Below are 72,089 nucleotides of genomic sequence, written 5' to 3' on the forward strand. Positions count from 1 at the left end.
ACTAGAACCGGCACCCATATGGGATGCTGGTGCTGCAGGCAGAGGATTAACCTTGTGCGCCATGGCGTTGGCCTCTTCCTCTCCTCTCCTCTCCTCTCCTCTCCTCTCCTCTCCTCTCCCCTCCCTTCCCCTTTCCCTCTCCCTCTCTTCCTTCCTCCCTTTCCTTCCTTTCCTCTCTCTCTCTCCCTCCCTCTCCCTCTTCCCAGAAACCCTTTATGTAAGGTATACAAATTTCATGCATTTCATAAATATAACTTTATGAACATAGTGATTCTTCCCACCCTACCCACCCTCCCACTGGCATTCCCAACCCCTCTTCCTCTTTCCTTTCCTATTCTTATTATTACTTTTTACTAAGATCTATTTTCAATTAACTTTATACACATAAGATTAACTCTATACTAAGTAAAGAGTAAGAAAAATAAATAGTAAGAAACAAAATAGTAAGAAAAAAATTATTCCTCAACAATCAAGAAACCCATTTCTTAAAGTCATTTGTGCCTCATTAAGGAGTTCAGCTCGAGAAGTGTCTATGGGCACCCAAAGAGGTGCTGTGTGGAACCAGGATCCTGATCCCTGATAAGGTCTGTAGAGCCTGGTGTCACTCCCACTCCAACATTCTCCATTTGCACGGAGATTCCCATATTACAGGGGCTGCCTTTCTGTCTGACATTGGGAACCTTTCCAAGTCCAACGGTTTTGCTTACTCTTGCTCTAGCTTGGAAGTGAAAATCCTACAGATCTGTACCCCGTGCTTGCCCTGATTTTAAGCAAGTGAGCCAATACGTGCAGCCTGATGGATGCTCCTCCTAACTTAGGTAGGCTTCACTGAGCAAAGTGACAAAGGATCCTCAAATGCTTTAGCATCCCAGGTCCTCCAAGATCCCTGAAGTTCAAAAATCACTCCTCCCACAAGCTGAACATCAGATGGAGATGATCCATCAAGAACTTGCACTTAGGCCAGTGCTGTGGCTCACTAGGCTAATCCTCCACCTGTGGCGCTGGCACATCGGGTTCTAGTCCCGGTTGGGGTGCCGGTTCTGTCTGGGTTGCTCCTCTACCAGTCCAGCTCTTTGCTGTGGCCCAGGAGGGCAGTGGAGGATGGCCCAAGTGCTTGGGCCCTGCACCCACATGGGAGACCAGGAGGAAGCGCATGGCTCCTGGCTTCGGATCGGTGCAGCATGCCAGCCGCGGCAGCCATTGGAGGGTGAACCAACAGAAGGAAGACCTTTCTCTCTGTCTCTCTCTCTCACTGTCTAACTCTGCATGTCAAAAAAAAAAAAAAAAAAAGAACTTGCCCTGAAATCCTCTCTAGCCCCATGTATTTAGAGATTAAAAAGCAATTCCCTTCAAATAACGATTGGATCATCTACTTGGCAGTTTTGCTCAGTATCTTATTCCATTATCTTGAAAAGAAAGGAGGCAACAAGAATTACTGAAAGTCAAAGGCAAATTTATACTAGGTTCATTCCTAATCAAAAGGCAGTGTCTTATCAAATGAATTGTCTAATAATATTTATTAAAACTGTCTTCAGTCAAACAAACAGAGCCCTGTGCATCAATACGCTTAGGATCATGTTTAAAGGAAAAATAAGTAACGGGAACATCAGGAAGCATGGCCCAGTCATGAATCTTTGGAAGAGTAGTACAGGGTACCTATGCCCCACAACCACCCCACACAGAGCCAGCCCAAAGGGTCACTAGAGGGACAGGAGTTCAGGTCTGCAAGAACCAGAGCCAGGGAGAAGAGAAAGAGCTTACACCAATTTCTCAGTTCCTGTTTTCCAAAAACACTCGGGCATACAAAAGGGAAACCACATGGCTCTAATCTGTTCATTCCACAGCCTCCCATGCCCCACACCTCAGATCAAACAAACGAATCACAGGACTTTAAAAATATGTGGATGTCTGCAAATGAGCAGGCTACATCATGTGGCCTCGGACAGACTACACCCCCACATCTCTTTCAGCTATTTAATCCCCAAACCGACTCTATGCAGTGATTGTGCCTTTTAACAGTGGGATGATTTAATTTCATCCAATCCTCTTCTGATCCATCTTCCCGGATGAGTAAAATCACTCTCAGTGTTGTTGAACACATCTTCCATTGTTCACCTGTAATCTGTTAGGCACAGGGCAAGGCTGGGGCTCACATCTGTGAATAAGTCAGAGCTGGTCTCTGCCCCCATAGTCCAGCCCCATGGTGCAGGAATAGAAGAGAAGCAGGAACTGTATTAGATGTCAAAGAGTTTATGGAAAAATGGATTTAAAAGTATGAGTTTATTTTCGTGCAATTTTTAAGTGATACATGGAAAAGGCCTATTATGAAAAAGACTATGCATGGATTCCATAATTTTTTTGCACCAAAATAAATTAATATTTTCAATGAACTTTTTGAAGTATCCCCTTTTAGTGTGATGAATTCTATAATGAGAGAAATACAAAGTTCTTTGAGACATAGAAAGGTAACTCTTAGTTATGTATGAGGTATCAGGGCAGACCTACAGAGATGGTGGAGAAGAAAGAGAAAGGTGAGTTGGGGGCAAGGGGAGTGGGAAGGGAACCCAGGCAGAGGATGTGATGTATGTCCAAGGGTTGGCCAGGAGTAAAAATGGTCCTTTGATGGAGACCAGTGACTACTAGAGTGTCACATAGATGGTGGAGACATGGAGCTGAGCCTTGCCAAGGAATGAGACGCTGGCCGTATTTGGACTTGAAACTGGTAAAAAGCAGGTGCATTTGGCCCAAAGTTAATGCAAACAACTGTTGCAGGGAGAGTGCAATTAGGAAGAGCTATGTCAAATACCAGAAGTTGCAGGAAGGCTTTTTATATCACATAAAACAAAGGCATGTTGTACATTAGCTTAACTTCCTAGCCAAACGTAGCTACCAGGCATCCAGAAAAAAGGCATAGCTAGTCCAGCAGAAAGTTAATTATTTAACCCCATCCTCACCCCTGGGGAGTGAAAACCAGCCCCAGAGAGGGGAAGGGCCATGCAACAAACTCCTACTTCTGCAAACTTCAGGCAGTCCTAGCATTTCCCTAACAGGTTAAAATTCCTAGATACAGGGAAAAGCAAAGTTCCTAAATCAGGCTCTCAACAGGGAGCCAAAGCAAAGTCCCCTCCTTTGGGAAAAACAAACAAAGCACAGCTTTCATCCATTGAAAAACTGCCATGACTAAGGCTCTCACACAAGGATTGCTAACTCAGTCCTTCAAAACAGGCAGGCCCTAGACCTGCTACCTGCTGCCCAAGAAAATGCTCCAAACTAAGGTCAAACTAAATGGGTACAAAATCATGTTCATGCTTTCTTGACTGAGGCCAGACAACTCCAGGACCGGGATAGACAAGGCTAAAATATCTGGCCTGACATCACCACTGGGCATGGAAGTCCTGGTCATTGCCCCTCCTTGGTGACAGCATCCACATTCTTTCTGCTTCTCTGCAGACTGTTGTCCTTTAACGTCCTTGTTTGTTCTAACAGAGACAAGTCATCCAGCTCCAGGTGCTTCTGAGACAGGGCATCCAGCCTTCCTCATCAGACAAGGTGGCCAGCCCTCTGGACCAAGGACAATGCTTCCTGAGGCTACTCTCAAATACCTTAGGACAGATAGCAAGAGAAAAATACCCATATCCATCTCGAAGCCCATTTGTCAGCTTCTGAAGCAGACCTTTGACCATTTATTCCCGTAAGATTGTGGATGTTTTCTCTTGAGGGGGAATGCTAGGTAGGAAGTTAAAAATTAGCCTATGTGTGTGAGAAGGGCCTGAGGAAACTGACATCTACAGCAGTCCAGAATCTGCCCAGACCCTGATAATCTTCCAGCTGGTCTCAGCCCTTCCCCCAAGGAAAGCGCTCTCTCCTCAGGACCAAATGGGTCACCTGACCTGATAACATGGGAAAATGAAACCCACACAGATACCCTAGGGGAAGCCCCTTCTCCCAGCCTGGCCATTTCCAGCAAACCTGGGGAGGAATTTGCTAACTTACTTTCCGCATACCCTTTGTCATGGAGGAGGAGGAGGGGAAGGAGAAATCTGGACCCCTTTTCCTTTATAAGCCCCAGCTAAACAAAGACTACAGGCTCAGCTCTCTGCCGAGCCACCCGCCTGGCCTGCCTAAGTGTATTCTCTCCATTCAACCATGTAACCTTCCTTTCCTCCAGTCTCAGTGACTGGGCACTCGCTCTCTCTATCCCTTCCATCTGATGGATGCCCTATCCCCAACAAAACCTTGATCCTTTGCATAAAAAAAAAACAAAACCCAACAATATTAAAAAAAAAGCCAAAAAAATAAAAACAAAGGCATGAGCTCTGGTCAGGAAAGAACTGCCCAGCCCTTTAAGATAATAATATATAATTAATAACAATGAAAGTTAAAATTAATTATGAGTATCTGTGATTTTATTGAAAGTTTATGTCAGAAGTAATTAACAGTAGATACAATTTAAGAAGTTAAAGTGTCCTTTACTAGACTTTATCATATTTTTTATCATATAAAGTCCTTCACTAGACTTTATCATATTTTTTTTAAGATTTATTTATTTATTTGAAAGTCAGAGTTACACAGAGAGAGGAGAGGCAAAGAGAGAGAGAGGTCTTCTATCCACTGGTTCACTCCCAAATTGGCCACAACAGCCGGAACTGCGCCGATCCAAAGCCAGGAGCCAGGAACTTCTTTCTGGTCTCCCGTGTGGGTGCAGAGGCCCAAGGACTTGGGCTATCCTCTACTGCTTTCCCAGGTCATAGCAGAGAGCTGGATCAGAAGTGGAGCAGCTGGGTCTCAAACCGGTGCCCATATTGGATGCCGGCACTTCAGGCCAGGGAGTTAATCCACTGTGCCACAGTGCTGGCCCCCTGGACTTTATCATTTCTAAAAGATCTTTACAATGTTACCCCAGATCTTGCTAGGATACATTTATATTTTTTGATAGGTAATGGTAGACTCTCTAATGGAAATTTGGTAAGCAATTCTGTTATGTTGAATGTCAGGAAAAGTAAGTTTGCAATTAGCATTTATTGAGCATCTACTGTGTACCAGGGAATATCTCAATGACCTAAACATATGCTGTACCTTTTATGAAGGAGCTTACATTCCTGTGAAGGGACAAGTTATATGCCAATCAACAAGCAAACAAAATTTCAGGTAGGACTGGTGCTAGGAAGAGAAATACTGCAAGATATGAGGGCAGGGAGAAATAGAGGCGCTATTTATAGGAGGGTCAGGAAACCTCTCTGAAACTGTGACTTGGGCTGGAGTGCAGTAAGTGAAGAGTGGTGGATTTTAGGTAGAGTTTGAATACAGAGTCTTTAGATTTGCAGAGGACTGGAGAAGCTGTGGCAAAGAGATGACGCCAGGGTCTGGGCAAGAAGGTGAGGACACTTTTGGAAAGGTAGACCTTGGCCAAAAGACAGACATGGGGTTGGGGCTTGGTGTGCCATTGGGCTAGACTAGAGAACATGGAGAGCACATGAGAGCTGTGTTGGTGGGAGTTGGGATGATGGTGATACAATGAGGAGGGAAGTGGAACTTCAATCTCTTAATTTTCCAATCAGAGCACATGATGACTCTGTATTGTGTCTGGGAATTGTCTTTTCCTGTTCAGGTTCAGGAGTCATGTTCTTCATCTTCTTTTTTCTTCTTTTTCTTTTCTTTTCCTTCCTTCCTTCCTTCCTTCCTTCCTTCCTTCCTTCCTTCCTTCCTTCCTTTCTTTCTTGTCAAATTTGCCCTTCCTGGCTAATTTCATATCTTCTATCATGAGAAAAAGGTGGAAATACTGCAATCACTCCCATGCCATGATGCTTCAGAACCTGTTTGTACTGAAACAATGGGTCTGCAGCTCACTCGTGCCATCTTTTCAACGCTGGCTACTTGATAATTCACGGCTCAGCATTATCTACCAGGCCACCCATAGATACTGAATCCCAGCAACCCTCCCTGCATGCACTGTGGATGACCACAAATGCCAGCTTTAACCAGAAGGTGTGGAAAAATAAACAGTAATTTGATTTTTGGTCCTGTTAAACTTATTGTTTGGAGTTTAGTAGCACAAATAGAGAAAATGGCCTCTTACACAAATTCTGTTGAACTGTTTAGATAACAAATGCTGCATCCCTGGAATGTGACTTCTCTCAGTGTTGGCTGCATCCTGCCTTCCACATGGTGATTACTGCAGAGAACAGATCAGTGGCCCACGGGCAAAGGAACCAATGCAAGGAATTGTCTCTTTATCTCGTATCATTTTCCCACAAGACTTATAATAGATTTGGGGGATTGCAAGGTCACAATACCAGCTTCAGTTACAAGGGCCTGTTGGTACTGCTGAGCAGGTCATTCTAAGGTTCTTGGGTGGATAGTTGAGGCTACAGCAACATCTGTGCTGCCTGGCAGGGGGTAGGGTCTCCAGAGGTCGTGGACAGATCGTAGGCGGTGGTGCCAGAGGGGGCACACGTGAAGAATGCCTGCTGGCAGCCCCAAAGCCCTGGGCACTACAGACTAGAAGCAGAGCTGTGGTGAGAACATTAATGGGAAAGATCTGACTCATTGGTTCACATGTGCATCAGTGGGTAGTAAGTAGTCCAGCACCCTGAACTTGGCTTCTATTTAACCTAAGTGAAAACCATCCCAAATCAGCCAATCAGTACAAACCTGGCGGTTCAACTTGAAACAAAAGGCCTCTGGTCCCCTGGCTGCCCTGCTGGGATGGGTCTAGCTAATAGGACCTTGGGTGACATCACAGCTCCAAGTCCTGGAGCTCCTCAGGGCACCTAGTCCCCACAAAGGAGAGGTTTTAGAAGGCTGGAGAGTGTCTGAAGAGGAGAAACGAAACCAGGCCCACCTTGCATGGTTCTCAGCTGGGGCTCAAGGACCTCCCCTGAATGACAGCCTTTGGGGGCAGACTTGTATTCCCTCCCCTCAGCCCTGCCCCTCCAGGTCTAAGGGTGGCACTGCCTGGCCCTACAGCTCAGGAGCTAGTAAAACCAAATTTACTATTCCTTTAGGTCTTTGAGCTCATTAGTCAGCAAATCAGCTGTCTGATCAGATGCTGGATTGCAAATATTCTGTATCTTGCCATACTCGGATCAGCATGAAGAAGTGTTTACAGCAAAGACCCTAGTAAAACAGAGGACTGTCAAAAACCCAAGTGATTGATTTAGGAGTTTCTTTTCAATTACAGCCAGTTCCCTCCCCAAAAGGCAGTCCTGTGTTTCTGAGATCCTCTTACCCCTTTCTGAAGTAAGAGCTCACCCTAGTTTGCATGCATGAGAAAGCTGGTCCCTGTGCTGAAGGCACAGATCACAGATCACTCGGGGCACATGAAATGGATGCATATGCTCTTTCAGTGCCAAAAGCCAGGGGCAAGGAACAGGGACCAAACTCAAGTCCCATTGGACCCCTGCCACGGCCCATTCTGGAACTCCCTAATCATCCTCTCTAGTCAGTGGCAGCTCTGCAGGGATCCAGGCCTACACTTAGAAAGCTTGGGCCTCGTTCACAGCCTGTGGCCTTGCATTTTTTCCCTCGCCCACTTTTACTCCACTCCAGTTGTCAAACACCAAATGCACCCACTTCTGGGGAGGGAAAACATGCTTGGAAAGTTTAGTCAAAAATTAATTTTCTGGGGGCTGACTCTGGCGTAGTGGGTAAAGCCACTGCCTCCAGTGCTGGCAACCCATATGAGTACCAGTTCGAGTCCCGGCTGCTCCACTTCTGATCTAGCTTTCTGCTATGGCCTGGGAAAGCAGTGGAAGATGGCCTAAGTGCTTGGGCCCCTGTACCTATGTGGGAGACCCAGAAGAAGCTCCTGGCTTCTGGGTCCACACTGGCCTGGCTCTGGCCATTGTGGCCATGTGGGGAGTGAACCAGTGTATGGAAGACTCTCTCTTTCTCTCTCTCCCTTTGTCTTTCAAATAAAAAAAAATTAAAAATTAGTTTTCTGAATGTAAGTATTTCTCCATGAATGAAAGCTACAGTGTCTTAAATGTTATCTTATTTTTTGGTTAATCTTGATATTTGGTTAATCCTTGTTTTTCATAACACTTGTCCATTGCCTCCCCTGAACTAGGGTCAGTAAAATTGTACTCTATTTGAAAGACAAATTAACAGAGAGACAGCGGGAGACAGCTCTTTTCCATCTACTACTTCATTCTCCCAAATGGCTGCAATAGCTGGAGCCGGGCCAGGCTGAAGCCAGGAGCTAGGAACTCCATTCCACATGGGTGGCAGAGACCCGAGCTCTGTGGCCTGATTTCCCAGATGCATTAGGAGGAAGCCGAATCTGATGGGGAGCCACTGGGACTTGAGCTGGCGCTCTGCTATGGGATGCCAGCCTGGTAAGTGGTAACTTACCTGCTACGCCACAGCCTGGCTCCTGGATACCTACAATCCGACTGCCAAACACATTAGGCTATTTTGTGGTGGTGCCATCTGACTCCCACAATTCTATCTTTGGCAATTGACAGTCATGATCTGTGCACTGTCGCCCAATTATTTGAATACCTGCAGCAGTTTGCTTTCATCATCTTGTGAAAATGAGTGGATGGTGGAAAAATGAAGGTAGCTATACCAGTGTGGGCAGGCAATCTTCATCAGTAGTCCATTGCTCATCAGGCTGTGGATGGAGGAATTGGGTGCCTGCCCGAGTGTACGGTGAGGATTCGCAGGGGTCCATGGCAGGGAGATGGGCACCAGGCTGCAGAGGCACAGGTTTGCACACATGGGGGAACTTCAGTTTGTGGACAATGGAATTAAAAGATGTTTATTTGGGGGCCAAAAAAAAATTTGAAATCCAGTCAATTTTTTTCATAATATACATTTTCCATGAACTTTTTAAAGATCTCTCACACAAAAGATGGTTAACATTTAGTTTTCTCTTAACAAAATTGATCTTGGGGCTGGCATTGTAGTGCAGCAGGTTAAGTGACCACATGCTATGCACCCTGCTGGCGTTTCCTAGGAGTGCCGGTTTGATTCCCGGCTGCTCCACTTCCTATCCAGCTCCCTGCTAATGTTCCTGGAAAAGCAGCAGAAGGTGACCTAGGTGCTTGGGCCTCTCCACTCACATGGAAGACATACCTGTAGTTCCAGGCTGCTATCATTGGCATGGACAAACCCTGACCGTTGCAGCCATTTGGGGAGTGAACCAGGAGATGGAAGATCTCTCCCTCTCTCTCTCTCTCTCCCTCTCTGTCACTCTGCCTTTCAAATTAATCAATCAATATTTCTTTGTTGTTGAAGAAAGTAAACAATCACAACAGGACACAGAATGTCTATCAATGAGCCCTCCCCCAGGTTTAAATAAGTCCTTTCTCTAGGCTAATTGGCAGGTGAGGTAAGAAATGACTTCAGAACATATTTTTTATTATCTATAATATTTACTGTTTGTAGGGTATTAAAAATCATGCATACATTATCTATTCAAGCAAAAAGTATGTCTTTAATCACAATTATGACTCTTAGGATATTTTGAATGTAGAATTCTACTGGATGTAGAATATTCTATATACCTATGGTTTGGTTTTCAGATACTTGACTTTCAAATACACTTTTTCTGGAATTCATTATGCACAGATGTAAGGGACTTTAAGTATATACTCATATGATTAACTGGGGGACGAGCTCTGTTGTTCTGTTAAGGATACTGTGGAGTTCTTTTGAAAAGGGATGTTTTCTCTTAGAACGCAAACGTTGAATCTATTTCCAGATTGCCCTTGAGTGCCAAGGGCAGTCATTGCTCCAGGGCTGGCAGAGTGCTGCCTGAAAGGGGACAAGCAGATAACACGCCACAAGCCTCTGACCGCGTGCTAGGACATTGTCACTGCGACTCCAGCAGCATCGCTCACTTTCTGTTGAAGAGGGTAAGAATCCAGAGGATGCTGCTTAATCTCCACGGGAATAATGGAGAAAGACCCTACTCCCGTCCCAGTGGTTTGCCGTCCTCTGGAGTTCTGGGCTTGAACAAAATCAAGAGTTTAAAAAATAAGCTCCATTGATCTGTAAGTGGATCAAATATAGATGCCTTTGCCATGAGAGTGTTTCTCACTTTTCTCAAATATTTTACAGGGGCGACTTTAAGGCCATTGTACTCGGAATAATCTGCACCCTCTGGTGACCTAATTTTTTTAAAGCAGTTCTAAAAATAGAGATTTCTAAATATCTGTTTTCTGAAATAGTTTATATTGTGAAGCTGTAATCCCTAGCCTATGACTAAATGTTTAGCGATATCCAGGTAAAACTCTAGTAGAAATCTGCCTCTTATTTGGATTTTGAAGCAGCTCAAGGCATCCATTTCAAGTTCTGACTGTTTAGCAATTGCCTCTGTCTGGCCTTCTGAGGTAGGTTGTGTTTGGAAGGATTTCTGCTTATGCGGCCAGATTCCCATTCAAAGCTTAAGGTATTCCCCCAGCAGACTTGGCAATTGAATCATCACCCAGGAAGATGCAAGAGTACAGATTTGTGTAAAGGGTTAGAAATACGGGAAGGCACCACAGAATATGTAATGTTTGAAAATACATAACCACACAGGACAGAAAACTGTTAATAGTGGATACACTCAGGAGTGGGATTTCAGGTTTTATTTTCTGACTTTCCTGCTATGTCTATAATAAAAAGAAAAGTATTTATGGGTAAAAACGAGCAATACCTTTGAAACACAGAAAGGAACACTTTGGAGCACAAAAGCGAGTACTTTAAAGCCTTACTGGTCTTCTGTTCCCAGGGGTTTTGAAGCGAAATAGGCCACGCAGAGGATTAAGGGACAAAGGAGTTTGCACTTTGCATTCTTCCATCAACAATGTCATAATCCCACTTTGTACTTCATCTGTGAAGCTTGAAGACTTTCTTTGCACCTGACTGGGAACTTAAGCTCACTAAATAGCTCAAATCCCAAATCCTGAATAAGATCTTTCCAAACTGGAGAGCTGTTAAATTTGTGACAACATAGAACAAGCACAAGTGTAGAGGTGCGTATGTTCAGGCATCATTAGGTATTTGTATAAATTTATTATAGGTAAAATACACACTGAGGCCCCAGACCTGAATCTTAAGAGACACACAACTTTTAATAAACGTGTTCATAGTTACATCATCTGAGGACATGTTCAAGACCAGCTATGCCTCAGCTATGTAACCAGTAAGCCTTGCTGTACAGAAATACTTGGGTGCCAACCAAACCTTTCAGCTTTCACAGAAGTTACTCAGCATCTTCTGCTGTGTCACCATTTCCAGTTTTTTGATACGTAACTTTTGGGGGGTGTTCCATCCAAGTTGGGGTGGGTACTTCATGTAGCAGAATCTGCTGTTTACACAGCTTTTTCACTCACAAACAGGAACACCTGTGCATCTAAGATTATTGTCCTGTGTTAGAACTGGGTGGTGCTGTCTTCTGCCTGGAACTGAATGATGTGGTGGGAAATTCACTTTCACTGTTTGTGCAAAATGCATTTATTTCTTATATGTATGGGTTAAAGTCAATTGAGATTAGATCTATTTAAGTTTGCATTTTTTGTCTTCACTGGTCATTTACTGTTTCATATTGAGGCATGTTAGATTCTATAATCATGCTCATTTTATTTTTTTATTTTTAAAAAAGATTTATTTTATTTATTTGAAAGACAGAGTTACAGAGAGAGGTAGAGACAGAGAGAGGTCTTCCATTCACTGGTTCATTCCCCAGTTGGCCTCAATGGCCAGAGCTGAGCTGATCCAAAGCCAGGAGCCAAGAGCTTCCTCCAGGTCTCCCATGTAGGTGCAGGGGCCCAAGGACTTGGGCCATTTTCCACTTTTTTCTTTTCCAGGTGCAATAGCAGGGAGCTGGATGGGAAGTGGAGCAGTCGGGACTCGAACTGGTGCCTGTATGAGATGTTGGCGCTGCAGGCTGGGGCTTTAACCTGCTGCACAACAGCGCCGGTCCCACTGTCAACACTCATTTCAGCAGGTACTAAGTGATGCTGTAATATATAAATGAGTCATTGTTTTCAGTTTTAGACCACTACTTGGCATGTTTCACCATTCTCTTACTTCAAATGTCTGCTAGTGCAAGGTAGGCTACTCCATCATAATGTTGAAAATAAAGTTTGCTAACACTGTGACAAAAAGACTTTAAAAGTTGCACATTTGGAACCATATTTGTATAAAAGTTTTCTACTGAAAAGTGATTTTATTTTCAGTTTTTATTTGATAATATTAAAACATAAAGTTTCATTGGGGCCCGGCGCCATGGCTCACTTAGTTAATCCTCCACCTGCTGCGCCAGCATCCCATATGGGCTCCAGGTTCTAGTCCCGGTTGCTCCTCTTCCAGTCCAGCTCTCTGCTGTGGCCCGGGAAGGCAGTGGAGGATGGCCCAAGTGCTTGGGTGCCTGCACCCGTGTGGGAGACAAGGAGGAGGCACCTGGCTCCTGGCTTCGTTCGGTGTAGCTCCGTCCATGGCGGCCATTTGGGGGGTGAACCAACGGAGAGAAGACCTTTTTCTCTGTCTCTCTCACTCTATAACTCTATCTGTCAAGTAAAAAAAAAAAAAAACAAAGTTGCATAAAGGTGATTTCTTCACATTTCACATCGGTATATTTATTTGAGTGTTGTTCAAAATTGTTGTGCTTGCTAGAGTATTGCTATGAAGTCATTTGCAGATGTAACCTGTGAGCTCATGCTAAATGCACTCTTGCTGCCACATGAAGAGGTGCCAACTTTGAAATCACCACCTCATTTGCAGCATTTTTTATATTTCTGTAGCCTTTTTCTTAAGGAAAAAAAAACCAAGAAAGTAGTGAAGATGGAGGTGCCAATTTGGTATGTGGGTTATGCCACTGCTTATAATGCAGTGACATGGGTCTGGTCCCAGTTGCTCTACTTCTGATCCAGCTCTTGATTGATAGATACACTGGGGAAGGCAGCAGATGACAGCCTAATACTTGGTAGAGTTCCTGCCATCCACATGGGAGACCTAGATGGAGTTCCTGGCTCCTGGCTTTGGGGTCACACAGTTTGACTTTTGAGGCTATTTAGAGGAGTGAACCAGTGGATAGAAGATTGATTTTCATTCCCTCTCTCTCCCTCTCCCTCTCTCCTTCTCTCCTTGTCTGTCACTCTTTCAAATAAATAAATAATCTTTAAAAATTAGTATAGATGACTTTTGGACAAATATCCTTTAAATTTTCATTAAACAATGCAAAAATATTACATCTGTCTGGCATGTAACTGTTTCCTTAACCAATGAACAGTGCAAACATTTGAATAAGCTGAATGTAAAGCCTATAGTAGCTGATTGTATCATTTAGTGCAGGAAATGTGAATTTGTGCCCCTCATTTTATTTTTATTTTTTATTTTTAAATTTATTTTATTTTATTTTTTTTGACAGGCAGAGTGAACAGTGAGAGAGAGAGACAGAGAGAAAGGTCTTCCTTTTGCCGTTGGTTCACCCTCCAATGGCCGCCGCGGCCGGCACGCTGCAGCCGGCGCACTGCGCTGATCCAATGGCAGGAGCCAGGTGCTTATCCTGGTCTCCCATGGGGTGCAGGACCCAAGGACCTGGGCCATCCTCCACTGCACTCCCTGGCCACAGCAGAGAGCTGGCCTGGAAGAGGGGCAACCGGGACAGAATCCGGTGCTCCGACCGGGACTAGAACCCGGTGTGCCGGCGCCGCAAGGAGGAGGATTAGCCTAGTGAGCCGCGGCGCCGGCCTGTGCCCCTCATTTTAAAAGGTCATTATATTCTATTCACTCTTTTAGATTACTTTGGGATTCGTGAAGGGTGTTTTGGTAAGAAGATTTTTTTTTAAAAGTCCTCTTGATTGATTTTATGAAGATACAGATTTGTCTGTTCTTATGAAGCTCAGGATTCTTGATTTTCTGGGTAGAGGGGTAGTGGAGGAAATTTTACTTTTGGTTATATTTGAATTGTATGATTGGTGGGTCCAAACACAGATAATCTCAGGCTCTTATGAGGAGGTCAAAACACAGCTATTGGGTCAGTTTAAGTGATTGCAACATATTCTGATTGTACAACAGTGAACAGGCTATGAATTGTATTTGTTACGTGTGGGTGCCAGTGAAAAATTATTAAATACATCCTTCTAATATATTAGTGTTTTGCATTTTATATTCTTCATGTCAAACTGCACAGCTAGTCTACTATATTGAATTTATTGGTAGTATTGAGCAGGCCATATTTGTGCAAGAAACTAGTTGCAAAATCTACTCTTTGGGAAATAAAAATATATTTTGACAGCTATGAATAAATTTAACAACAGGCTTAATGAGTTGATTAAGTGATGATTAATTAACCAAGGAAACCTCCCTAGTGAGTGGGAAGACATGAGCTCGTGCCTTAACCTTGTTTTCATTCCCCGGGAGTATGGGTGAGTCATTTTTAACCCAGTTTCTTTCAGTTTGCTTTTCTACAAAGCAAGTTTGCTTTGCTGGTGGAGATCTATGGAAAATAACTTTCCAGTGAGTGCCAGCTCCAGTCATGTCAGGACTTTTAAAACTGTTATGCTACACCACCTTGGGCCTTTAAGAATTTTATTATTTTTAGAAAGGATAGAGTACATGGCCACAATCTGCTGCTACTCTACCATGCACTAGAATGCCAGGACTTCCCACTACTATTTAACCATACTTAGGTTTTGTTTAACTGTATTTATGCTTTAGATAACCTTTCCCCATTCCCTTCCCTACCCTACGTCTCCCCAGTCTCTAGTAACCACCATTAGAATCTCAACTTCCGTAAGATCAATCTTTTAAGATTTCATGTAGGAGTAAGGTCACAATACTTCTCCTTCTGTGCTTGGTTTATTTCCACTAGTATAAGTTCAATCAAGGTTGTTACAAATCTGAGAATTCATTCTTCTTACGACTGAACAGTATTCCATTGTGAACAAAACATCACATTGTACCCCATAAATAGGTATAACTTTTATGTGTCAGTTAAAAAATTTAAAACATTAGGAAATTTTTAGCTGATTACTTCTTGCTCTAATTTTGGCCAACCCATCTCACTTTGCTCTACCAAAGGTGACACAATTGTGTGTCCCATCTCCCCCAGGAGGGTCTGTTACTCTATGGAATTCAGTTTACTTGGTTGTCTTGTGACCTCAATTAAAAAATTATTAGAAATAAAGGTACATGTTCCTGGACCACAGTGTGACATTTCAATACATATATACAATGTGTACTGATCAAAACGAGGGTAATCAATGCTTCTCCTTTGACATTGCTTTATGAGCAGAGGTCAGAGCTTGTTCGTACAGTAGACGCTAGGGCATTGTGAACAGATATAAGATCTGATCTGATAAATATTTGATCTTATTCCCAACGAAACTGTGTAAGAGCAGGGGCTTTTCCTTCACCTTAACTTGGATTAGTACCTGTTATCCAAACTCCCTCTATTCCCATCTCCTGTATTTGGCATCTAGTAATCACCATCTGTGTTCAGATTTAGTTTTTAACTTACACATATGAGGGAGGACATGTGCTATTTGTCTTTCTGTGTCTGGCTTACTTCATTTAGCATAATGTCTCTAAGTGCCATCCATCTTGCTGCAGATGACAGGATTTCATTTTTAGTGGCTGTTTAGTATTCCATTATATAATCACATTTTGTTTGTCCATTCATCTGATGACAAATACTTTGGTTCAGTTAATATCTTGGTTATTTTATACAGTGGTACAATAAACTTGGTGGAGCAGGTATCTCTTTGACATACTCATTTGTATCTTTAGGATATATTCCCAGTACTGGGGCTGCTGGATCATATGGCAGTTCTATTTCTATTTTTCAAAGAACTCTCCAGGGGTGGCACTGTGGTGTAGCGGGTAAAGCTACTGCCTTCAGTGCTGGCATCCCATATGGGTGCCGGTTCGAGTACTGGCTGCTCCACTTCTGATCCAGCTCTCTGCTGTGTACTGGGAAAGCAGTAGAAGACGGCCCAAGTCCTTGGGCCCCTGCACCCACGTGGGGGACCAGAAGAAGTTTCTGGCTTCTGGCTTTGGATCAGCACAGCTCTGGCCATTGTGGCCAATTAGGGAGTGACTCAGTAGATGGAAGACCTCTCTCTCTCTCTCTGCCTCTCCTTCTCTCCGTGTAACTCTGCCTTTCAGATAAATAAATAAATCTTTAAAAAAAGAGAAATTTCCATACTATTTTCCATAGTGGCTGTACTACTTTACATTTCCACCACCAGTGTATAGAGTTCACCTTTTTTCACTTCCTTGCTAGCATTTGTTATTTGATAATAGCTACTCTAACAGGAGTGAGATAAAAAATCATTGTTGTTGTGATTTGCACTTCCCTGATGACTGACAGTGTTTTTTCATATATTTATTGTCCATTTGCATTTCTTCAATTGAAAATTTTCTATTCAAGTTCTTTGCTCTTTTTTTTTTAAACTGATTGTCTTTTTGTATTTCTGAGTTTTTCAGTTCTTAAGATAATCTGGATAAAAATGCTTTGCTGGGTAAGTAGCTTGCAAATATTTTATCCCATTCTATTGCATATCTCTTCACTCTATTAATTATTTCCTTTGTGATGTAGCTTCTGAGTTTGATATAATCCCATTTGCCTAGTTTTGCTATTGTTTCCTGTGCTTTGGGGTTCTTTTCCAAGAAGTCGTCAACTATACCAATGTCTTGAAGTGTTACCCCTGTGTTTTCTTCTAGCAATTTCATAGTTTCAGATCTTATATTTGATCCATCTTGGTAGATCTTTATAAACAGTGAGAGGTAGGAATCCAATTTTACTCTCCTATATGTGTATATCCAATTTGGCCAGCACCATATATTCAAAAGACTATCCTTTCTCCAGTGTATGCTCTTGGCACCTCTGTTGAAAATCAATTGGATTTATGTATGTGTATTAATTTCGAGGTTCTCTATTCTGTTCTAAGTGTCCTTGTGTTGGTTTCTATGCCAGTGGTTGAAGACATAATATTTTTTTTTAACTTTTATTTAATGAATATAAATTTCCAGTGTACAGCTTATGGATTACAATGGCTTCCCCCTCCCATAACTTCCCTCCCACCCGCAACCCTCCCCTCTCCCACTCCCTCTCCCCTTCCATTCACATCAAGATTCATTTTCATTCTCTTTATATACAGAAGATCAATTTAGTATAAAGATTTCAACAGTTTGCACCCACATAGAAACACAAAGTGAAACATACTGTTTGAGTACTAGTTATAGCATTAAATCACAATGTACAGCACATTAAGGACAGAGATCCCACATGAGGAGCAAGTGCACAGTGGCTCCTGTTGTTGACCCAACAAATTGACACTCTAGTTTATGGCGCCAGTAACCACCCTAGGCTCGCGTCATGAGTTGCCAAGGCTATGGAAGCCTTCCAAGTTTGCCGACTCTGATCATATTTAGACAAGGTCATAAAAGACAGAGTGAGGATAGTAACCAATGATCCTAAGAGTGGCATTTACCAGGTTTGAACAATTATACAGCATTAAGTGGGGAAGAGGACCGTCAGTACACACAGGTTGGGAGTAGAGCCACTGGAGGTAGAGTAGAGGTTATGATTACAAAGGAATGTGGCCCAAGTGTGCTAGACAGGGTCTAGAACAAAGGACAGAGTCATTATTAGAGGAGCTAAGAAAGGTGCTGTCTAAGCTACAATTAAGTTTTCTGATTGAGAGGCAAATAGAACCTGACAGAAGGGGCTTGATAATAATCTGGTGGGCTTTAGGCCTTGTAAGTTAAGAAAGACATAATATTTTAATTACTATAGATTTGTAGTATGTTTTGAAATCAGCTATTGTGATAAATCTACCTTTATTTTATTTACTCATGATCACTGTGACTGTTCTGGGTCTTTCGTGGTTCCATATTTAAGGATTTTTTTTTTCTAATTAGGTAAAAATTTCATTGGTAACTTGATAGTGGTTGCACTGAATCTGTAGATTGCTTTAGATAGTATGGACATTTTACATACTAATTCTTCCCATCATGGAAATAATATGATTCTGTTTTTTAAAGTTCTTGATTTCTTTCATCAGTGTTTTATAATTTTAATTGTAGACATATTATTGAAAGAGAAACAAAAAAGAAATCTCATTCACAATACCTACAAACTAAAACTAAATATTTAGGAATGCATTTTTAAAAGATTTATTTATTTTTTTGAAAGGCAGAGTGACAGAGAGAGAGAGAGAGAGAGAGAGAGAGAGAGAAAGAGATCTTCCAACTGCTGGTTCACCTCCCCCTGCCAAATGACTTCAAAAGCAAGGTCTGGGCCAGGCCAAAGCCAGGAGCCAGGACCCCCATTCAGGTCTTTCACATGGTTAGCTCTCAAGTACTTGGGTCATCTTCTACTGCCTTCGCAGGCACATTAGGAGGAAGCTAGATCATAAGCAGAGCAGTTGGGCCTCAAGCCAGCTCTCTGATATGGGGTACTAGCATTGTAAGCAGCAATTTAACCTCCTGTGCCAAAACATCAACCATTGAATCAAACATTAACATTAACATTAACATTAAATCAAACATCAAACATTAAATTTAATCCTTTGATTAATCAATTAAATTTAATCAAGGGAATTATCTCAATTTTTGATGAACTTGAGAAACTTTATGAGTTTATAAATTGCTTAGCTACTTCTCATTAAAAAGAAAGCAAAATTCTCTTGCAGTGTTCTCCATTCTAATTGCAAGCTGAATCTCTAATTTTTTCTACTTAATATCTTTGGTTGAACACTTTTTAAAAAAATTTATTTATTTTACTTGAAAGTCAGAGTTACACAGAGAGAGGAGAGGCAGAGAGAGAGAGAGAGAGAGAGAGATCTTCCATCAGATTGTTCATTCTCCAATTGGCAGCAATGGACGGACCTGCGCTGATCTGAAGCCAGGAGCCAGGAGCTTCCTCCGGGTCTCCTACATGGGTGTAGGGGCCCAAGGATTTGAGCCATCCTCTACTGCTTTACCAGGCCGTAGCAGAGAGCTGGATTGGAAGAGGAGCAACTGGGAGTGGAACCAGCGCCCATATGGGATACCAGCACTTCAGGCCAGGGCATTAACCCACTGTGCCACAGCACCGGCCCCTGGTTGAACTCTTTAAATAACACACAATTATTCTTAGGTGTTTAAAGTTAACTGAAGAATGATCCCTGTAAAATATAAAAAGGGGGATAAGAGAGGGAGGAGAAGTACATTTCGGCACATGCTCACTCGGACTTACCCCTAATGGTAGAACTAGAAACGTGCCAGGGGATTCCAATTCAATCCCATCAAGGTGGCATGAACCAATCAGTTCCAGTTAATAATTGATCACAATGATAGGATTAAGTGTCAAAGAGATCACATAAACAAGACTAGTGTCTGCTAATACTAACTGATAGAATTAAAAAGGAGAGAATGATCCAACATGGGAAGCAAGATACACAGCAGACTCATAGAATGGCAGATGCCCTAAACAGCACTCTGGCCTCAGAATCAGCCCTTAAGGCATTTGGATCCAGCTAAAAACCCTATGAGAGTTTCTCAGGCATGGAAAGCCAAGACACTGTGGCAAAAAAATATGACCTAAATGAAAGATCTCTGTGAGATCCCAGCAGAAAGAACGGGGTATCAAAGAAGGAGGTACCTTTCTCTGAAGGAAGAACTTCCACTTTGATTATGGCCTTGTCTAAATAAGGTCAGAGTTTGTGAAATCAAGAGTCTTCCATAGCCTTGGCAGCTCATGACAAGAGCCTCAGGTGATCACTGACATCATAAATAAGAGTGTCAATTATTAAATCAACAATAGGAGTCATTGTGCACTTGCTCCCCATGTAGGACCTCTGTCCTTAATGTGTTGTAGTCTGAGAATTAATGGCAAAACTAGTACTCAAACAGTACTTTATACTTTGTGTATCTGTGTGGGTGCAAACTGTCGAAATCTTTACTTAGTATATACCAAGTTGATGTTCCGTATATAAAGATAATTGAAAATGAATCTTGATGAAGAATGGGATGGGAGAGGGAGTGGGAGATGGGATGGTTGCGGGTGGGAGGGAGGTTATGGGGGAAAAAACCACTATAATCCAAAAGTTGTACTTTCAAAATTTATATTTATTAAATAAAAGTTTAAAAATGTCGGACCCTCGCCAGCAAGGGTCCAACGCAATCACGACACGGTCACTGTTTCTCGGTTCTCAAGGAACTTTTACTTGTGGGGGCAGAAGGAAAGAGTGGGGGGGAGAGAAGAAAAGAGAAGGAGGAGCAGCTCCAAGCCCAATTCCCAATGTTTCTTTATACCCCAAGTCAGTGGAGCATCCGCTCCACAGCCAATAGCAGCTCTCTTCACATGCAGTTCACACTGGTATCGTCCAATCAGATGAAAGGACGCGTATAGTCTCAGGTCGAAAGTTCATCTGTTTCACCTGGTTCCTCCTAGTTGTTTATGCAGAGTCCGTCCTGCCTCAACTTCATCTGTTTCACCTGGTTCTTCCTAGTTGTTTATGCAGAGTCCATTCTGTTTCATCTGTTTCACCTGGCTGTTTTCGTGGGCCTTGTGGTCGACCGATTGCTGCAAGCTATGCAGATGAGGAGGTTCTCACAGGTGGCCAGCCTGCGGTTCCCCACATAAAAAAATAAAGATCTAAAAAAATATTTATTTTAAAGGCAGAGTTATAGAGAGGCAGAGAGAGTGAGAGCATGTGAGCAAGCAAGAGAGAGAGAGAGAGAGGCAGAGAGAGACAGAGAGAAGTCCTCCATCTGCTGGTTCACTCCACAAATGGCCACAATAGCTGGAGCTGTGCTGATCTGATGTAAGGAACTGGGAGCCTCTTCCAGGTCTCCCACACAGGTGCAGGGACCCAAGTACTTGTGCCATCTTCTACTGAATTCCCAGGCCACAGCAGGATTGGAAGTGGAGCAGCCAAGACTCGAACTGTCGCCCATATGTGATGCCAGCACTGCAGGTGGTGGCTTTACCCACTACGCCACAGCACCAACCCTAGAATCTCCAGTTTTAAAAATCATATCTCTTATAGTTGTGGTCTAGAGGAAAACTGACTTCCAATTCTACAGGACTCTGGATTTTTGAACACTCTCTGGTCTTTTTATTTTCCTCATTATTTCTTTCTGAGTTTATCTCTGCTTTGTAGTATGTAGCCAAAGGCAGCCAACACACATTATTTACATTCTGTTTTCTAATACCTTCTCCCAGAACAGCTGGCACACCATGCATATGCTCTACCTCTCCAAGTTACCATTGGTGGAAACTTTAAAAATAATGTTTGGTTACTGCATAACATGAGTCCACAGAATTTTAATCTCCAGTATCTGTTGTCACTGCCACTCAGTGAAGAAAATGCTATGAGAATGTCTCAGTGCTCTTGTAACAGAGTATCCACAAGGGACCAATTTTCTGGGCAGGATAAGTTAAATAATGCTGTGAAAATCTCAGTGGGTTCACATAGATGGTTCTTCTCTCACATCACATTTGATAGAGACTGAGTACCCTTGCTGTATTTTATATCCACACACGTTGGGCCACACAGCCACATAAATTGCTATGTTGGGTAAAATGCAAAAAAGCAGGACAGAAGGAGCGCACTTTTAACCACCTTGGTCTAGAAGTGACCCTTGCCACTTTGGCTCATAGTCCTATGGTCAGAATCAGTCACATGGCCGCAACCTGACTGTAAGGATGCTAGGGAATACAGCAGGGAGAAAGGAGCCACTTGGTGAGTGCTATCGGTCACCCTGTGCAGGTGCTCCATCATTCATTGAAAATAGCATAAGTTGAAATGCATTCAATATTCCTAAACTACTAAGCATCTCAGTAAGCAGCAGAGAATGTTGCAGTGCTACCTGTTTCCCCTCACAGTCATGGAGTGGCCTGGGAGCTGATGACACTGCATATCACTAGCCCAGGAAAAGATCAAAATTCGAAGAGCAGCTCCGACTGTCTACCTAACATTTTTGATTCAGGGGTCACCTGTACTCCACTATTCGAACATACGATCAAAAAAAGGAACAAGATTCTTCCTACAGTGTCCTATCTAAAACAGGTTTAGCAAGTACAATTTCCAATAGGAGCATTAGCTGGAAAGGACAGGTAGGAAGAAGCTCAGACGCCTCACTGATTCCTGCCCTCTCTCTCCCGCAGTCTAATGAGGCATGGATACAGGCAACCCTGGAGGACATTGGTCTCTAATCAGCTCCTCTGTGCCTAAACTTCACTCTAAATCACTTTCACACTGAGAAAGCACTGAAGCCCTGAGGTGATACCCTGACATCCACCAACACAGGGCACTGCTGTTTATAACTGATAGTTCCACCTGGCTGAGGACCTATTCCACCAGGTCATTGCCCATTCCTTATGATAATTCATTGTGTTGCTGTCACCCCGATTATAATTCAAATATACCAAATGACTGCTTGCTTCTGCTGCTACTGCTTAGTTGTCTCCTTTTTTTTTTTTTTTTAAAGAAAAAACAGTCCAAAGCAAACAGCCTGAAAAGCAATGTCAATATTGATGCTAGAGTTCCCTGGAAAGGGAGCTCAGGAGCCTTGCTTAGCATGTACATGAATCTTCCTAGACCATCGTTATCTTTTTTCATTTAGAGTTTTTCACTCATGGCAATGGCCAAGATTTTCTTTTTCTCTTTCTGTCCCCACAAAATCCACTTTCTATAAAGTGACATTTTCCCCCCAAAACCCGTTTATTTATGAGAGAGCAAAAGAGGGAGAGGGAGAGGGAGAAGGAGAGATAGAGAGAGAGCGAGAGAGCGAGCTCCTATCTATTTGTTCACTTCCCAAATGCCTACAACAGTCAGGGGAGTACTGGGGATGAAACTCACTGCAGGTATCCCATTTGGTGAGAAGGATCCAGCTGCTAGTTGCCTCCCCATGTCTGCATTAGCAGGAAGTTGGAGTCAGGAGCTGGAGCCAGGACCAAACCCTCTGACTCAAGACACAAGTATCTTAACTGCCAGGCCAAACACCCTCACAGCTATAAGATTCCCTTTTTAGTTCCTATTCATTCTTGGCCGGTCTCTCTCTCTCTCTCTCTCTCTCTCCCTTTTACACACAGCCCTCCCTGCTGCACATCCCCACTGGAACTGCTTCAACAGTGCCTGGGAATCTCTTTTAAAATATATTCATTACTCCGCCGGCGCCGCAGCTCACTAGGCTAATCCTCCGCCTGTGGCGTCGGCACCACAGGTACTAGTCCCGGTTGCTCCTCTTCCAGTCCAGCTCTCTGCTGTGGTCTGGGAAGGCAGTGGAGGATGGCCCAGGTCCTTGGGCCCTGCACCCGCATGGGAGACCAGGAGGAAGCACTTGGCTCCTGGCTTCGGATCGGTGCAGCACGCCGGCCATAGCGACCATTTGGGGGGTGAACCAATGGAAGGAAGACCTTTCTCTCTGTCTCTCTCTCTCACTGTCTAACTCTGCCTGTCAAAAAAAATATTCATTACTTATTTTTTTATCTATGACCGTAGCAACCTCCTCCATCAATAGACTCAACCTTTGCCACAAGAAAAACAATGAAAAGATTCCACTCTCAAGATGCTCACACCTCTACTGTGGGAAGGAGCAGATTGCACAGGTAGCTGTCCAGAAGCAGGTGTTTCTATCTCAGTCACTGTTGATGGAACCTCCCAGAAAAGTAGACCTGCCAACTTCCTCACAACTGTGTGTGGAAAACAGAGTGGCCTGCCTTGGACACATTCCAATCACAGAGAGCAAACAGTGTTTCCCTCTCACAAGTAAAATTTTTCCCCCAGGCTATTAAAATGTACAGCTCTCTGCCACTGCAGATTTGCCAATGTCTTTGTTCCCAAACAGTCCTAAATATAGCTGCCCTTTGGGAAGATGTAGACGCTCTTGGAACAAGAAATGCTGCATACTTGGGGGGATCAGGCTGATTTTGTCCCTGGTTCTGTCATTAGAGTTTACAATAGGAGGACAGCACCAATCCTAATGGGAAACATCCTTCCCAAAGAGGTGGTTTGAAGCTGCAATTCTTTCGCTCTATAAACGAGAGAGAGAGAGAGAGAGAGAGAGAGAGAGAGAGAGACTCTGAACAAGAGATAGCCAATAGATTGCTCACTTAGAAATGTTGGGAAGAGCTTCCTGGGTGCCTTGGTGTCTAGGCAGAAGGGGGACCTGAACTGAAGGCAGGAACGAGAGATTACACCTGCCTGGGAGACCACGGATCTCCAGGGAGAGCCTGCTCTCAAGGACTGAGCCTGGGAAGCATTTTGTTTTCTTAGGGTTCTGCTATTCTGAGGGGCTGCTCGCTCACAGTGACACAGCTGGAAAGTGGCTCAGTCAGGAGTTGAACTGAGGTCCTCTAGCCCCAAGAGCTGCCTTTTTTTTATCAAATGGTCAAGCAGTGAATCATGATCTCTCAACAGACAGGCCTGTGAGGAGGAGGAGGTGGAGGTGAAGAAAGAAGTAGAGAGGGAAGCGAAGAGGTAGGGTGGGGGAAGAGAAGGGTAAGGAAAGGCAGAAGAGGGAGGGAGAGATGGAATAGATGAAGGGAAGAGGGAAGGAAGGAGGGAAAGGAGGAAAGAAGGGTGGAAAGAAAGAAGAGGGAGGGGAGAGAGAAAAAAACATTAGAATCAATAAAAGGTGTGTGTATGTGTTTAATTCCCAAATTTAGTACACACAGAAATAAGTTATCAGTATAAATGCATGTCCTCTAATATAGATTTAAGATATGGAAATAGACACAACATGTGTTTAGAAGTACATATATTTAGAATCAATGATGTCCTAAAATCAGATCTTGATATCTAAATACAATTTTCCAACAAAAGTCACCAGCACTTGGGGGAAAATGGCCCATTCTGAGCAAGGGTAAGGAAAGTACAAGATGATCCTAGTACAGCTTGTGGTTCCAAATAGTAAGACAGTGCTCAAAACAATTATGGGGATGCATTAGGGGATGCAGGAGTCAGATCAGATGTGCTTCCACTGGCTAAAGAGAGGATCACTCGGGAGAAAAGGAAAGAAAAAAAAAAAAAACGGTAGTAACAGGTTATTACTCAGAGCATAAACTCAGAATCCGCAGATCCATACCTCCAGAAATAATTTAACTATTTGAGGTAGGAACTATCAAGGGATGCTAAAATTAGTGGGTGAAATGCGATGAGAAGCAGAGCATCTATGATCTAGAAATGACTCCTCACAACACAAATACAAAGGGAAAACCAGTGTCAGAGGCCCCACCATCACCAAGGGCACACTGACCACATCCTCAGGAATGAGGTGGAGTCAGAGTTTGCACCTTGCAATGTGATGTGCTGTGAATGTCACAGCCTCCCTTCTGTGATATGCTTGTTCCAAATCCCCCACCCAATTTAATCACGAGGACAGATATAGGAGATGAATCCAAATCAAGAGGCATTCTACAGAATGGCTGACCAGGACTCTCCAAATGCTTCCAGCCCATAACAATCACAGACAGACTGAGGAGCCATTCTAGATGATAGTTTTTAAAAAACCAAGAGAACTAAATGTAATCAAGGCTGCCAGAATGGATTACAGATCAGCAAAAAGACAGGAGTGAGAAAATTGGCAAAATTTGAATAAAGTCTATAGCTTAATGAATAGTACTACATCAAGGCTAATTTTCTGATTTCTATCATTATATTGTGGGTAAGTAGGATTTAACATTTGGGGAATCTCAGTGAAGGCTATTCAGGAATCTTTTGCACTATCCTTGAGGCCTTAAGTCTGAAATTATTTCAAGACTAAAAGTTAAAGACATTTTAAATGATTGTAAATGAAACCAGCGGCACTTCCTCTGCAGTGACTTCTTCCTCTTAGTGTCCCATGGTGCTTAGTCCAAAGCCCTCAGGGTGAGAAGTGTGCAGAGGCTGGTTGAGCAGAGGCTGAGTAGAGAACTCTAGGGGATTTTAGGAATTCTGGAGGCCCTTGCCTCTCCAAGCCAAGTCCATGGGCCTGTAACAGAGGAGGCATCCAGGAAGGCAGGCTCTCAGGCTAATACCTACTGCTACCTGCTACTATGCCTATTGAATCATATTCTGCATGAAATTTTTAAAAAAACTTATTTGAAAAGCAGAGAGAGAGAGAGAGAGAGAGAGCAAGAGCAAAAGCGAGAGAGAAAGAGAGAGAGAGAGAGAGAGAGATATTCAGACTCCACCTGCTGCTTCATTCCCCAGATTCTGGTAACATCCAGGGTTGTGCCAAGCTAAAGCTAGAAGCTAGAAACTCCATCTGGGTCTCTTATGTGGGTGGCAGGAACCTAGCCACTTGAACCATCATTAGCTACCTACCCGGTGCATATTAGCAGAAAGTTGGAATTGGAAGCTGAACTGGGATTTGAACCCATTCAGACATGGAATGTGGGCATGGGGGTGTTTTAACTGCTATGTCACATCCCACTCCTTTTAATCCACTTTGAATTAATATTTATTTATGGTAAGGTATTGTTAAATTTAATTCTTTTGCCTGTAGCTATTGTGTTTTCTCAACACCATTCTGGGAATCCATTCAAAGAACTGAAATAAGGATCCCAAAGAGACATTTGTACTTTCATGTTCATTGCAGCACTATTTATAATAACCATGATATGGAAAAACCTCTAAATGTCCATCAATGGATGGGTGGTAAAGAAAACGTGGGGTATACAAGGAGTCTTCTAAAGGGTCACAAAAAGTGTACATTATCTTTTAATGCCAATTTTCCATGGCCTTTTTTTTTGAGGTCCCCTAGTATATACAATGGAATATTATTTACATTAAAAAGAAAACAGGAAGGCGACGTTGCCATATGAGCAGCATGGATGAACCAAGTACACTACGTTAAGTGAAATAAGCCAGTGAGAGGAGGACAAACCCTGCATGACATCACCTCTTTGAGATACATAAAATAGTCAAACCTAGAAAAGTAGAGACCAGAATGGTGGTTGCCAGGGGCTGGGGAAGGGGCGATGGGGAGCTGCCATCCAACAGGTATAAAGTTTCAGTTAGGCAAGGTGATTAAGTTCTAGAGGTCTCCTACACACCTTGTGCCTTTTGTCAACATTGTACTATATGCTTAAAATTTGATAAAAGGGTGGATTTCTATCTCTCTAATTTTGTCATGGGATACTATCTATCTATCTATCACCTACCTACTTATCCTATCAATGGGTGCTCAGTCAACAGGGAGAGAAATCACATTGCTCATGACAAAACAGTAAACTAAAAATTGGACCAGCAGCTGAAATTCAGCAGAAGGTATGGGGTAGAACAGAAGCTGATATGGGAATATTAGGGGAGAAGACCCTCCAACTCAATGAGATCAACTTCTGCAGAGAAAGGCCAAAAGGGGACACGGAGCCCCTCATCCTGTCACCATGAACACACATTGGCTTCTTCTAGGCCCACAGGTCATAGGGGGACAAGGAGCAGGGAGAAAGCAGGTGCCCTCCAAGACTGAGCAGTGCTCCAAACGGAACTAAACTGACCTGAAAAAGACTGTAGAGCTAGGAAAGACAGAGCTATCTTGAATAGGCAAGGCTTACTCATCTCACTAGTGCCAGGAAGGGACTCTGCAGTCAGATGAGATATGCTCCTTCTGTTAGTTCATACAGGTTGGCTACCAAGACATTTCTGGGTTTTAGGTTAGTTATAGAAAGTCAAGAAAGGCACATTATTTTCCACATTTGCATTTCAGTGCAAACATCTAGACTCTGTTACACCTAGTAAACCAATCCAGAATAATTTCCCTCCCTTTACTGAGGGAGGGGCTGGTCTGAGGGGGAGGGGGAGGAGAGACAACAGGTGAAAGAGGAGTCCTTTGGTGCACAGCTAGTGGACAAGTGTCCTCTGCAAGGCACCAGGGTGAGGAGAGTGCAGAGGAGGATGAGGCAATTGAAGAGTGAGAAGGCACCGTGTCAACAGAAGTATCTTCCTTCCCCTGTACCCTATCTTTTGCAAAAGGCCTCTGTGAATCGTAGCCATGTTCCATGAGAAGGAAATATATTAGAAGCTTAGGTCAGCCTTTTGATAGCTTTGAAGAAGATAGAAAACACAAACAAAAATCAGCTAAGAGATGTGTCCATGACCCCTGGATCCTTAGGGAACTGTAGGATGGGCTGCTAAGGAGAGAGGACAGGACACAGTTAACTAAGAAACAAAACAAGGAAGGAAACATTTCTTGCCTTTCTCTGGAAGCATGTTGACAAGCCCAAAACCATCCTTAAGTTGACACCAACCTAGCCTCAAGGTTGCAAGTCAACTCAGTCAAAGCCAAGTAGGCTCTCAGAACAGTTGTACAGCCAAGAGAAACAGAACATTGGAAAAAAGAGTCACCCAATTAACAATCAAGTGGGGGCTGGCATTGTGGCATGGTGGGTGGGGCCGCCGCCTGCAATGCCTGCATCCCGTATGAGGACTGGTTCAAGTCCTGGCAGCTCCACTTCCGGCCCAGCTCTCTACTGTGGCCTGGGAGGGCAGTGGAGGATGGTTTAAGTCCTTGGGCCCCTGCACCCTCATGGGAGACTTGGGGGAGGCTCCTGGCTTCAGATCAGCACAGCTCTGGCCATTGTGGCCATCTGTGGAGTGAGCTAGTGGATGGAGGACCTCTGTCTCTCTCTCTCTCTCTCACTCTCTCTCTCTCTGCCTCTGCCTCTCTGTAACTCTGCCTTTATATAGATGAATAAATCTTTTAAAGAACTAATCAAGGGCCAGCGCCATGGCTCACTTGACTAATCCTCCGCCTGCGGCGCCAACACCCCAGGTTCTAATCCCAGTTGTTCCTCCTCCAGTCCAGATCTCTGCTGTGGCCCAGGAGGGCAGTAGAGGATGGCCCAAGTGCTTGGGCCCTGCACCCGCATGGGAGACCGGGAGGAAGTACTCGGCTCCTGGCTTCAGATTGGCGCAGCGCTGGCCGTAGCAGCCATTTGGGGAATGAACCAACAGAAGGAAGACCTTTCTCTCTGTCTCTATCTCACTGCCTATAACTCTCTCTCTGTCTCTCTCTCTCGCTGTCCAACTTTGCCTGGCAAAAAAAAAAAAACAAAAACAAAAACAAAAAAAAACCTAATCAAGTGCAGGTGGGTCAAGAGCTAAAAAACAGAATTGGGGGTTCCAAGATGGTGGAATAGTGACAGGATGGTCCAAATCATGTGGGGCAATGTCTGGCTAGCAAGGGCAAAGAGATGCTTTGGAAGGGCTTACTCTACGTGGAAGTTAGGTTGCTAACTGGTACATGAGACTAGGATTGGAGAGATAGGCAAAGCAGAATAAGCCTACCCGTTATTGTTTTAATGTGAATAAGAAAATAATGTTCTCATACTGCTCACATAATTAAAAATCAATGCAAACACTGCAGAAAAAAATGCATGTGTACTATATATCAAATAATAGGCATTTTATGGATGCATAGTATGTATGCATAAAATGTCTCTGAAAGAAAATGCAAGAATATAGAGGTTTTCAACTCTGGGGAGGAACACTCAGAGGCTGAGAGGCACAGTTGGAAGGGAACTCACTTTGACTGCACACCCTAAAGTACCCTGTGAATTTTGCACCTTGTGGATATTTTATATAAAAAATGAATATAATTTGAAATACATCAACAAATTGATAAGTTAATTTTAAACATTAATAATCATTAAATCTGAGATGAGCTAAAATTCTGTTTTAAAGGTTTGGTGCATAGCTTAGAACAGTAACTATAGAGTTGTATTTCATGATGGAGAACTTGGTAAGAGAGGAGAGAGGTCTACTTTCCAGTCTCTGGAGCCAAGAAAAATGAGGGTCTATTGTCATCCAAAGGTCCAGGACCAGGGTGCAAAATAATATTTTCATCAACTTCCAAGCATTTAAAGATAATAATCAAAATGATTTAGTCTAATATCAAATTAGATGGAGTAAAAAATATAAAGAAAAACAAATGGGGGTGGGACAGATGGGGACAGCAAGAGAAATGGGGAGAACTTTGTCTTTTCCATTAGAGAAAGAAATTCATGATGGCAAATGCTCCAATTCATTGCTTCTCTGTTATTTTGTTAAACTACCTGTAAGTTCCTATGGGATCTGTTAGCACCTAAGTCATGATAACTGGAGGTCCATACATCAAGGGTCCCCTATATCTGGCATCTGTAACAAAATGAGTGTATTACAAAAACACTGGTGGTCATGTATCTTTTCTGACCACAGTGGAAGGAAGCTGGAAATTATCAAATTAAGAAACTATAAAATATGCAATCACATGGAGACTGAACCAGCTGCTGAATGAACAGTGGGTCAGAAATAAAATGAAGAAAATTCCTGGAAATGAATGAAGATGAAAATACAGCATATCAAAATTTATGGGATGCACCAAAAGCAGTGTTAAGAGGAAATTTTATAGCAATTAGTGTCTACATAAAGAAATTTAAAGGCATCGAATAAATTATCTATCAATGCAGCTCAAGGTCCTAGAAAAACAACAACAAATCAGACACCAAATTAGCAGAAGGAAATGCATAATTAAAATTAGAGAAAAAATATGCAATATTGAAAAAAACCACAAATGATTAGTGAAATGAAGAGCTGTTTTTTTTTGGAAAAAAAAAAAAAAGCAAAATTGATATACCATTGACCAAAATAACCAAAGAAAAAGAGGCAGCTCTCACGGGTACTAGGCTGGGCCACTTGTGTCTGGGCTACTTGTTTTGCGTGGGCTGGAAAAGGGTGCAGGGAGTTAGGGTGGCAGTACTGCTGCCGCCAGTGCCTACGGCTCCAGCCAGAAGGGACCCTGTGACTCCGCCATCTTTGTGGCTCCAGTTCTTGCCTTCATTCTTAAGGTATGTGTTCCCTGGATGTGGAATTTGTGGTTGATAACTTTTTGTTTCAGCACTTTAACTATTTTACCAATGTCTCTATGTTCCTAGTTTCAGGTAAGAAGTTGGTGATAGTTCTGTGTGTCTGTTTTTCTGTGGTTGCTGTCAAGATTTTATCTCTATCTTTAGTGTTCAACCGCTTGAGTGTGATGTGATCGATGTGGTTGTTTTCATATACATCCTGTTGATGGTTCACTGAGTTTCTTGACTGAATTTTTCACTAGAATTGGGAAAATTCAATTAAATATTTATTATTTATATCCAAAAAAAAAAAAAAAAGTAAGTAAAATCAGATATAAAAAAGGATATGAAACGAGATAACACAGAGATAAAAAGAATCATCAGGAATAACTAAATAACTGCAAATAGCTATATGTCAACAAATTGGAAAAACTAGAAGACATGGATAGATTCCAAGACACATGCAACCTACCAAAATTGAGTTATGAAGACATAGAAAACCTAAACAGACCAATAACCAAGACAGAGACTGAATCAGTAATAAAGATCCTCCCAACAAAGAAAATCCGAACACCAGATAGCTTCACTGATGAACTCTATCAACTTTTTACGTAATAACAAATTCCAATTCTTCTCAAACTACTCAAAACAATTGAAAGGGAGGGAATTCTCCCAAACCCCTTCTATGAAGCCAGTATCACCTTAATTCCAAACCCAGACAAAGAAAGAAAACTATAGACAAATATTCTTGATGAACATATATACAAAAAATCCTCAACTTTTGTTAGTATAGTATTTGTTAGTATAGTATTTTTACTAGCTAATTGAATCCAACAACACATCCCAAATATCATTCACTTGGACTAAGTGGGATATATGCAGGGATGGTTGAACCTATGCAAATCAATCAATGTGATACATCACATTAACAAACTGAAAAACAAAAAACATATGATTATCTCAATAGATACAGAGAAAGCATTTGAAAAATAGAACACCATTTCATAACAAAAACCTTAAGCAAACTGAGTATAGAAGGAATATTCCTCAATCAAGGCAATTTATGAAAAACTGACGGCAAGTATCCTACTGAATGGGGCAAAGTTGGAAGCATTCCCACTAAGATTCTGAACCAGACAAGGATGCCCACTCTCACCATTGCTGTTCGATATAGTCATGAATGTTTTGGCCAGAGCCATCAGGGAAGAAAAAGAAATCAAAGGGAAACAAATTGGGAAGGAGGAAGTCAAACCACCCCTATTTTCAGACTATAAGATTCTATACATAGGGGATCCAAAAGACTCCACTAAGAGACTATTGGAACTCATAAGAGAGTTCGGTAAAGTGGCAGGATATAATATCAACACACAGAAATCAATAGCCTTTGTATATACAGACAATGCCATGGTTGAGAAAGAACTTTTTTTTAAAAAAGATGTATTAATTTTTATTTGAAAGTCAGAGTTACATAGAGAGAGGAGAGGGAGAGAGAAAGAGAGGAAGAGAGAGAGAGAGAAAGAGAGAGGTCTTCCATCCGATGGTTCACTCTCCAGTTGGCTGCAACAGCCGAAGCTGCACTGATCCGAAGCCAGGAGCCAGGAGCTTTCTTCAGGTCTCCCACGTGGGTGCAGGGGCCCAAGTTGGGCCATCTTCTACTGCTATCCCAGGCCATAACAGAGAGCTGGATTGGAAGTGGAGCAGCCGGGTCTCAAACCGGTGCCCATATGGGATACCAGCACATCAGGCCAGGGCATTAACCCACTGTGCTGGTCCCAAGAAAGAACTTTTAAGATCAGTCCCATTCACAATAGCTAGAGAAAATTTAAACATCTTAGAATAAATTTAACCAAGGATGTGAGGGATCTTACAATTTTTTAAATCTTTACAATTAAAGGTACAAAACAGTAAGAAAAGAAATATAGAAGACACAAAAAAATAGAAAAATCTTCCATGTTCGTGGATTGGAAGAATTAACATCACCAAAATGTTCATACTATGAAAAGCAATTTACAGATTCAATGTTATTCCAATCAAAATACCAATGGCATTCTTCTCAGGTCTATAAAAATGATGCTAAAATTCATATGGGAGCACAATAGATCCCAAATAGCTAATGCAATCTTAAACTACAAAAACAAAGCCAGAGGCATCACAATACCAGCCTTCAAGACATACTAAGGGCAATTATAATCAAAACAGCCTGGGACTGGCACAAAAATAGACACGTAGACCAATGGAACAGAACTGCAACTGTCAAAATTAATCCATGTTTCTACAACCAATCTTTGACAAATGAGCTGAAATCAATCAATGGAGTATGGACAGTCCTCAACAAATGGTGCTGGGAAAATTGGATCTTCACATGCAGAAGCGTGAAACAACATCCTTACCTTATACTATGTACAAAAAATCAGCTCAAAATGGATCAAGGGTCTAAATGTATGACCTGATACCATCAAATTACTAGAGGAAAACATTGGGGAAATTCTGAAAGACACTGGCACTGGCAAAGACTTCTTGGAAAAGACCACAGAATCACAGGCAATCAAAGGCAAAAATAGACAAATGAGATTACATCAAGCTAAGAAGCTGCTTCACTGCAATGGAAATAACTAACAAATTGAAGAGGCAACCAACAGAATGGGAGAAAATATTTGCAAACTATATAACTGACAATGGATTAATATCCAGGATCTATAAAGAACTAAACAACAACAAAACAAATAACCCAGTTAAGAAATGGGCAAAAGACACTAACAGGCAATTTTCAATGGATAAAATATGTACAGACAATAGACACAGGAAAAAAATGCTCAGGCTCCCTAGCCATCAGGGAAATGCAAATCAAAACTACAACGAGGTTTCACCTCACAACCAGTTTGGATAGCTGTCATTCCAAAAAAAAAAAAAAACATTAAATGCTGGCAAAGATGTGGGGGAAAAGTTACCCTAATCCACTCTTGGTGGGAATGTAAGCTAGTACAACCATTATGGAAGACAGTATGGAGATTTCTCAGAGATCTGAAAATAGATCTACCACATGACCCAGCCATCCCAGTTCTGGTAATTTACCTAAATAAATGAAATAAGCATATGAAAGTTATTTGTACCTCCATGTTTGTTCATAATAACTAAACTGATGATTGGATAAATAAAACGTAGTATATATATATATTATAGAAGACTACTCAGCCATAAAAATGAAAGAAGCCCTGCCTTTTTTTAAAGAAAACTTTTATTTAATAAATATAAATTTTAAAAGTACCACTTTTGGATTATAGCAGTTTTCCCCCATAACCACCCTCCCACCTGCAAACCATCCCATCTCTTACTCCCTCTCCCACCCCATTCTTCATTAAGATTCATTTTTAATTATCTTTATACATAGAAGATCAAATTAGTATATACTAAATAAAGATTTCAACAGATTGCACCCACACAGACACACAAAATATAAAGTACTGCTTGAATACTAGTTTTACAGCTAATTCGCATAGTACAACACACTAAGGACAGAGATCCTACACTGGGAGTAAATGCACTGTGACTCCTGTTGTTGATTTAACCATTGACACTCTTATTTATGATGTCAGTAATCAACCGAGGCTCTTGTCATGAGCTGCCAAGGCTATGGAAGTGTGTGAGTTCACACACTCTGACCTTATTTAGATAAGGCCATAATCAAAGTGGAATTTCTCTCCTCCCTTCAGAGAAAGGTACCTCCTTCTTTGATGGCCCGTTCTTTCCATTAGGATCTTACTCACAGAGATCTTTTCTTTAGGTCATTTTTTGCCACAGTGTCTTGGCTTTCCATGCCTGAGAAACTCTGATGGGCTTTTTGGCCAGCTCCCGAATGCCTTAAGAGTGTTGTTTAGGACATCTGCCATTCTATGAGTCTGCTGTGTATTCTGCTTCCCATGTTGGATCATTCTCTCCTTTTAATTCTTTTTTTAAAAAATATTTATTTATTTATTTATTTAAACAGAGTTACAGACATTAAGAGGAAGAGACAGAGAGAAAGTTCTTCTTTCCGTTGGTTCACCCCACAAATGGCCGCCATAGACGGAGCTACGCTGAACAAAGCCAGGAGCCAGGTGCCTCCTCCTTGTCTCCCACGCGGGTACAGGCACCCAAGCACTTGGGCCATCCTCCACTGCCTTCCCGGGCCACAGCAGAGAGCTGGACTGGAAGAGGAGCAACTGGGACTAGAACCCAGCATCCACATGGGATTCCGGCACTGCAGGCAGAGGATTAACCAAGTGAGCCATGGCGCCGGCCCTCTTTTAAAAATTCTATCAATTATTATTAGCAGACACTGGTCTTATTTATCTGATCCCTTGACATTTAATACTATCTTTATGATCAATTATGAACTTGAACTGATCACTTTAACTAGTAAGATGGCATTGGTACCTGCCAACTTAATGGATTCCCATGCAGCCCTGTTTTTTGCAACAAAATGGATGCAACTGGAAACCATTATGCACATTGAAATAAGCGAGTCTCAAAAAGATATACATCGAGGGGCGGAGCCAAGATGGTGGATAGTGAGGATGTGCGCCATAGTTTGGGAAAATAAAGTTTCATAAAAGTGGAATTACTGTAGCCTCAGGAAAAGACTCAAGAAGAAACTGCAGAGGAAACGCTTCCGGATCTAGTGGATGTGACACAGAGGACCTACAGGGAGCCCACCGCGTGGAAACCCAACCGCGGGAGACGAGCTGCAGAATCTCGCCAGCGTGGGAACGAATGGAAGGTAAGACAAAGACGTCAGAAACCCGAGACATTGGGGGGGAAAAGCAGAGGCCTCTCCCTTCACTCACGGAGCAAAACAAAGAGCAGGTGCTATTTTACATATCTAAAGTGCTGCCAACGAGTTCACAAACTCAGTAGCTTTGGAACTTTGGTGAAACTTGAGAACACATTGAGGGCTGCATAAACTCTTTGTGTGGTCCCAGGGGTAGATCAAACGAATACTCACAGAGGCCAGATTTCAACTACCCTCAATTCCACTCACCAGTGCCTAATTACTTCCCAACTGAGAAAAAAAAAAAAAGAGAGAGAGAGAGAGCGATCCAGCAAGGAGCAAGGGAGTGAACAATCTGGGTAAGGCGCTTTTTGCACAGCCTTAAACCTGAAGAATCAAGCAGAGCTCTCTGGCCACACCCATCACAGCCCCTAAGGATCCATCAAAGCAGACAGCCCACTTAGAGGCATAGTATAACGAGAAAAAAACACCACAGCAAAACAAAAACAAAAACAAAAACAAAAAACCATAAATTATCTCCAACATGCCAAACAACAAACATAGAAGCCGAGGTAACAAGAGCAAGGAAGACACTATGACGCCCCCAAGTGAACAAGACACCCCAATGCAAGATTATGAAGATGAAGAGACAGAGGAAATGCAAGAAGCAGATCTCAAAAAATTGATAAGAACATTAAGAAGTTCTCAAAAACAAATTCTTGAACTACAGAAATCCTTAATGGACAAGATAGAAAATCTCTCGTGTGAAAATGAAATAGTAAGGAGGAATCAAAATGAAATGAAACAACTAGTAGAACATGAAACTGTGATAGTGACAAAAAACCACAATGAAATGAAGAACTCAATAGATCAAATGGCAAACACATTAGAGAGCCTTAAAAACAGAATGGGTGAAGCAGAAGAGAGACTATCGGAATTAGAAGACAGAGAACAGGAAAGGAAACAGGCAAATCAAAGAAAAGAAGAAGAAATCAGAAATCTAAAAAATACTGTCAGGAATCTACAGGATACTATTAAAAAACCCAACATTTGGGTTCTAGGAGTTCCTGAAGGCATGGAGAAGGAGAAAGGATTAGAAGGCCTTTTAGTGAGATACTAGCAGAAAATTTCCCAGGTTTGGAGAAGGACAGAGACATCCTAGTACAGGAAGCTCATAGAACCCCTAATAAACATGACCAAAAGAGATCCTCACCACGACACGTCGTAATCAAACTCACCACAGTGAAACACAAAGAAAAGATCCTAAAATGTGCAAGAGAGAAACGCCAGATTACTCTCAGAGGATCTCCAATTAGACTCACAGCTGACTTCTCATCAGAAACCCTACAAGCTAGGAGAGAATGGCGAGATATAGCTCAGGTACTGAGAGAAAAACTGCCAGCCCAGAATATTATATCCTGCAAAGCTCTCATTTGTGAATGAAGGTGAAATAAAGACCTTTCACAGCAAACAGAAATTGAAAGAATTTGTCGCCACTCATCCAGCCCTGCAAAAGATGCTTAAAGATGTCTTACATACAGAAACACAGAAACATGGTCACCAATATGAAAGAAGATAAAGGAAGGAAACCTCACAGCAAAAGATCACAGGAATCTCAAACCAGATATTAGAAAAAATCTTTGGCAAATGACAGGGCAAAGTTACTCCTTCTCAATAGTCACATTGAATGTTAATGGCTTGAACTGTCCAGTTAAAAGACACCGATTGGCTGATTGGGTTAAGGAACAAAACCCATCTTTTTGCTGCTTACAAGAAACTCATCTTTCCAACAATGATGCATACAGACTGAAAGTGAAAGGCTGGAAAAAGATATACCATGCCAACAGAAATGAAAAAAGAGCGGGCGTAGCCATCTTAATATTGGACAACATAAACTTTACCACAAAAACTGTTAGGAGAGACAAAGAGGGGCACTATTTAATGATTAAGGGATCCATTCAACAGGAAGATATAACGATTATCAATGTATATGCACCTAATTACAGGGCACCAGCTTATTTAAAAGACTTGTTAAGGGACTTAAAGGGAGACTTAGACCCCAATACAATAGTACTGGGGACTTCAATACTCCACTCTCAGAGATAGACAGATCAACAGGACAGAAGATCAACAAGGAGACAGTAGATTTAAATGACACTATAGCCCAAATGGATCTAACAGATATCTACAGAACATTTCATCCTACATCTAAGGACTTTACATTCTTCTCAGCAGTACATGGAACCTTCTCTAGGATTGACCACATACTAGGCCATAAAGAAAATCTCAGCAAATTCAAAAGAATTAGAATCATACCATGCAGCTTCTCAGACCACAAAGGAATGAAATTGGAAATTAGCAACTCGGGAATCCCTAGAACACGTGCAAACACATGGAGATTGAACAACATGCTCCTGAATGAACAATGGGTCATAGAAGAAATTAAAAGAGAAATCAAAAATTTTCTGGAAGTAAATGAGGATAAAAGCACAACATACCAAAACCTATGGGATACAACAAAAGCAGTGTTAAGAGGAAAGTTTTTATCAATGGATGCCTACATCAAGAAAGGCACCAAATAGATGAGCTTTCAAGTCATCTCAAGGATCTACAAAATCTGCAGTAAACCAAACCCAAATCTAGTAGGAGAAGAGAAATAATTAAAATCAGAGAAGAAATCAACAGGATTGAATCCTGTTACAAAAAATCAGACAAACAAGGAACTCGTTTTTTGAAAAAATAAACAAAAGTGACACCCCACTGGCCCAACTAACTAAAAAAAGAAAAGGCCCAAATCAATAGGATTAGAGATGAAAATGGAAATGTAACAACAGACACCACAGAAATAAAAAGAATCATCAGAAATTACTACAAGGACTTGTATGCCAGCAAACAGGGAAATCTATCAGAAATGGACAGATTCTTGGACACATACAACCTACCTAAATTGAGCAAGGAAGACATAGAAAACCTAAACAGACCCATAACTGACACAGAAATTGAAACAGTAATAAAGGCCCTCCCAACAAAGAAAAGCCCAGGGCCAGATGGATTCACTGCTGAGTTCTACCAGACATTTAGAGAAGAACTAACTCCAATTCTTCTCAAACTATTCAGAACAATCGAAAAAGAGGGAATCCTCCCAAATTCTTTCTATGAAGCCAGCATCACCTTAATTCCTAAGCCGGAAAAAGATGCAGCATTGAAAGAGAATTACAGACCAATATCCCTGATGAATATAGATGCAAAAATACTCAATAAAATTCTGGCCAATAGAATGCAACAACACATCAGAAAGATCATCCACCCAGACCAAGTGGGATTTATCCCTGGTATGCAGGGATGGTTCAACGTTTGCAAAACAATCAACGTAATACACTACATTAACAGACTGCAGAAGAAAAACCATACGATTCTCTCAATAGACGCAGAGAAAGCATTTGATAAAATACAACACCCTTTCATGATGAAAACCCTAAGCAAACTGGGTATGGAAGGAACATTCCTCAATACAATCAAAGCAATATATGAAAAACCCACGGCCAACATCCTATTGAATGGGGAAAAGTTGGAAGCATTTCCGCTGAGATCTGGTACCAGACAGGGATGCCCACTCTCACCACTGCTATTCAATATAGTTCTGGAAGTTTTAGCCAGAGCTATTAGGCAAGAAAAAGAAATTAAAGGGATACAAATTGAGAAGGAAGAACTCAAACTATCCCTCTTTGCAGATGATATGATTCTTTATTTAGGGGACCCAAAGAACTCTACTAAGAGACTACTGGAACTCATCGAAGAGTTTGGCAAAGTAGCAGGATATAAAATAATGCACAAAAATCAACAGCCTTTGTATATACAAGCAATGCCACAGCTGAGGAAGAACTTCTAAGATCAATCCCATTGACAATAGCTACAAAAACAATCAAATACATTGGAATAAACTTAACCAAGGACGTTAAAGATCTCTACGATGAAAACTACAAAACCTTAAAGAAAGAAATAGAAGAGGATACCAAAAAATGGAGAAATGCTCATGGATTGGAAGAATCAATATCATCAAAATGTCTATTCTCCCAAAAGCAATTTATACATTCAATGCAATACCAATCAAGATACCAAAGACATTCTTCTCAGATCTGGAAAAAATGATGCTGAAATTCATATGGAGACACAGGATACCTTGAAAAGCTAAAGCAACGTTGTACAACAAAAACAAAGCTGGAGGCATCACTATACCAGATTTCAGGGCATACTACAGGGCAGTTGTTATCAAAACAGCATGGTACAGGTACAGAAACAGATGGATAGACCAATGGAACAGAATAGAAACACCAGAAATCAATCCAAACATCTACAGCCAACTTATATTTGATCAAAGATCCAAAACTAATCCCCGGAATAAGGACAGCCTATTCAAGAAATGGTGCTGGGAAAATTGGATTTCCACATGCAGAAGCTTGAAGAAGACCCCTACCTTTCACCTTACACAAAAATTCACTCAACATGGATTAAAGACTTAAATCTACGACCCAAAACCATCAAATTATTAGAGAGCATTGGAGAAACCCTGCAAGATATAGGTACAGGCAAAGACTTCTGGGAAAAGACCCCAGGAGCACAGGCAGTCAAAACCAAAATTAACATTTGGGATTGCATCAAATTGAGAAGTTTCTGTACTTCAAACGAAACAGTCAGGATAGTGAAGAGGAAACCGACAGAATGGGAAAAAATATTTGCAAACTATACTACAGATAAAGGGTTGATAACCAGAATCTACAAAGAAATCAAGAAAATCCACAACAACAGAACAAACAACCCACTGAAGAGATGGGCCAAGGACCTCAATAGACATTTTTCGAAAGAGGAAATCCAAATGGCCAACAGACACATGAAAAAATGTTCAAGATCACTGGCAATCAGAGAAATGCAAATCAAAACCACAATGAGGTTTCACCTCACCCCGGCGAGAATGGCTCACATCCAGAAATCTACCAACAATAGATGCTGGAGAGGATGTGGGGAAAAAGGGACACTAACCCACTGTTGGTGGGAATGCAAACTGGTTAAGCCACTATGGAAGTCAGTCTGGAGATTCCTCAGAAACCTGAACATAACCCTACCATACAACCCAGCCATCCCACTCCTTGGAATTTACCCAAAGGAAATTAATTTGGCTAATAAAAAAGCCATCTGCACATTAATGTTTAATGCAGCTCAATTCACAATGGCTAAGACCTGGAACCAACCCAAATGCCCATCAACAGTAGACTGGATAAAGAAATTATGGGACATGTACTCCATAGAATACTATACAGCAGTAAGAAACAATGAAACCCAGTCATTTGCAACAAGATGGAGGGATCTGGAAAACATCATGCTGAGTGAATTAAGCCAGTCCCAAAGAGACAAATTTCATTTGTTTTCCCTGATCAGCGACAACTGAGCACCAAAGGGGAAACCTGCTGAAGTGAAATGGACACTATAAGAAACAATGACCTGATGAGCTCTTGTCCTGACTCTAGATGTACAATGTAATACTTTATCCTTTTTAGTATTTGTTGTTGTTGTAGTAGTAGTACTAGTGGTTGAACTCTGTAATTAACACACAATTATTCTTAGGTGTTTAAATTTTAACTGAAAAGTGATCCCTGTTAAATTTAAGAGCGGTAATAAGAGAGGGAGGAGATATACAATTTGGGACATGCACAATCAGACTTGCCCCAAATGATGGAGTTAGAAATGTGCCAGGGGATTCCAATACAATCCCATCAAGGTGGCATGTACCAATGCCATCTCACTAGTCCAAGTGATCAATTTCAGTTCACATTTGATGGTTCTGATAGGTCTAAGAGTCAAAGGGATCACACAAACAAGACAAGTGTCTGCTAATACTAACTGATAGAATCAAAAAGGGAGAGAAAGATCCAACATGGGAAGTGGAATACACAGCAGATTCATAGAATGGCAGATGTCCTAAACAGCACTCTGGCCTCAGAATCAGCCCTTAAGGCATTCGGATCTATCTGAAGAGCTCATGAGAGTATTGTAGGCATGGAAAGCCAAGATACCATGGAAAAGAAAAAAAAAAAAGAAGAAGACCTAAATGAAAGATCTCTGTTAGTGAGATCCCAGTGGAAAGAACGGGGCCATCAAAGAAGGAAGTACCTTTCTCTGAAGGGAGGAGAGAAGTTCCGCTTTGACTATGACCCTATCAGAATAAGATCAAAGTCAGCGAACTCTAAAGGCTTCCATAGCCCTGGCAACTCATGACTAGAGCCTAGGGAGATTACTGACGCCATGAACAGGAGTGTCAAATTGTTAAGTCAGCAACAGGAGTCACTGTGTACTTACATCCCATATGGGATCTGTCCTTAATGTGTTGTCTAATGTGCAGTGATGCTATTACTAGTACTGAAACAGTATTTTTACACTTTGTGTTTCTGCGTACAAACTGATGAGATCTTTACTGATTATATACTGAATCAATCTTCTGTATATAAAGATAATTGGAAATGAAAAAAAAACCTGGTGTTAAATTGGAAATGGCATAGAAAATTAGTTAATTTTTTAAAAAAAATATTCTGTAGGATCTCTGTCTTTAATGTGCTGTACACTCTTATTTAATGCTATAACTAGTACTCCAACAGTGTTTTTTCACTTTGTGTTGCTATGTGGGGGCAAACTGTTGAAATCTTTGCTTGATATGTGCTAAACTGATCTTCTGTATATAAAGAGAATTGAAAATGAATCTTGATGTGAATGGAAGGGGAGAGGGAGCGGGAAAGGGGAGGGTTGCGGGTGGGAGGGAAGTTTTGGGAGGGGGAAGCCATTGTAACCCATAAGCTGTACTTTGGAAATTTATATTCATTAAGTAAAAGTTTAATTAAAAAAAAGATAGACATCATATTTTCTCTGACATGTGGCAGTTAATAGAGAATATCAAAAAGGTATAGGGATGAAATGGTCATTTTGGGATATGAGTGTTGTCTTTATTCCTTGTTTATATTCTGTGCAACTGTGGACTTCCTACTTTTTCCTTGTTTAGTATTATGATTAGTTGCAAATTAGGCCTGTGAATATAGATGGATTAATATTATGGCTTTGCAAAAACTGATGAAGAGAGGGGAGTTAGGGAGGGTGGGTGGGAGGAAGCAGAGGAAGAAGTGTGGTAGTCTTCTTAGAGCTGTACCTATGGATTGCATAAAACCTGTCCTTTTTATATTAATAAAAATTTTAAATAAAGAAAACATCAGTGGAATTCAGGCAGGTAGAAATTGAAATAAATATAAAACGAATCTCCAAGGGTAGAGACAGTGAGAAAATGTGGCTACCATTAGAATTCTCTATCAGATTTGAATTCTAAAATCCTCCTAAGCAACCCCTATTAACATTTCTGGGTAGCAGAAAATTTTACCCTAGGTCTGGATAGAAACAGAGGATGAAGGCAAAGACATTTGACTTTTTCCCTTTTTTTTTTTTTTTTTTAACAGGCAGAGTTAGACAGTGAGAGAGAGAGAGGCAGAGAGAAAGGTCTTCCTTCGGTTGGTTCACCCCCTAAATGGCCGCTGCGGCCAGCGTGCTGTGCCTTTCCGAAGCCAGGAGCCAGGCGCCCCCTCCTGGTCTCCCATAAAGGTGCAGGGCCCAAGCAGTTGAGCCATCCATCCTCCACTGCCTTCCTGGGCCACAGCAGAGAGCTGGACTGGAAGAGGAACAACCGGGATAGAATCCGATGCCCCAGCAGGGACTAGAACCTGGAGTGCCAGTGCCGCAGGTGGAGGACCAGCCAAGTGAGCCGTGGCGCCGGCCAACATTTGACTTTTTCAAGTAGCAGATTAATTGCCATTACCTTTGGACACCATCCTTCTATGCTTGAAAACAGAAAAGAGGTTAAAAGGGCAGCATCTATGTTATTGACTATGGACTTCACTGTTCAGGGGCCCACTTAGTTTTGGGGAAGGAGGTGGACCCCCAACTTAGGACCTTGCAGGAGAGGCCAAGTTTCTTGGGAACAGGAACACTCTGCACAGATCTTTAATTTGAATGCTGTCTACTAGGCTTGGGTATAATTGTGGCATGATAGCTAGGAAAGCTGTCAGCCTCCAAAGTCATCTTCAGCTGGGCCAGAAAATAAAGAGGGAACAGGATTTCTGCCTGCCTTATCTTCCTACTGGGACATCTTCTCTGAACTTTCTGGCTTTGACAGAGTCTTCATTGGGGATCACAGAGCAATTTCCTCTGGGTATTTTCTTAGTCTTCAGTCTTGCACTTAATGTTAAAGCTATCTGCCATCAACTTAGATTATTTCCAGAGAACTTATTATATCATACATTTATGTAGAGCAATGCAAATAGATTTTCAACTTTAATTATCATCCCTAACATTCATGCTTTTCTCAAATTCATATTCACAGCACACCAGAATCAAGAAAAATGTGCTTGTCAAAGAGAAGATAAGAGAGATGTTACCCCAAACCTTCCTCCCTTAAGTTACAATGACATACTTTCAATTTTCTCTATAATCACAAGCTTAACCCTCTAACAAATACAGAATTCAACCAGTAGTAAGTAGAAAAACCACTGTTGCTCAAGAGTATAGACAATGGTTATAAACAATAATCAAACCTCAAAATGTCAATTTTGCTCTTATACATTTCTTTTTTTGTACTCTGTATTATGAGCTACCACAAATCAGGGAAAACATATATGCCTTTTTTCCTCCCTTTTATTAATATCTGGATTGACCATCAAGAGTGACAGCTTCTTATGATATTTTTTGTCAACAAACTGGGAAATATTTTCCTATTTTGTCACTTGCTGTGACTTTTCCTGTTTTACAACACTCTAGGAGGAGGCATAAGGTAAGTTGAGGGAAAAAACCACTTGTTTCACAGAGGGTAACACTGGACTGCTCACATGTTTAGGAAACAAACAAGGAACCATGCAGCTCTGGGGGTCTTCTTTGTAGGAGAGACGCACTGGCAATTCAGGTAAATGCTTGAGACTTGGAAAATGCACAAATAATGCAGGTAGGCGCCATGTTTTCATCTACCCCAAAATATGGGCGCTGGTTTGTGTCCCAGCTGGCTGCTTGGCTTCTGATCCAGCTGCCTGCTAGTGACCTGGGAAAAGCAGCAGCAGATGGCCCAAGTGCTTGGGCCTCTGCATCCAAGTGGGAGACATGGATGAAGTACCTCTTCATCTGGCTTTGGTCTCACCCTGTGCTAGCGGTTGAGGCCATCAAGGGAGTAAACTGGTGGACAGAAGATCTCTCTCTCTCTCTCTCTCCCTCTCTCTCTCTCTCTGTATTTCCCTGTCTCTCTGTAACTCTGATTTTAAAATCAATCAATAAATCTTTTAAAATATTTTAATTTTTAAAAATATTTTTGAGAATCAGAAAGAGAGAGAAATAGAGCTGTCATCCACCTGTTCACTCTCTAAATACTCACAACAGCCAAGGGGGCCAAATCCAGGAGCCAGGAACTCAATTCAGGTTTCCCATATTCATGGCCTAACCTGAGCCATCACCCTTGGCTTTCACAGTCTGCCCCAGCAGGAAGTTGGGATCAGGGGCCACAGCCAGGTACCTGACGTAGCTACACAGGCATCTGAACCAGCATCTTTGTTGTTGTTGTTTTGACAGGCAGAGTGGACAGTGAGAGAGAGAGAGAGACAGAGAGAAAGGTCTTCCTTTATCGTTGGTTTACCCTCCAATGGCCACTGCGGCCGGTGTGCTGCGGCTGGCGCACCGTGCTGATCTGAAGCCAGGAGCCAGGTGCTTCTCTTGGTCTCTCATGCAGGTGCAGGGCCCAAGCACTTGGGCCATCCTCCACTACACTCCTGGGCCACAGCAGAGAGCTGGACTGGAAGAGGAGCAACCAAGACAGAATCCGGCGCCCCGACGGGGACTAGAACCTGGTGTGCCGGCACCGCAGGTGGAGGATTAGCCTAGTGAGCCGTGGCGCTGGCCCTGAACCAGCATCTTAACCATTAAAGCAAATGCTTGTTCCTCAAATTTTTATAATTAAAAAATCAGAAGGGGCAGGCAAGGTAAATATAGACTTGGGGGAAATATAGAGTTCTGGAGCTCTTAGAAAACTTTAGATTGCTCATAACGCAGTCTCATACAGGGATCAGATTGGCCAGAGAAGAACTGAGAATTCATTAGCTTCTTAATTTATAGGAATATCATGCATATTTCTATTTTCCTCGCAAGAAAGGGAAGTAGAATCCAGTCCAATTTGTCAGCAATCTATTAGAAAAGAACACATTTTTCTTCCTATGGGTGCCAAGCCCTGGGGAACTTTACCCACTTTGCTTCATTTAATCCTTAGCATAATCCTACCATGTGGTACTATCTTTCCCATTGCATACACAGGAAAGGACATCAATCAGCAAGGGTAACAGCTGTAGCAAGCAACCCACAGATCTCAGAGGTTTCATACAATACAGGCTTATCTCTTGCGCAGGCAAAAATCCAACATGGATCTTTCCAGCCTAGTGACTCTGTTGGTGTCCTGTGCCCAGTGGGAACAGTGAAGAGAGGGAGCAGAGGGAGCAGGAAGACGATAGCAGGGCCAAGGGCAGGCCTGGTGGGGGTGTATGTCATTGGTACACACCTGCAGTTGGACAGAAGGCAATTTCATGGACCCAGCCCGATTCAAGAGTGGGTTGGACATGCATATTTTCCATGTGCTGAGACACACACACATACAGAGAGAGAGAGAGAGAAAGAGAGAGAGTGAGAGAGAGAGAGCGCGAGTGAGCTGCTACTGGCAAGTATTAGAACTCTCTGCTGTAGAAACTGACAAGCAAGACATTAAAGATACCTTATTGGTTTTCAGCCTCCTTCCAGAAAGATCTACGGCATGACATGCAAAGCAGGTGGTCAAAGTGACACGGCAAGGACTGGAGCTTGTGTTCATCTGGCTCCAAAGCCGGCCCAAAACATCACACCACACTGCTTCTCAAGCTGCACTGCTCCCAGGAGCAAATGCACAGTGCCCCTTCGCAGACTGGAACAATCTAAAAGCACCCTGTGTCTGTGGGGACAGGACACACTCCCTCCAGAAAACCTATTAAGGTAGAACAAAGAGAACTGAGCTTGAACCCTAAATAGTGGATCTGGTTTTGCAGGGAATAGGGAAAGATGAGTTTTAAAGAGCAGAGCCACACTCTGTTTTGTTTCTCACAGTTTTATTTCGTTTGCTTTTTCAGAAGTTAATCTCCTCTTGTTTACACACACCACTTAGACCTGTGGCTTGGCTGCCTCTTCCCCTCTTCATCCAGGCAGAGGCAGACTGCTTCCGGAAACAGTGCTTAGCCCCTTGAAGTTTTATTCCTGATGTAATGGAAGGCTTAATTCCAACCCCAGGACAGCCATCAACACACCAGCTTTCTAGACACCTGGGAACAAAAGCTTGCCATCAAAGCAAACACTCCTCTCGCATCTGCAGCCCAAAGAGGCACTCAGAGAACTCAGATCCTGAAGCTGGAAAAGGATGCTCTTCCCCCTCTCCCCTTGCTGGGGACATTGATTAATAATTCAAAGTCAAGTTGGGGACTTTGGGTTTAACAGGTACATTTTCTTTTTTCCAAATAACCTCTTTGTTGCTGTTGTTGTTTTACCAGAACTCTGCAAATAAATGGGAAAAAATCCTACAAATCAAAATGATCATATCTGTACCAAATCTTTGATGAGAGAAATGCAGTTAAGTCAATCAGTTTTTCTGTAAAAAGGAGAGTTTATTTGTAGAATTCAGGGGGATGAGAGCATTTCAAGGTTGATATCTACTAGAAATTATTAGATCATAAGAACATGGGACAACACCTTGAAGGCTTTGAAAGGAGGAAATGAACAAAACTTGGAATTCTACATCCAGCCTTCAAGATTGCAGGTAGTTTTCCAATAAAATAAAAATGAGGGAATTTGTTGCAAGCAGACCCAAACTACATAAAATGCTGAAGGATGGTGGAAACTAATGTCAGATCAAAACTCTGATCTAGGGAAAAAATGAAGAACATTAGAAATAGTAACTTTCTGGACAAGTGCTAAACACTGTTTAATTGTGGCCTTCTTCCTCTGAATTTCTTCATTATATATATATAACTGTTGAGGACAAAAAATGTTAGTTTAAAAGATGCAGATATAAGATGTATGATCACTATGGCAGAAAGGACTGGGGGTAGGGAACAGATGGGCCGGAATGATTTGAAGACTTCCACATATATTACATGAACTGGCACAATATTAACTACTGGTGGACTGTGGACGATTAAAGATACGCACTGTACTCTCTGGAGCACTCATTAAAACTTGCAGTGCAGAGAATTATGGCAAAGAGCCAGCAAGAATGTTAAAGTAAATTTAAAAATAATGGTAATAATCTAGAAAAGAGAGGAAAAGGAGAACAAAATAGCACAGGAGATGAATTAAAAATGATTAATAAAATGATAGACTCAAATGCAACCACGCCAGTAATTGTGGTAAATGGTAATGGACTAAACATTCCCACGCTAAGGTAGAAATAGTCCGAATGGGTAAAAATACATGACCCAATTATATGCTGTCTATACAAGATGCAATTCAAGTACAAAGACCCAGATAGGCCACAGCTGAATAAATACGAAGAGACAAATCATACAGGCAGTAAGCGTAAGAAGGCTGGATCGGTTATACTATCAGGAGATAAACAGATTTCTATACTGCAAGAATTACCAGATAGAAGCATTTCATAATGATAACCATGTTAGTTCACCAAGAAGAAAAAATAAGTTCTAAGTGTGTGCACCTAATATGAGTTTCAAAATACATAAAACAAAAAATAACACAATTAAAATGACATCTTGATAAATTTTACAATCATAATAGGGGATTTTAATACTCCTTACCCAGCGACAGTCTGAACAACACCATCAGTCACCTTGACTTAATTACTATCTATTCAATAGTACGTAAAACAATGGAAAGATACACGTTTCTCAAGCTCACAAGGTAAATTTACTAAAATGGACTATCCACAGGGCAATAAAAGAGCTATTAATACATTCACTTGTGAAAAAAACAAAAAATATCAAAAACTTCTCATCTTTTTTAGAATGGACGAGAACCTCCTAAAATTGATTAGGAATATCCACCACCATTGCTTCCTGGCCTTTTGGCTAAGATCCAGTGTAGGAGTATCCACCAAAACAACACCACCAAAATCACCAAAAAAACCTTACAGCTAAATTCACACTTACCACTGAATGTCTCATTGTTTTCAACTTAAAGTCAGAAGGAAGGCAAGGATGTCCACTCTCATCATCCCTATTTAACCGTATATTGGAGGTCCTTATCAGAGCAAGAAAGCAAAAAAATGCATAAATATTGAAAGAAAAATGTGAAACAGTCTATATTTTCAGGTGGCATGATGATGCATGGTGAAAATTCTAAGGCACCTACTACTAAGCTCCAGAACTGTCAAGAGAATTCACCGAGATCACAGAATACAAGAAAAATACATAAGAAACAATTTCTATAAATTGGTAATAAATAATTAGAGAATGAAGTTTCAAAATTCTGTTAACAATAGCATAAAAATGATACATCAAGAACAAAGTTATCCAAAAGTATGGAAGACATGAACCTTGAAAACCATAGCACAAAACCTTAAAAATAAAAATAAAGCATAGATCAAAGAAAGAAAGAAAAAAAAAAAACCTTGTGAAGGGTGATCAAGGAATAAATGGAGAGATATATTATGTTCATGGATTGGAAGACTCGACAGTGTGAAAATAACTTCCTTTAAGTTGTTCTGTAGATTGAATGCAATTTGAATTAAAATATAAGTGCTTTAAATAACTTTTAAACAGGGCAGGCGCCGGTGGCTCACTTGGATAATCCTCTGCCTGCGGCGCCGGCACCCCGGGTTCTAGTCCCAGTTGGGGTGCCGGGTTCTAGTCCCGGTTGCTCCTCTTCCAGTTCAGCTTTCTGCTATGGCCCGGGAGGGCAGTGGAGGATGGCCCAAGTGCTTGGGTCCCTGCACCCGCATAGGTGACCAGGAGGAAGCACCCGGCTCCTGGCTTCAGATCGGTGCGGTGCCGGCTGTAGCAGCCATTAGGGGAGTGAACCAACGGAAGGAAGACCTTTCTCTCTGTCTCTCTCTCTCTCACTGTCTATAACTCTCTCTGTCTCTCTCTTTCACTGTCTAACTCTGCCTGGAAAAAAAAAAACCTTTAAACAGGTGCTAAAACATTAAATGCTCAGGCAAAGGATCTGAGTATTCAAAATAATTTTGAAAAAGATTCAGGTAGGAATTTTGTCACCAGGTTTCCATACTAACTACAAAGCTTTAGTATCAACTCAGAACGGTATTAGTACAAAGATAAACCTCTCACTCAATGGAATGAGGTGAAAGGCAAGGTTTTAATAGGGGAAATGCTTGCATGAAAAGAACAGACCTTGGGAAGGCTGGCAGAGCCATCAGATCAATATGCAAAGCATGGTCAGTTTTTCAATAAACCAAGGGCTTCTTAAAAAACTTAGAGATCACTGGTTAAAATAATAAATTATTTTCAGAGAACCGAATCAATTCTGGTGTTACAGAATTTTAGATCAGACAAAAAACCTTGGATATAAACGAATCTGGGACTGTGGATGACAGAGTTGAAGAGAACTCAGCAGGGGGACAGGTTTTGCAGGGTCAGTGCTGGCAACAGCCAGTGGACCTGAGCGAGCAAGCAGCTCACATCCCTGGGTGGCCAGGAGCAGATACATGCATAGCGGGTGTGTGCGGTGCAGCCAAGGCGCAAAGCCAAGTCAGTAGAAGGTCGATGTATCGGGTCCGAGAAATTATAAACAGGAAGTGAATCAAGGCATTGGTAGCCCAGAAAATCAGGAGGAAGTAAGCACTACATGAACTGAAAGAAACAAAAACAATTCAGTACCCAGGTGGCGAATAAGGGAAGGTTTTAAAGGATCTTTTCTGTTGTTTAAAGATGGCCAGCCAAGTAATGAAAGTCAACAGAGTGCCTTCCCCTAGGAGGTTCACACCTCCCTTAGGATATACCCCATGTGAAGAGATAGATAGGTCTGGGCCTCTTAACTTACAAGGCCTAAAGCCCACCAGATTATTATCAAGCCCCTTCTATCAGGTTCTATTTGCCTCTCAATCAGAAAACTTAATTGTAGCTTAGACAGCACCTTTCTTAGCTCCTCTAATAATGACTCTGTCCTTTGTTCTAGACCCTGTCTAGCGTACTTGGGCCTCATTCCTTTGTAATCATAACCTCTACTCTACCACCAATGGCTCTACTCCCAACATGTGTGTACTGATGGTCCTCTTCCCCACTTAATGCTGTATAATTGTTCAGACCTGGTAAATGCCACTCTTAGGATCATTGGTTACTATCCTCACCCTGTCTTTTATGACCTTGTCTAAATATGATCAGAGTCGGGGAACTCAGAAGGCTTCCATAGCCTTGGCAACTCATGATGACAGCCTAGGGTGGTTACTGGTGCCATAAACTAGAGTGTCAATTTGTTGGGTCAACAACAGGAGCCACTGTGCGCTTGCTCCTGATGTGGGATCTCTGTCCTTAATGTACTGTACATTTTGATTTAATGCTATAACTAGTACTCAAACAGTATGTTTCACTTTGTGTTTCTATGTGGGTGCAAACTGTTGAAATCTTTACTTAATGTATACTAAATTGATCTTCTGTATATAAAGAGAATTGAAAATGAATCTTAATGTGAATGGAAGGTGAGAGGGAGCGGGAGAGGGGAGGGTTGCGGGTGGGAGGGAAATTATGGGAAGGGGAAGCCATTGTAATCCATAAGCTGTATACTGGAAATTTATATTCATTAAATAAAAGTTAAAAAAAAAAGATGGTTTTATGGCACAGGAGCAGGCCAGCTGGCTTCATGTTATTGATGAATTCTAGTAAGAAGAAGGATTTGCTTAACTCCACACCAACACACTCCTTTCAGGTAGCTGGTGTGATAAGTAGGAGCCACAGTGACAGTTTCCTTGAAAACTGGCCAGTGGGGACTGTAATCCATTCTATGAAATGTAGCCGGAACAGTGCACGCTGTGGGCCATTTATTTTAAAGGCTTCCAGGGCCTCAACCTGAGTGAAAAGATGAAGATGAAAGAGACGGCAGTAACCTTTAATGGTTGGCACAAAACACAGAAGATTAACAATTAAGCCTCAAGGCCATTTTTATAATATGCATTTGGTGCCCTGGCAAGTTACGACATTCATTGGAACTCAACTTGGTAATTAGGAATAATGGCACATCCATTAATCTAAAAATATAAACATGTTCTGGCAAAGTTTTCTCACAATTTGAGGGTTCTTTTTTCCTTTCTGGAAAATAAAACACAACTTCTCCCAAGACTTTTCTCCCGCTGTTGATCAGTTTTTAACAAAAAGATTGACTTTGGCTGAAATGTGGCTTATGGATCAGAGCGGGAGAAAATGAGGAGGAGGGGGGAAATCGAGGAAGTTGTTGCTTGAATTCCTAGAAGAGATTAAGCTGGTCCGAAAAGGAGACATTAAAAAGTGTCCTGGGTTGGAAAGGAGCGGGTGCCTCGAAGATACGCTTGTAGAAAGATGACCAGGACTTGAGCTTGCTTGGGTAGCAACAGAACTGAGCAAGGTAAGGTAAGTGCATTGAGTGGCCATGTAGGTGGAGACAACTCACTAGGTGGACCCAGATCATCTTCCTTTCTCTGGATATTTGCATCTCTTCCCTCTACATAAACCCTCTTCTTCAAGCTCCATCCTTGGACCTACCCTATGCAATATGTTTCTCAGCTCCTCCCTATGCTCTACCATTGTATTATGTTGATTTCTTTTCCAACACTTATGAAGCGCCCATAGCTCATGGTCATTTCCAAAGTCCTCACAAAGTCATCTCTTTCTGCTTGTTCTCCTCTTGTCTTCTTTTCAATAGGCCAACTAAACTGAGCGACTGACAAACATCTCCTGGTACAAGAGAAAGTCATAATACAGAGCCCTGTCTCCACTCATCTCAGCCCAGAAGCATTTCTCCTGGTTTTTAATCCCACTAACACCTGAAACCACTTTGACAGAAACCCCAAACCAGGAGTCCGGAGGCACTGGTTCAGTTGTATACAATAAACATCATGCCCAAACTAGAACATTTCACAGTTTCCACACAAGCAATGGGTGGGTTCTTATTTTTTATTGTTGTGCATCCTAAGGACCTTTCAGTACAATCTGTTTGTGTAAAACATTATAATCATCTTTCACAAAGGGATTGAAATAGTACTCTTTTTTAAAAATTTTATTTATTTATTTATTTGATAGATAGAGTTAGTGAGAGAGAGAGACAGAGAGAAAGGTCTTCCTTCCGTTGGTTCACCCCTCAAATGGCTGCTACAGCTGGAACTGCACTGATCCGAATCCAGGAGCCAGGTGCTTCTTCCTGGTCTCCCATGCAGGTGCAGGGGCCCAAGCACTTGGGCCATCCTCCACTGCCTTCCTAGGCCACAGCAGAGAGCTGGACTGGAAGAGGGGCAGCCAGGACCAGAACCCGATGCCCACATGGGATGCCTGTGCCTCAGGCAGAGGATTAACCAAGTGAGCCATGGCGCCGGCCTCTGAAATAGTACCCTTTAAACAGAGGCACTGTTTATAACTGTCAGAAGGAGGCTCCCATTAAATGATAGAAAAATATTTTCTCATGAATTTTAATAAAATTTTAACAATTGGCATCATTACTATATATAGGAAAGAAGAAGAAAAGTAAAGATCGATGCTTTAGAAGAAAAACGCCTCTGCCCTATCTAATTTAGGATTAGATTTGTTTGTGGAAAACAGGGACCCAAAAGCCTTGGACAGGAAGGAAGCCTGTTTTTCTCTCACTTACGAGTTTGGGTGGGATCCCTCCATGGCTAGCGAGGGGCCTCTGCTCACTGAATGTCACAGGGGTTCATCCCTGTACCATCTCTGCTCTGTTGCTTTGGTCCTCAGGGTTGACAATGACAGAGCTCCAGCTGTCACATTCCCATTCCTGACAGAAGGAAGACAGATGAGTCCAAAAAGAAAGTAAAGTGTGTACAATGGATTCTTGCAAGAAATGTTCCTGGAGGCTATCACACTGATTTCACTAGCCAGAATTTGGCCATGTGCCATGCCTTGATGCAAGAGGTGCTGAGGAAATAGCTTTTCTTTCTTTTTTCCCCCTGGAGGGCCATGCACTGGCAAAAAGATAAAGTTTCTATCACTAAAAAAGAAGAGAAAAATTAATTTTGGGGACAACTAGTAGCTCTGATGCAGACTGAACTGAGCATACCCTTAAAACAGATTCCTAGATTATGGAGTTAAAATACACATACATTTCCAAAGCTTATGGCCAAAATGGCCATTCACCCATCAAAGCAGACCTTCTTGCCATCCTGCTAGGCACAAAGAGTATAACAGCGACTCATGGAACATGAGCAGAAGTGATGTGTGCCACTTCTGTACCAGTCCCAGCTGTCAGAACAGAGACATGCCCTCAGCAAACTCAGAAGCCACAATTTAAAGCCGGCAGAGTGGACAGTTGTTCTTTTCCCATTTGGTATTTATTATGTGAGCAATAAATGAACTCCTAGTCAAAGAAACATTATCCATTTGGGAGTGTTTATGTTGTAGGAACTAACTTACCCTGAGTTAAGGATTTTGAAAAATAATGCGAAACCATTTTCAGAAAGATTGCCATCTCACCAAAAGAAGATTCACGGACCTCTGTTCCTTAATGAAGTGAATATTCTGATTTAAAAGCTTTTTTGGCCAATTTGATAGGATAAAAATTTAATTTTTATATGCACTTTTTGTTTATTTTCTAGGGAGACTGAACAATTCAAAAAATGCTGGTTAGCCTTTGCAACTTTGCTTCCCATTTTTGGTTGCTATTACAAAGTTAGTATTTTTTTTTTTACTGATCTAGTTATTTATTTATTTGAAAGGCACAGTGACAGAAGGTGGGGAGCATACAGAGGTAGATGTAGAGGTAGAGGTAGAGAAAGAGAGAGAGAGAGAGAAGGAGAGAGAGAGCAAGAAAGAGACAGAGACACACACACATACACACAGAGCTCCTATATCCACTGATTCACTTCCCAAATGGCCACAACAGCCCAGTCTGGGCCAGGTGAAGCCAGGAGCCTGGAACTCCATCCTGATCTCCCATGTGGGTGGCAGGGGTCCAAGCACATCTTCCACTACTGGCACATTAGCAGGGGGCTGGATTGGAAGTAGAGAAGCCAAGGCAGGAACTCGTGCTCCAATATGGGATTCTGGCCTCACAGGCAGATGCTTAACCTGCTGTGCCACAACATGGGCCTCACAAAGTTACTATTCTTTTTAATGACTGATTTCTTTATCCAAATTTAGACTTTTAAGCCTGCTTTTAAAATTGGGTACTACACCGGGAAAAAGTCAGCATATGAAGATCCATATTAACATAACAGATAAGCAGAGGAGTTGCTCATTTGTTTTGTAAAGCAAAGTGAAGTCATCAGCCTAAAAGAGAGAGCAGGAGTGACCCCAAAGATGGAGAGAATCACCCCCAGTGCAAACAGGACACTGCCAGGAGAGCTCAGACCCATGTGCTTCCAGCAGGACAGACTTTAAACCCTTCACTCACTCAAGTAAGTGGTAGGAAATGCTACTTATTAGTTATTTCTCATATTTAGTGCCAGAGCTTACATTTCAATGGAGCATTTGTCTAGTATGGTGCCTCACTTACCAGTTGTTAATAGTTCAAAGGAAAGCTTCTAGTAAGATTCCAGTCTCCAGAATATAAGCCGGATGTCTATTTATGATTCTTTTTAGATTCCTGATTCTCCTGTTCTCCTGTCCCACATTCCATAACCTGCACTTCACACCAGCATGGTTTGGCCCCTACCTACAAAGTTCTGTGATTTCCTCCACGAGCAACACTTCCCCCGCTGGTCCCTACTGCATTTCAGGACCACAACCCCACAGAGGGGTGGGACCTTCACAATGCCATGGTCATTGCTCATGGATACATTGAAAAGTCTGTGGGAAAATGGAATTCACAGATGAGTTTTAGAGGTAATTTTTTTTATAATCCATGCACTTTTCTCAAAAATACACATTTTGATGAACACTTTGAATTCTATTTACATGTTTATTTTTTTTTAAAAAAGATTTTTATGTATATTTTGAATCTAAACTGGAAGATGGCATGGATGTTTAGCATAGTGGTTAAGAAAGATGCCTACACTCTGGCCTCAGAATCAGCCCTTAAAGCATTTGGATCCAGCTAAAAAGCCCATGAGAGTTTCTCAGGCATGGAAAGCCAAGACACTGTGGCCAAATATATATATATATATATATATATATATATATATATGACCTAAATGAAAGATCTCTATGAATGAGATCCCAGCAGAAAGAACGGGCCATCAAAGAAGGAGGTACCTTTCTCTGAAGGGAGGAGAGAACTTCCACTTTGATTATGGCCTTGTCTAAATAAGGTCGGAGTTTGTGAACTCAAGAGGCTTCCATAGCCTTGGCAGCTCATGACAAGAGCCTCCAGTGATTACTGACTTCATAAATAAGAGTGTCAAATTGTTAAATCAACAACAGGAGTCTCTGTGCACTTACTCCCCATGCAGGATCTCTGTCCTTAATGTGTTGTACTATGCAAATTAATGGTAAAACTAGTATTCAAACTGTACTTTATACTTTGTGTATCTGTGTGGGTGCAAACTGTTGAAATCTTTACTTACTATATACCAAGTTGATGTTCTGTATATAAAGATAATTGAAAATGAATCTTGATGAAGAATGGGATGGGAGAGGGAGTGGGAGATGGGATGGTTGCAGGTGGGAGGGAAGTTATGAGGGGAAAAGCCACTATAATCCAAAAATTGTACTTTTGAAATTTACATTTATTAAATAAAAGTTTAAAAAAAGAAAGACGCCTACAACACAGAATGAAATATCTGGGTTTGATGTCCTGCACCAGATCCTGACTCTAGCTGCTGCTGGAGAGGCAGCTGGGAGTCGGCAGTGATTGCATTCCTGATGCTCACATGGGAGAGAGACCAGGACTGAATTCCCAGCTCCTGACTTTGGCCTCAGGCAAGCCCTGGCTGTTGTAGGCATTTCAGGAGTCAACCAGGGGACTGACATGTGATCTCTTGAGGTCTCTCTCTTTCTCTCTCAGTCTCTCTAATAAAATAAATAAGTAAATAAATAGAAATTTAATGGCATAACATGAGGAAACAAATTCTCACTTTATGAGAGAAGCAAAATTACCACTTTGAATTACTGAGTAATTCTACCTTCAGGCATGATCAAGAATACGAGTAAGAAGGCTACTAGAGAACCTCTCAATGTACCAACCTTTCTCTGGCTAGCAGGAGACTCTACGGAAGGCAAGGGACCCAAGGTGGTATTACAGCAATAAAGCAGGATGGCACCCTACACTGGGCACTCAATGACTGGAACTTCTACAGCTGCTGTTACTCACTCTAGGCCAGAGGTTGGCAAACCAAAGCTCAAATCCAATAAGTACCTCTTTTTATAAATAAAGTGTTGCCAGAAAACAGTCATATCAAAATTTTTATATATTGTCTGTGGTTACTTTCATTCTACAGCAGCAGAGTTGCCACAGAGGACATAACATGCAAAGCTTAACATATTTGTCATTTGGCCTTCTGTAAAAAAACAACATGTTGAACATGCTGCCAGCCTTGCTCTAGGTTGTAAAGCTATTCAGGTTTTACATTAGGTTTGACATTAATTAATTAATTAATTAACATGAATTAATTCTGTTTGTAAAATTTCCTTCAAAGGCTTTATTTTATTAAATTATTAAATTTTTGGCATAACATTTTCATAAGATTCACAATATTCCCCTATCATCTTTTTGATGTCTTTTTTTTTTTTTTTTTTTTACAGATAGTTATAGACAGTGAGAGAGACAGAGAGAAAGGTCTTTCTTCCATTGGTTCACCCCCCAAAAGGTTGCCACGGCTGGAGCTACACTGAACCGAAGCCAGGAACCAGGTGCTTCTTCCTGGTCTCTGACATGGGTTCAGGCACCCAAGCACTTGGGCCATCCTCCACTGCCTTCCTGGGCCACAGCAGAGAGCTGGACTGGAAGAGGAGCAACTGGGACTAGAACCCGGTGCCCATATGGGATGCCAATGCAGCAGCAGGAGGATTAACCAAGTGAGCCACGGTGCTGGTGCTCTTTTTGATGTCTTTAGAAATGTTTAAAAAAAGCCCTCACTTATTCTTAATATTAGTAATTTATGCCTTCTCTCTTTTTTTCTTGGAAAGACTAGGAAGAGGTATATAAATTTTACTGATCTTTGAAAAATAAGCTCCTAATTTTTATTGATTTTCCCCCTTATTATCTGTTTTCTATTTTATTGATTTTCATTTTATAATTTATTTTAATTTAGGCCTAATTTGCTCTTCTTTATAGCTTTTTAAGGTAGAAGCTTGTATCATACCTTTTCAGATGGTTCTTCTCTTTTTAAAAGTTGATTTATTGATTTTAAAGGCAGAGTTACAGAGAGAGAGAAAGAGAGAGAGAGAGAAATACAGAGAATGAGAATATCTTTCCATATGCTGGTTTACTCCCCAAATGTTTGCAATAGCTGGGGTCTGTACCAGGATGAAGCCAGGAGTCAGGAGCTTCATCTGGGTCTTCCAGGTGGCTACAGGGGCCCAAATACTTGGGCCATCTTCTGCTGCTTTCCAAGGCACATTAGCAGGGAGCTGGATGAGAAATGGAGCAGCAGGGACTTGAACTAGAACCCATAGGAGATGCCTACATCGCAGGAGGCAGCATAACCAACGGCACCACAGTGCTGCTCCAGATCTTTTTTCTAGTTTATCACAAACATTTGAAGCTTAAAATTCCCCTCAAACCACTGCTTTAGTTGCAGACCACAGATTTTGATAGTCACGTTTTTATATTCATTACAATTTTTCTCTAATTTCCTTTGTGATTAAAAAAAAGATCCATGGGTTATTTATGAGAATACTGTTTCATTTCCAAATACTTGGGGAATTTTGTAGATATCTAATGATTTGTAATTTAATTCTGTGTTAACATCTATCCAGAGTTTCTAACAGACTAGGTTATGGTCTATCTTGGTGGATATTCTGTGTGCATTTGAAAAGCGCATGTGTTCTGCAGTTGATGGTATAGGGTTCTATTGGTGCTAAGTTAAGGTGGTTGATAGTCTCACTCACATACTCCATATTGTTCTTGACTTTCTTAATTGCTCTATCAACTACTGAAAGAAGTACCTAAAAATCCCCAACTCTAGATTGGTGGATTTGTATATTTCTCCCTTTAGTTCTTCTGGTTTTAGCTTTTTGTATTTCACTTGTGGTAATAGCAGGTATTGGCTATTGGCTAGCTTGTTTATGTATTTACCAGTTTTAATGAACTTTCCAAGTCATATTTGTTCCTTTTCTCTGTTGCTTTATAGTTATCAATTTCATTGATTTCTGCTAGAACTTAATTTTTTAAAAGATTTATTTATTTGAGAGGCAGAATTACAGACTGAGAGACAGGATGGGGAGGAGAGAAAGGGAGAGAAAGGTCTTCTATCCCCTGGTTTACTCCCCAAATGGCCATAATGACTGGAGCTGGGCCAATCAGAAGCCAGGAGTCAGTAGCCTCCTCTAGGTCTCCCACATAGGTGCAGGCGCCCAAGCACCATCTTCCACGGCTTTCTCAGGCTATTAGCAAAGATCTTGATTGCAAGAGGAGCAGCTGGGACATGAACAAGTGCCCATATGGGATGCCAATGATGCAGGATAAGGCTTATCCTATTATACCAAGGTGCCAACCCACGAATTTAATTTTTTTTGCGATTTGCTTTAGCCTTAATTCTCTCTTATTTTTCTACTTTCCTAGGGTGTAGGCATAGGTTATTCAAGACATTTTCTCTGTTATGTAGACATTTAATACCATAATTTTCCATCAAAGTGCTGCTTTTACTGTATCTCACAAATTTTGGTAAATTGCATTTTCATTTTAATTTAGTTATTGTTTTAAATCATGAAGTTATAGCTCCTTTGAATATAAAGTTCCTCACTGGCATTTTTTTTTCAGCACTTTCAATGTTTTCCAGTGACTCCTGGTTTCCAATGGGTCTGAAGAGACATCAGCTATTAATTGTACTAGTGTTCTCCTGTATATAATGGGCTGTTTTCTTGATGACGTCTAGATTTTCTGTTTGCTTTTGGCTTTAAAAAAAAACAACCTTAAGTGTTGCTCTATTTATATATTTTTTTAACTTTTATTTAATGAATATAAATTTCCAAAGTACAGCTTATGGATTACAATGGTTTCCCCCCCCCCCAACTTCCCTCACACCCGCAACCCTCCCCTTTCCCGCTCCCTCTCCCCTTCCATTCACATCAAGATTCATTTTCAATTCTCTTTATATACAGAAGATCAGTTTAGCACATATCAAGCAAAGATTTCAACAGTTTGCCCCTACATAGCAACACAAAGTGAAAAAACACTGTTGGGGTACTAGTTATAGCATTAAATAACAGTGTACAGCACATTAAAGACAGAGATCCCACATGATATATTTTTTAAAAATTAATTAATTTTCTATGCAATTTCCAATTTAACACCAGGTTTTTTGTTTTCATTTTCAATTATCTTTATATACAGAAGATCGATTCAGTATATACTAAGTAAAGATTTCATCAGTTTGTACCCACACAGAAACACAAAGTGTAAAAATACTGTTTTAGTACTAGGTAAAGCATCACTTCACATTGGACAACACGTTAAGGACAGATCCCACATGAGATGTAAGTACACAGTGACTCCTGTTGTTGACTTAACAATTTGACACTCTTGTTTATGGCGTCAGTAATCTCCCTAGGCTCCAGTCATGAGTTGCCAAGGCTATGGAAGCCTTTAGGGTTTGCCGACTTTGATCTTATTCCGATAGGGTCATAGTCAAAGTGGAAGTTCTCTCCTCCCTTCAAAGAAAGGTACCTCCTTCTTTGATGGCCCCATTCACTCCCCAAATGGCCAATATGGCCGGTGCTACACAGGCCCAAAGCCAGGAGCCAGGTGCTTCTTCCTGGTCTCTCATGCAGGTGCAAGAGCCCAAGCACTTGGGCCATCCTCCACTGTCCTCCCGGGCCATAGCAGAGAGCTGGACTGGAAGAGGAGCAACCGGGACTAGAACCTGGTGCCCATATGGGATGCTGGTGCCACAGGCGGAGGATTAACCAAGTGAGCCATGGCACCGGACCCTTTCTTCCCTTTCTCGCTCTTATCTCCTAAGACCCCAATTTCACCTATGTTGGAACAGATGATATTATTCTATAGATCTCTGAGGCTGTATTTACTTTTCATCATTCATTTTATTCTCTGTCATTTAGATTGGATAAATCAGTAAAGTATCTAAGATTATTATTTATTCATTGAGATCACACTATTCTTTAATTTTTTAAACATATGTGTGATAGCTGCTCTGAAAATTTGTCTACCAAAACCCAATATTTGTGCAAGCTCAGAATCAGTTTTTCTTTATTGCCTTTTTTTCCCCAAGTATGGGTCAAAGTCTTCTGTTATTTTCTGGTTTGAAAGTTTTTGGGTTCAAAACTGGACAACTGGGTGATATATGGTGGCAACTCTCTAATCTGCTATGCTCTTTTGTGGTTATATTTGTTGTTGTTCTAGAATGGGGTTAATTTGTCTGGACTCAAACTATCTTATCCTACACTATGAAATGGTTGATGTCTCTGTTCAGTTTTTTCTGCTTTTAGCCACTTCCTTTCTCCTGATTCCTAGGGATCTCCCATCAACGTGTAGGTTAGTGCTCATGCATGAATCTGATCACAGTTTATACCCAGATTTGCCAGTTTCCTTGCTGTTAACAAATGTCCTGAGCTCTATCCTTTGATATTGGAGGTCTATGGGAAAAACACTCAATCAAGAAATCAGCAAACTCATAAATCTACTCAGTGCAGTTCTGCCACTCAAGTGCAGGTTTTTCTGTGGGTTTTGCTTGATTTTTTTAAATTTTACTGGAATCTTCAGAGTTTTCTCTATGCATGTAGAGAAAACTACATTTTTCTCTATGCATGTAGCAGGTACCCAGGCTACATCAGATTTTAGAACCCATCATTTGTGTGGTATACCACTTTCAGAATTTTTCTTGTACTCTACATTTCCAATTACGTAGTCATCTCTGAATTTCTTTCTCAACTACCTTATGCCAGTAACACTATGACGTTTGGTTCCTGGAAATGTGGGAACTGGATAGTGCCATCAGTCAAAAAGGGCCATAAATCTGCTTAATTTATCTACTGCACTGAGGATCCTTCAAGGTTAAATCTCTGGTTTACATCTGACTTTTAGTCACTTTCCAGTGTCCTCAAAGACATTGAATAAAAACTTCAAGTTTTCCCTTTTCATTAATATTTCGTTTAGGTGTTACAATGCTATCTGTGGGAAGATTTTTCTAAATCATAAAATATTCACGACCAGGATCTACGTAAAGCATTCTATTAGTTTCCTTAAAGGGGAATTTGACATTTTGTGCCATTTTTGAAAAGATTTATTTATTTGAAAGACAATTACAGAGAGAGGTAGAGACACAGAGAGAAGTCTTCCATCTGCTGGCTCACTCCCCAGATGGCTGCAACAGCCAGAGCTGTGCTGATCTGAAGCCAGGAGCCAGGAGCTTCTTCCAGGTCTCCCACACAGGTGCAGGGGCCCAAGGACTTGGGCCATCTTCTACTGCCTTCCCAGGCCGTAGCAGAGAGCTGGATCAGAAGAGGAGCAGTCGGGACTAGAACCAGCGCCCATATGGGGTGCCGGTGCTTCAGCCCAGGGCTTTAACTCACTGCATCACAGCCCCAGCCCTGCCATTATTGTTTACTCTAAAGTATTAGCAACTACTCATCAGAGAACTCTGATTTCATCCACAGTTCCAATATCTTCAGATATGGCAGGGAGAGATCCTACGAGCTAAAATCCACACTTTCTAATCCTATCCATGCAAGACACTTGATAATCTCTCCATTCTCAGCATTAGTATTGTTTGGGGAGGTTATAAAAGAGTTATAGTTAGTTATATAGTTATAGTTAGTTGTATAAAGATTCCTCAGAATAGTTATGGAAAATGTATATGATGTAAAGCTGCATGGATTTCAAAATTTCTTGCACCAAAATGAACTTATATTTAATTTCATTTTCCAAGTCTTTAAAATGCATATGTTTGTGTGAATGAAGGAAATCTCCCAAGCTAGCAGAGATAGCTTTAGCAAAATAGTATTCTGAAACATCTGATCTCGAGTATAACTTAGGACTAAAGTATGTTCAGAAATAGTTTCCCCATTAGCAGATAAGATTCATCTCTTAATGCAGGGCACCCAAGCACAGGGACGGAAGTGAGTACACAGGAAAGCTAAGAAGCCAGGGTTGGTGCTAGGCTGCATGGCTCTGACCATCACTGTTTCACCTTGGAGTCACAGCCAGTGTAGTGAATCAAAGCTTGGAATAGACACTCAAAGATGAGTTAGCTCACCAGACAGCTTCCGCTCCAACATGGTCTGAAGACAAAGTCTGTTGCTCACTCACCCAAAGACCCCAGGGCTTTCTAGACCTTCTGCATTTTGTAAGAAACTTCTTTTCTTGCAAGGACTGCAAGGTACAAACTCCCTTCTCCTTCTCAGCCCTTCCCTCCTCAAGTCCAAAGAGCAGAAGGAACAGGAGGAAGCAACACAAGACCAAGATAGCCACAAACTTCTGTCTCTTTCGATTTTAGTGTTATCTTGATTAGTGTCAGGATAACAGCAAACGGCTAATAAGAAATTTGAAATGCTATACACACATGCTTAGCCACACGTACTTGTGCAGAATAATTCAGAGGCCTTGACACAGCTATAGAGGTTGGGGCTGGGGGGCGCTCAGGTCACTATGAGTTTGGCCAAGCTCCTCCTGATGGGCTGTCCTTGGATGCACCACAGGCTGACCAACACAAGGCACCTGCTAGTCCCTTCAGCGTCTGGATCAAGCAGCATTTAACAAGCCCCACACACACTGGGGCCTCTGCTGAGGACAATTTAGATGAGGTCAAGCACACACTGCCCCGATTACCTGAAGCTTGAAATTTCTAGAGTGTCTCCACCTCTGAGGCTGTGTCCTGTATCAGAGCCCAGGAGCAGAGGAGAGAAAAGGACCAGAAATATCTTGGGGCCTGATGCTGTTCCCATGACATGGACTGGCTTATTCTCCATCTTTACGAGGCCGGGTCTAAAACACAGACATTTACAGAGTTCCAGCTTACTGATTTACCAACATATGGCATTCATGCACCATAACTGAGTGCCAGGGACATTGCTTCACACAAATACAACATCTCTGCTCTCAGGATCATGAAGAAAGTAAATAAATAAAGTAAAAAAGAACATTTCACATAATGATAATGTTCTAGGGAAAACAAAAAATCTCCTGGTAGATTAATTCAGGGTTGCAGCCATGTGACAGATGCCAAGTGAGTCCACGGGGAGAGTAATATTCCTAAGTCAGGTAGGAAGCATGTGGTGGAACCATGCTTCCAATGGAGGTCAAGTGGTCTCATTCGTTCATTCATTCATTCACTCCTTCAACCAAATAGAGCATCTGGGAGACCCCAGCGTCTGTTCTGGGGTCTGACCCATCTCTGTGGACAATTAGGAGATTTGTTTTCACCTAACCCTTCAGCCATTAAATGCCTGTGGTCGCCCCTACTTTCCCAGCTGGGTTCTTCCAGCTTCTCACTGAGAAATGTCTAAGTGAGTGGGGCTTGCGTGGCTCAGTTCCAAGGCCCCCCTCTCTGTGCTTCCCACGAAGGGCTCTGTTTGCACATTTCAGCTCCTGGCACCAGATGGCTGTCGGGCTGCCCACCCACTGGACCCTCAGCCAAGCTCTCCATTTAACTTTCTCACTCTTTTCTCATCAATCACTTACGACTGCCAGTTCAATATACTTTGACATACATCACAGTGAAGGCTCGGAATAGAAGTAATTAAAGTACAGGCCCTTCTGAATTAGGGAGGAGTTGGCATTATCCTGCAAGAGACAGACAGTTTCTGTGACTGAGGTCCCTGCCACTCTGCTGTCAGGGTGTTGGACGTGGAGGAGAGCTGGAAGCAGGGGACGCTCTCCTAGCTTCTGGCCTAGTCCCTTTCCAAAGGCTTCAAGTTGCTCAACAGTATTCAGTTGCTCACCGCCTAGACCATGTTTCTGGGGTTAGTAGTTTTCCTTTCTTTCTTTTGGAATATCTCTGTCCCTCTCTAACCATTTCAAATAAATAGATAATAAATCTTTAAAAGATAAAAAAAGATTTATTTATTTGAAAGTCGGAGTGACACTGAGAGAAGGTGGGCGGACAGAGAGGAGAGATCTTACATCCTCGAGTTCACTTTCCTCTAGTTCACTTTCACTTTCTGGTTCACTTTCGCTTTCCAAATGACTACAATGAAACCAGGAGCCTGAAACTCCCATCTGGTTCTCCCACATGGGTGGCAGGAGTCCAAGTACTTGGGCCATCAACTGTTGCCTCCAGGCACACTAGCTGGGAGCTGCATTGGAAATGGAGCAGCCAGAACTCTAACTGGTGCTCATTGTACCATGATGTCTGCCCTTTTTGACAATGCTTACAGAAATTTAAGGTTTATTCTTCAGTTGGCATAGGAATTGGGCCTTTTTTCTTTGTATAGGCTGTGCAGCTTTTGAAATGTCTTCTTTGAACATTTTGATGAAAAAAGAGATGTGCTTATTTTCCAGGACCCCTTTAAGTGCAAGCAGGTCATTGCCTTTTAATTATCTCTGAAATCTACCCAGTTCATTCCATCAGCACCTTCCTCTTATCTGGACTCCCCGAATTAGGCTCAAAATATGTCTCCCGCCATTTAATTCATTCTCTGCTCAACAGCCAGAGTGTCCTCTTCACGATGCAAATCTGACTTCACCTTGCCCCTGCTTCAAGCTGCCAATGGCTGTCCTTGGCTCTGTGACAAAGACACAACTGAGAGACTCCCATTTGCTCCAGCCCTCTGCATCTCTGTGGCTGTCCTGCCATATGTGTTTCCTTGCTGTGTCACTTCCTAGATGTCTCTAGGCCCTGGTTCCTTATAGGATGGGGATAATGGTGCCTATCAGCAAAGGAGCCTATGAGTGCAAAAGCTCAGCACGTGCAAAGGAAACAACCTATGGCTGGGAACCATTGCCAGGGCTGGCTATGCAGGCCTGGTTCTTCAGCTCCATGCACTTCCTTGTCTCTGTACACAGAGCTGAACACTCATTCGTTTGGGGCTGGTGGCCCAGCTCACAGGTCTGCCTGCATGTCTGAACTTGTAGTTTTGCCTCTGACCCCACCAGGTGAATCCTGCCCCTCTTTGCGAAGTCCCAAGCAAGCCCCTGCTATGGCCCAGGCCTTATTGTGGGAGGTGACCACCCAGGCTGTTCAGCATTCTTTCCAAAGGAGGAGAGAGTGGTGGAGCCAGCACCAGGACTGGTCACCTCTCCAGAGTATATCAGCCCATTTCTTATCAGCCTCACTTGCCTTGTGCCTTCTGCTCAGCTGCCAGGGACAGCCCCTCACACGCAGTCCCCAGCCCTGAAGCTGGGCATTCATCTTGGCCCTGCAGGGCCATTCACCACTTCTTGTCCTGTCAGAGAACCTTGGAACATTGTTGAATTTCCAGGCCACCAAAGCTTCTGGTTCAAGGATGGCTGAGTCTGAGCACTTACCAGGGATGTAAGTTCTCTTATCCCAGCTAGACAAGTTTGCTCTGGCATCCTGCAGCCTCCTACTTACTGCTCCCCCCTCCTCTTTCCCCTTGTTTCTTGAGCTAGAGCTAACCTATCTTTCCAACTAAAAATAGCAATTGCCAGCCAGTGCCCTCGTGAGGCCCAACCTGCCAAGCAACAGCTCCCACAAGCCGCCAGCTCTGAACCAGCAGGAACCCTGCACGAGTGGTGGTGCAGGAGCTGAGGCTTGGGAGCCAGAATCTCACCGGGACCTGCACACAGCCTCTCCCCTAAGTGCCAGCCCCTGGGCCTGCCTTACAAGAACTCCAGCACTTCCAACTCACCAGTCATCATGACAAGTGCAAAACTCAATGAGTCTTGAGCTGAAACCTATGGAGTGGAAACAAGTTGACTTTCCCCTTACAGATGAGGAAATAGATACTGTGAGATTAAATGATTTACCTACCACCATGCAATTAGGAAGTGACAGGGCCTAGCTCTGGAGACTGTACTTACAATTTAGTCACCATACCCCATGATCTTCAAAGTCCTTCTGTATCTGGACTCACTGACTATATGAACTGAACAAGTTACTAAATTTAAGGCATGCAAAAAGAGTTCCATCAGGGCTCCACATGGGTGAACACACTTCAGTTCACATGAGAACCCCCAAAAGGAAAGACGGGAAGAACGGGCTCTCAGCCAGGCAGACAGCTCTTGTTACCAAGTATGTGATCTTAGCATGCTACACAATCTCCTTGTCCTTCAACGTTCTCATTTGCTGACTGGGAATAATAATAATGGTTCTTATTTCTGAGGGTTGCTACATGAAATGAGTCAGTATTTATGAAGTATTAAGAACGGAGCTTGGAACTTACTGGATGCTGCACCTGTTCAAATGTGTAGAGCTACAGATGCATATGTGTACAACAGGGTGGGAATAGATTTCTGCACCCTCAAAGATCTGGATTTCAAGTCCTAGTTCTTTTCACTGTCTGGGTCATCTTGGATAATTTACCTCTCTGTCTAGGCCCCAGTTTCCTTACTTGTAAAATAGGAACAAAACACTTATCAGTAGAGCTACTTGAGAATGAAATGTGATAAAGCACACAGCTGACCCTCTGTCTACAGGTTTTTCACATTCATGGGTTCAAACAATGGTACATCAAAAACATTTGGAAGAAAAATTTTATCTGTGCAGACTTTGCAAATATTCTATAACACAATATAACAACTATGTACCTAGCTTTTATATTGCATTAAGTAGTATATGTCATTTATAGATGATTTAAAGGATCTGGTGGATGTCTGTAAGTTATATGCAAATACTATGAGTATCTATGGATTTTGGTATCTGCAAGTGTCCTGGATATCGATGTGAGGTGCTTGGTGCTATTTCTTCTCTTTCCTAGAATGTCTATTCTTGAGGTCTTACAAATGCATGTTAATTTCTGCTCTTAAACCTTTGCTTTCTGCCTGCAACACTTGGTTCAGTCCTGCTCTCCTCATTGTTCTCTGTCCTGTTAACTGGGGAACTTTCCTAGCTCCAACCTTCTATAACACCCTGGCAAACTTCTAGAAATGTTTAATTACAGCAGTTCTGGATTCCCAAAGGGCCATAGGATATTACGGGTCACAAAGTATTGTCCCAGAGCTTCCCATGCTGAGAGGAGGATAGGACCTTGTGTGTGTATCTGTATGTGTGTATGTGTGTGTGTATGTGTCTGTGTGTGTTGAAGAGTGTTGAGTGGGAGTGTGGTCCTTTGAGATGGACGTGGTTCTTGCTCTGTCTAAAAGATAACTGAAGGGACTAAGCCAAAACTGTTTCTTTGGTATCTACCTCAATTTACCATCATGCTGAATGGTCTTTGTTTAGGATATTATCTTCTTTGAGATTTATTAGAGAAGGGTGGAGAAATAGGGAGGGAGGGAGGGAGGGAGGGAGAGAGAGAGAGAGAGAGAGAGAGAGAGAGAGAGAATCTCTTCCACTTCACAAATGGTGGCAATAGCCAGACCTGGGCCAGGCCAAAGCCATGACCCAGGAACTCCACCCAAGTCTCCCACATTGGTGACAAGTACCCAAACACATGGGCCATCTTTTGCTGCCTTTCTAGATGCATTAGTAGGAAGCTGGATTGAAAGTGGAGCAGCTGGGACTCATATGAGGACTCTGATATGGGAGGCTGGCATTGCAAGTGGCAGCCTGACCCACTGCACACAAAGCTGGCCCCTTCATGTTTTCTTCTTATCCTCCAATCACATTCAGCCACCAGAAGCCCAATATTCATGGACCTCACCGAAGTTGATTTGATGCCCCCTGGGTGCTTCTCACTGAGACTGATAGTGTCGAGAGGTAAGATTACCAAGACAGAATGAGCAACACAGCATCCCAGGGCTTGAAAAAAAATCAAGGTGAGTCACCACTCCAGATCTGTGATTGGGCGGGGGCCTATGCAGTTAGGATTTGGAATTGGTGACTTCGATTCCAATGCCAACATTGCACCTGTGACCTTGGACAGGTCAAAACTGTTGTCTGGCTTGTGGTTCCTTCCCTTGCAGATGGGAGAAAACCAGATCTGCCCTCCCATCTCCTTGTAGCTTCATGAGGATGAAGCAAGCAGAGGTGAGTGCTAGTCATGAACGTTGGGTATTTCCAGCTTCCTGGGCCATTTGTACAATCACCAATTCAGCACCTAGCCTGCTGCACTGTACTGCAGGGTTGTCTGTGACATTGGGGACTGAGAAATAATCATGGGAATTTTCCAATGATGTAGTCAAATCAAGTCTGCTGTCTCCAGGTAGACCTCTGACCATGGAGAAGTATACAGCTTTTAAGTTTGGGCACAGTAATACATGTGGAAAACAAAGTAACAACTGTGCAACTGAATCCCACGTTCTTTCAGATATTGATTAGGCATAGAGCTTGTACGCATGGACATCAGTCCCAGCAGAAACAGTGGTTTCAAGCCAAGTGCCAACATCTGCCTGACTAGGTTTTCTGGTGGCACTCCTCTCCTACCAATTATTTTTTTGAGCTTCGTTGGATTTAAGTTGAGGGTAACAATTTGTGGCCCCCAAATTCAGTTGCTAGGAGTAAAACAGGGTCTCAATAGGAGATACAAAGTGGCATTCTCTGGATTTTCCCAAAATCGCCCCTGTGGCTGTTTTTTGTTTGTTTGTTTGTTTGTTTTTAAGATTTATTTATTTTATTTGAAAGTCAGATTTACAGAGAGAGAAGGGGAGGCAGAGAGAGAAGGGGGTCTTCCACCCACTGGTTCACTACCCAGTTGGCTGCAATGGTCAGAGCTGTGCCTATTCGAAGCCAGGAGCCAAGAGCCAGGAGCCAGGAGCCAGGAGCTTCTTCTAGGTCTCTCACATAGGTGCAGGGGCCCAAGGACTTGGGCCATCTTCTGCTGCTTTCCCAGGCTGTAGCAGAGAGCTAGATCAGAAGTGGAGCAGCCAGGACTCGAACCAGCGGCCATATGGGATGCTGGCACTTCAGGCAGTGGCTTGACCTGCTATGTCACAGCACTGCTCCACCCCCACCCCCCACTGTGGCTGTTCTAACCACATAGATACTAGCAGCAAATTCATCCTCCCAAATCTGGGGTTCTCCAGCAATTATCTTACAGCAAGGGAACATGATTTCCCTGTCCGTTGCTACTGATACCAACAGCAGCCTTTGAAGGTACCAGGTCCATGCTGGGTCCCTCTACTGCTCATACCAAAGCTGCACCTGCCAGGGTCAAGGATGCTAACAGCAGCCTGGCTTCTGGAACTGGCTGCTGCTGTTTTTGCCTGCTGCTTTCTGGAAACCAGAGATGTTTTACAGTTGTGTCATTTTAGTTTACACTTGCTTGCTTATTCCAATAACCTGACCTGAGGACTCAGGCACAAGTGATGGGAGCTACACTGGAAGACACCAAAGTGACAGTCCTATGCTGTTGCTCAGGTTCCACACAGACTGCTCTACCCTCCAGCCTAATGCTGGGCCACTGCAATGGGCCCTGATAGAGGCCCTCCTCATTCTCTGCCCCGGGGAGTGAGCCTTTACCAGGCGGCTCCATCACTCAGATTTACAACTACGGTAGGTCCACTCTGCAAGTGATCCAGGCATCCCCAGACTTAAATCTGGGTGGAATTAGCTTAAGCTTGGCCCCCAGACACAAAGAAATGAATGAATGAATGAATGGTCAAATTCCTGAGTAAAAGGGTAGAGGGAACAGAAGGGGAACTAAGTAATGGAGGAAGGTAAGAAAAGAAGGAAAGATTTTGGGGTCAGCGTTGTGGCACAGTGGGTAAAGCTATGCCTGTGGTACTGGCCTCCCATAAGGGCACCGGTTCATGTCCCAGCTGCTCCACTTCTGATCCAGCTCCCTGCTAATGGCCTGGGAAAAGCAGTGAAAGATGGCCCAAGTGCTTAGGCCCTTGACACCTATGTGGGAGACCTGGATAAAGTTCCTGGCTCCTGGCTCCAGCCTGGCCAAGTCCTGGCTATTTCAACTATCTGGGGAGTAAACCAGCTGATGGAAGACCTCTCTCTCTCTCTCTCTGTGTGTGTGTGTGTGTGTGTGTGTCTGCCTCTCTCTTTGTAACTCCTTGAAAATAAATAAGTCAATCTTAAAAAAAGAAGAAAATATTTTGAAAAGCAGATCTTAATCCATGTTCTGATCTCTCTTCTCTTTCTCCCTCTTTTCCTCTCTCCCTCCTTCTTTCACTTAATAATGGTGAGGTGAGCAGTACAGAGAAGAGACTAGCAGAGATCGTACCACTTTGGCACAAGTATTGATAGTTAGGTATAGGAAGAAACGTAAGCAAAATCAGAGGGCTGAAGCTCTAAAAGAATAAGGGCCCATGACTCTCAGGAAATTCAAGAACCTATTAGGAAGGCAAACAAACAGGAACAAGATTTGGCAAGAATACTGGCAGCCCCACCCCCTCATCAGATGTTCACACTGGTGAAAGGGCTTGCCATTTGGGATTTCCCCAGAACATCAAACCACAGTGATTCATTTTTCAGCTGAATCCCATATACCCTGCGTGGAAACTGTGACTTCCTGCAATAAGGGTATTAGAGAGTCAAGCAATAAGGCTTAGTGCCAGAGTCTCCCTCAACACTCCCCTGTAGCTTAGCAACTCCACGTGAGCCCAGCACCACATCATCAGAGGGAGAAATGTCACTGAGCATGAAAGGTACAGGGAGCAGGTTCACAGGCTCCTTACCCTCTTCGACCTCTGCCTCCCATGAGCCACGATCTCACGTTCTCATACAGGCAGCTGCGTTGAGTATCTTTGGCGTGTCCTCTTGCACACCCATGGAGCAGCCAAGATCAGAGCACAAGTACGCGTGTAAGTGACAGTGAGTCTGTTTGGGGTCTTTTCACACGGGGCTTGGCCTAGCTGCAGTTAGTTAGGGAAGGGTTGGCTGCAGGCCTCTCCTCCACCTGCTGTCTGCTTGTTCTAGCTTTGCATCAGCTCACCTGGCCGTCTCCCTCGCACACCTCACCTGGCCTCGTTCAGGAATGGTAGGATGGTCCAGCTGAGGACAATCAGTGCCTGAGTATTAGGTAGCATTTGGTACCTGATGGGTGAACAAATAGTAAGTGAGCAGATGAAGCAAAGAACACACAACAGAGTCTAAGTACACAGACTGGAAGATTTGAAACTAGCTTCTCTACCTCTGTTGCACAGGGAGATCAATGGCGTGCACAATATCTGGTTAAACTTGGGAGTTTAAAGAAGCTACTGTCTTACATCTGAATCCAGTGTTAAGGCAATCAGGAGTTTTACATGGCTGCGAGGCAGGGGGCAAGGATTAGATGGAAAAGGGAGAGACTTAAATAAGGG

This window comes from Lepus europaeus, chromosome 1, assembly GCF_033115175.1.
Source record: "Lepus europaeus isolate LE1 chromosome 1, mLepTim1.pri, whole genome shotgun sequence".
NCBI lineage: Eukaryota > Metazoa > Chordata > Mammalia > Lagomorpha > Leporidae > Lepus > Lepus europaeus.